The sequence below is a fragment of the Amblyomma americanum genome, chromosome 1 (assembly GCF_052857255.1).
Source record: "Amblyomma americanum isolate KBUSLIRL-KWMA chromosome 1, ASM5285725v1, whole genome shotgun sequence".
In the NCBI taxonomy this organism is placed as follows: domain Eukaryota; kingdom Metazoa; phylum Arthropoda; class Arachnida; order Ixodida; family Ixodidae; genus Amblyomma; species Amblyomma americanum.
Window position 1 is genome coordinate 112902867 of NC_135497.1, and position 60948 is coordinate 112963814.

Sequence of the window (60948 nt, forward strand, 5' to 3'; positions counted from 1 at the left end):
TGTAAATGGTAGAACAGGGACTACTGGGACCTCAGAAGGATTCAAGTAGAAGCTCTTGCAAAAGAATAGCGAACAGGAAAGTGAAGCTTAAACTAAACCTAATAAAGATAGCTCTTGCTCAAACATTTTAGGTGTCACTGGCCACTTCTAATGCAAATGAAACCTCCCAGTCATTATCTAAGCGGACCAAAAAAAAGCAAACTGTTTACGTACATGCCTCCAACACAGCAGCACACAGTTGTGTACAAAGCGTCACGGTAGTCGCAAGATGACAATGTGCTTCATGTAAGGTAGGGACATAGAAATTGCCAACTTTTGACCTGGAAGCAGGTGAAGCTCCGAGAACCACCAGATTTGCTCTACTGAATTTCAAATTGGCGATCAGTAGATAACAGTCTCATTGCATATGTTAGCATCAGGCTGAGGTAGATGTGGCTTTTTTTCTTGAACAGGTACACAATAAGGGATTGCCCTAGTCATGCAGCATTATTGTTCAAGACAGTGCACCCATGCACTCATGGCTGACACAGCCAGCTTAAAATGCTCATTTCTTTCTTTGAGTGTTCACTGTTGTAGTTAGCACATGCTGTGTACTGAGCCCTACATTCTAGCACCTTGGATATTTTGGCTTTGCAGGCAAACGTAGCCAGGGAGTATGCCTAAAATAAAGCGAGAAAAAATTTTTTATTTTGGTTTTTCAGAGAAGTGTGCACTGTCTTCAGTAGGCATCAAAACCATGCCAGGACGGAAAGGGATGGAAGGAGGAGTAAAATATGAGAAAGTGGTGGCGTAGTGGAAAGCCCAAAAAACTTAGGCCACCTGGGGGTCTAATGTGCATGGAGGTTCCAAAGCTAACGAATACCTTTTCTGTTTCATCTCTATTAAAACGGGACTGGCTGCTGAGTCTGGATGCAATCCACGATCAAGTGAGGGGCAATTGAGTGTTACGCTGCAGGACTTTTCTCAACATGCAATATCAGCATGGGAATAGCAGAGATCATCCTAGCCATTGAATATTGTTTACTGTAGTCCCCATGGCACCACTGAAGACATGACTGCTTTCTCTATTGAAACCTCATCTTCAACGCTGCCGAAAGTGTTATAGTCACTTTTTAATCGTTACCTTCAATTTCCATGTGGCTTGGTTTCCAAACCAATTTCAGATGTCGGTCGGGCATGCACTTCCATCATACCATGAAACTTGTGCCAAAAAACGAAATCAAAGCACCGGAGAAAATCTTTAACTCTAAATACCAGGGATTAATTCTGGAAGTGTATGCTCGACAGACAGACATCTGAAATTGGTTTCCAAACCAATTTCAGATGTCTGTCGATCATACACTTTCATCATACCATGAAACTTCTACCATAACAAAAACAAAGCACCAGAGAAAATTTTTAGCTCTAAATACCAGGGATTAATTCGCAAAAAAGTGCGTATTGCCCAGAACTCTTCAATGTGCCACTTGACAAACAGGCTACATATGTGTTTCATTACATTAGTTTGTACACAGCTGTGACTATGCATAAATTGCAGTCCTATAAGTGCCGCTTGCTTTCGGTCATTACAATTTCTCAAAGGGACACAACATTCAGAAATAAATTATTTTTTCAAACCTGCACGTAGCATTTAAAAAAAATCTGTGCCTCCGCGGCACCGTCTCTATATATAAAAAGCCACAGTTCTGCTATGTATGAAACGGTATGTAGTGTGCCGAGTACACAATTCAGATGCTGCGAAGACATGTAAATTGAATGTCAGAACCTGAGAGGCTCTGATCATATAATCAGAACAGCCTTTAACTCTGAATGCTTCCATGTGACCAAAGATAGTTCCTTAGCACAGATAAGAAAGGCTGCTAGCACCTACCAGTTTGAGCAAAATGCATTTCAAGACAGCTGCCCATAGAAATACTCGAAGAGGATATGATAAATTTCCTACGGAGCTGCAGGAAACCCTGCTATATGTGCCATACAACTTATACACGTTTGAAGCTTGCATGTTGATCAATGCATAACTCTCTACCGGACATTTTTTTTCGAAAATGGTACCAAAATGATCATTTATTACCCCTGCAGCAATCTTGACAAAGCAATGAATCATTTGGATGCGCTCTGCTCGCCTTAAACCATTTGTTGGTTTGCAGACAGATTGCAGCACGGGTGCTTAATGATCATTTCGGAAACTGAAAAAACGTGTATGCTAGGGCGCTAAAAGCGCAGGTCTCCGAGTACAGATCTAACTAATACCTGTTTAATGAACAGCATCATTTAGTGTGCAATTTATTTTTGTATGCGCTACTGGTTTTCTTTGCTGTTGCTCTCTTGAATGAATGTACTACTTGTTTAATAGTGAAACAAGCACTGGTCAACATATATAACGCAATTCTTTAAGGATAACAGCAACAAAGACACAAGGAGAGCAGCAGGAAAGAGGCAATTAACAGGCTGATTAAAAACCGGACACTTCAATGCATTGCTTTAATAAACACCCCACAATGCTTGTCCATACGCTCACAGGCCAAGCAAATAAGGTGCAGCGAAAAGAAATGATCAAATGTTGCCTTCTTGGGCAATAAAAATAACACCTGGGTCAAATATGTATCACCTCTCGTTACGATATAATCACCACTACAACTATTGTCGCCATAACTACTTCCGCTGCAGGAATAAGGCCTCGACCATTAGTCCCGAGTTCACCCTGTCCTGCAGAATATACTACACAATATTACAAACTTCAGCAACTGGACTGGTCCAAAAATACAGGAGAAAAGCTGCAGGCTAACATACCGGGCCAGTCCGGTCAAGACTGTAGGCGTGCTCTGCTGTTAGAAAAGAAATAAGGTTCTCCACCAGGACGATGAGATTAGGCCAGACAGAAACCAAGATTAAAAGGAAGTGTCTAGCATGCTAGATAGGTATCAATTTCATCACTCAGAACGAAGTGGCTTATCAGTTTGTTTAATTGGTTCTTGATGCCTTCTTGGTGCACCTTTTTGCCAAGCATGAGACCATGCGTGAATGTGAGGACAGGCAGGCACAGACTCAACATTGCGAATAAAGAAATTCACCAAAGTGAGCACCTGTCCCACTTTTTTCCATTATTCTCTGTATGCCTTTCGCAACGCTTTTCCATGGGTCATTATCAAACCTTGCAGCTTGCCACCTCAGCAACACTGAACAGAAAATTTCCATTGAAAGTCTGAAGGTAGGTGGAACTTCGCAGATAGTGAATGCACACCAGAGGGTCAATATTTGATACCCAATGTCCTTGTACAACATCCGAATAAAAAACTGATAGTCGATTAACGTAGTTAGGCCAGAGGCGAATGAGGTGTGCCAGCAGTCTAGTTTTCGCTTTGGTTCAGTTGGACTGTAGTAATGTCCACATATGTGGAACTGGCCATTGCGGTACCCGACACCTTGTATACAACACCTTGCATACAACGTACGATAATGAAAAATACCTGTAACTTGGCACATACTAATCAGCAAGCGTCCTGCAGTGAGGAGTGTGCCATCCACTGCAGCCAGACAAAATGAGTCCTTACTTCTTTAAAACAGCGCCAAGTGCCTTAAAGAAACCACGAAATGACATATACCAAGGTTACGAAAAGTTCACAAGCGATCAGTATTCCAGCACTGATCACCCACACCAGAAAAAAATTTAAGCTAGCTAGCTTTGTTAAGATTAAAAATGATTCCTCACATTGAACCCACACTGCCTGGCCTGCCAAAAAAAGAAAAAGGTCTGCACTGCACCTTGCTACGTCCCTGATCCTGCCTACAGCCCTTCAGCACACCCAATAGCAAGGCTCGCCCAGATTTCCTACTATTTCACAGGGGAAGAGGCAGTCAAGAATGTGTGCCAAGGTGTTGTCCAGATCAAATCCGAGCAGTACTTTTTAAGAAATATTTGTAAATTATAGCGTCCACCGAGAGCTTTTAAACTTGACTGGAATCGTCACAAAAACCACCTTGTTTGTTGCTTTAGAATATGCCCATGGTAATCATTGAAGGGAACTTTTGAATGATACCAGTAAATGATGAGCGCAACGAAAGAAGCCACAGGAAGGTAATGAAAAAAGCCATCATCGGAACGGAGGGTTGACTGCGCCAGAAGCGGGCAAGTTTTCATTTGTTCTTGTGCCAACATTGCTGTACCAAACTGACAGCTTCTATTTGCGCTTCAATTTTCTTTTCATATTGTGTTCTTATGTCCATATTCGTCATATGTTTTGAAGTGGTGCAAGAACTTGCTAGAAACCCTGGGACCCACCTTAAGAGCCACAATGAATTTTGTCTCCTTTTCTCGGGCGAGGTACACTCTGCCAAACTTTCCTTTGCCCAGTGGCCGGCCAATCTGAAAATCTTTAAGGCACCACTCCTTGACAGACCTGCAATAAAGAAAAAGAACACACATAGCTGAAAGTTATACTGCAGCAATGCCAGATTCTGAGCATTACACCAATCAAGAAACACATGCCACTACCCCACAATTTGAATGACAGCACTACACTGCACTGTTCTGATTAAACATCAACCATCACATGTATAGATGCAAGCACAAGTAAACAAAGCACAATATTTTGTTTGTGAATGGTGCCCGTCCCAGCAGAAATCATGAACTATTGTGTCTTCACGAGAAACTACAGGATCGACCACTATTATCATGCACATGCCAAGCCTCGAATTTCTATTAGGGCACGCGTAAACAGGAGTACAAGGCTACTGAATCTGTTTACTTCTTCTGTTTACACTTGTATGTACTTATTGGATAGGTGTACATTTTTGCTCCAAGAAGAGATAGCGCATTGCTTGCACTATATATATGTAGTTCAATCATGAACAGGAATGACTTCCAGGCAAGTTGGTGATACATTCTCAATTTACAGTGTGAAGTATGAGGCAAACAGTAGAAAAAAACAGCAAGACAAGCTAGGGGTTTATTGATAGAGAGGTGGGAGGAGGGGGCAGACGGCCCTACCCATAAATACAGAAACTTTACACACGATAATCATGTTGGACCCCATTGTTTTGATGAAAAAATTCAAGAGCGATTGGTGCGTTACTCCAAGAGGGCATAAATCCACCCCCCCCCCCCAAGACAAGCGCTGCCTTGCAGTTTTCTTTGTTTTTCCTCTTATGCACTGTTATTTCAGTAATGACTCAAAAATGTCCAAGAAGACAAAGCCTGCGCAGCCAGCTTATATGGCACTCTACCCATGACTGAACGCTAGTGCACACACTATCTGCGCACAAACACTACGCACAAAAACTGGGGCAGGAGAGTCCTGAATATGAACATGACGGGCGAACAAGCCCATGGACCACTGAAGTTTGTTGATAACTTGGCATATACATGGTGTCATGCAACTGCAAACAAAATTTTCTTTCTGCCGATTATATGTCATTCTAACGCAGTTCAGGGCAGTGCTCCCGAAAAAAAACATTCCATTTGGGAATGGTGAGACGCGCAAGAAAAAGCAATACGCGTCAAGTCCTCTGAACAATACTCACATAACGATGTTACAGACCGCCGTATAAAGCGGTAATCAAACTGGGGACATCGGCGAGGATGGATGCGGAGAGGAGTGAGCGACGTCGCCGATCCGCCGAAGTCCGTCCCTGCTCTCGGATTCAGCCTGGGTTAGCAGCGAGACGCCGAGAAGGACGAGCGAAACGTCCGTGCTGCGGAGGCAGAGGGGCAGCTGTCAAAAAGGAACCAAGGGGCCAAATCAATTCCTTTGCGGGGTTTGGCGAAAAAAAGAGAAGACGAAGGGGAAAACAGAATAGATGCGCGATATGAGGGGAGATGAGAGAAAAGAAACCCGATGGGGAACAGCCAAATGAAGAAAGACGCTAACGGGCTGCACCCCAGGCATGCCACATCTCCCGGGGAGACGGGGAGTGAATGCGCAGGCTGAATGAACGGTCCCTTCCTTGGTCGGCGGGGGCCGCGGGAGCAAAATATGATGGTGCGTCGCCGCGAGCTCTCTCGAAGGCATGACGTGTGAGCAGCCGCCGTCACTTAGGGAAGAATTACATCGCCCGTGTGAATACCTCAATAACGACGCTGTTTCTCTTGAGCGACGAGGAGGAAGGTATACAATCACCTGCATACACACTAACACACACACACAAACACTGCGGGGCACGCACAACCTATGTCAAGGTGAACATCAGCATCAGACTTTGGGTTCCGGTGCGACAGTCCTTGTCGGCGCCGACGCACACGGCGGCGCAGGTGCAGCCCGGTCACCGGCGAAGTATCAGCAGGCCGGTACCAGCAGGCAGGAGCGCGTCGGTAGTGCGCCTGGCTACCGGGAGGCCGGAGTCAGCAGGCGGGTGCTCACTGGTAGGCCGACTGGCTAGCCGGAGGGTGGATACAGCATGTAGGGTACCGTGGGGGGTAGCGTGCGCAGGCAGCCAGACCCCGGACCTCCATGCCCGGCCGGTGCAGGCTAGCTGGCCTTGGGGAAACGCCGAGCTCCAAAACACGACGCGCCGCTCAATCAACCACAGCCATTGCCTCAAAGCCAGGCTCCAAGGATCGATTGCGCACGCGCACCGGCACGCCGCACGCGGCCACACTTCTTTCTCCTGCCGGAACTCATAGAGCACAATCCACATCATCACAACCTCCCCCAGTTTCAAGACAGTGGTTTACAATTGTTCTGGAACCACGAGGGGGGGGGGGATAGAACGGAAATGTCCCCCGCGAGGAATGTTCACAGTTCCTGTCTGTTCACAGACATACGTTCATATGTACATACAGATGCAAGTCCGCGTGCTGAGGAATACAGTTGTCAACACGCACAAGCAGGAGGCAAAGAAGCAATAATGTTATCGGATCCGACATGGTGACTAAGCTAAGTTATTGTGGGGCAATCAAACACGGCTAAGATAATCAGCACCCACGTTATCGGTTGCTTTTATGCAGTCGATGGTGTACGTGTAATCTTGCAAAAATAAACTCGAATTCACGGAACAAACTTCGTACTTCTTCAGTCTGCGCCTCTGAAAGACCCGAAAAGTTATTGTGGGGCAATCAAACACGGCTAAGATAATCAGCACCCACGTTATCGGTTGCTTTTATGCAGTCGATGGTGTACGTGTAATCTTGCAAAAATAAACTCGAATTCACGGAACAAACTTCGTACTTCTTCAGTCTGCGCCTCTGAAAGACCTGAAACGAATTGGACGTCCGCAGAGCACTGTGTTTGACGGAGATTCAGAGCAGGCAGTTCTACGGGGCACTCCACATTGAGTGCTTCAAGGTCCAATGGGAGTTGGTCGGTCTCTGCGGCGGCCGATACTTTCCGCGTCACCGGGGGCTTGCGCTCTTCATCTTAAGCATATATATGTGAAAAACTTCGCTCTTGTGCGCTAGCTGTACAAGGTAATACACGTCGTTTTTTGTTCAAGGATATCGGATGGCCCTTTCCATTGCATGAGCAGCTTGTTAGAATCTGTGGGCAGCAAAATCAGCACCTTGTCGCCCGGGACTAACCTTGTGGGGTGACTCTTATGGTCATAGTATGTTTTCTGTTTCTGGCGTGCCTTCTCGAGTTGCTCGTGAGAAAGCTTCCACGTGTTTTTCAACCAGCTTCTGAGGTCGACAAGATAGGCGTACGTTGAGCGAGTTTCTCCATCAATGCTCTGATTTGTTCAGAGCTCATTTCGTACTGTCGGTGGCCTTCGTACATGACGTCCATAAATCAACTGGAACGGAGAGAACCCAAGACTTCCCTGTGAAACTTCACGGTAAGCGAAGAGGAATGGGGCCAGATACTTATTCCAAGACCTAGGCTGTTCTTGGCACATGCTCTTAAGCATTGTCTTAAGAGTTCCATTAAACATTTCCGCCTGGCCATTCACCAGCGCGTGGTAAGGCGACGTCTTGAGGACCTTGATGGAGAGGAGACGGCTTACATCCTTAATGAGGTCATCGGTAAAGGTTGCTCTCTGGTCAGTTACAATTTTTGGGGGGATACCGAGGCGAGAAAACATTTCTACTAGCGCTTCTGCATCGTGCACAGCGTCAATGACAGGAATTGCGACGGCGTCAGGACAATGTGTCGCGAAGTCCATCAGCGTGAACACGTATCGGTTGCCTTTATCAGACTTTGGTGAGAAATGCCGTATGAGGTCGACGGAAATCCGTTCGGAAGGAGTATTGATCAGCAGCCTGTTGCCAAGTGGTAGAATGCCAACCTTGCCCTTTGGTGCGGTTCTTTGGCATTTATCGATAGCACGACTTAAGGAATCGCGTGACATCTCCGTGTAGGTCAAGCCAATAAAAATCCTCTAGTGTGCGATCGGTCGTGCATCGTATTCCCTGGTGCCCAGCCATGATGCTTTCATGGGCCATCTGTAGAATTTGAGGTCTGAACGCTACGGCTACTACTATATGTTTGAAGTTCCTGCCGGTCGACCCGATGTAATCTCGGCAGAGGATATTTCCTTCTTCACGGAAGAAGTATTTATGACCGCTGCCGTATACAAACTCTTTATTGAGGTTAGAGAAGAGCCGTTTGAGTGTTGCATCCTTCCACCGCTCTTCAGCTAATTGGTTTGTTGTGACGTCACAGCACTGAATTAGTGGCATATGCAACGGCGTTAACTTATCCTCTTGTATCTTGGCAACGACGGTAACACAACGCTCCGAATTTCTAGGCTGGAGGTGTCCCTGGTGAACTGGCGCCGTGTCATGCTCGCTAACGCGTGCGTTCATCCAGTCTGGGTCGGGGTCAGGCGGTTCCCAGACACCTAGGATGTTGCCGATAATGACGTCGTACAAGGGGCGTTTCATGCAATGTGCTGTCACCTCACCTGAGAAGTAGGGCGTATGCTTGCACTCTTGCCTCGGCTAATTGGGTGACGGTACCATCAAAGAGATATAGTGTCCCTGTGCCTTGCAAGTGTGCATGCAAACGCTGCAAGTGTGCATGCAAGTCGTCGCACCGTTCATGAAACAACGATAACAGCTTTTGCGGATTGAGAGAAAGGGCATGGTTCTACGCTGGGAGAGTTTCCACAAGAGCGGTCTCCTTACTCCTAATTCCTTCTTGGAGTCTGAGTTTGAATTCGAGAATCTTTCCCTCTCGCAGCGGCTTCCCGACTTTCCTCTCTTTCCGCAGCCCGTGCCTCCCTCTGTGCTGAGCGTTCACTTTCTACCCTCTCTCAGTTCCGCATCCGAGAGGCCCAGTTGCGTACCCAACGTAGTTAGACGTTCGAGGTCGATTGCCGCTCAAGCTTAGCTCTCAGCGTGAATACGGATCAGCTAATCGGCCCTCTCGCTGACGTATCCTGGCAGGCTCGCAAAATGTGATGTAATTAATGGGCTCAGGACCGTTCAGGAGGCCTAGCCACTAGTACAGGCCACACCCCGCATAACGACGCACTTCCTCTTGAGCGACGAGGACGTAGGTATAATGTCTCCTGCTTTTACACACGCACACACACACACTGCAGGGTACTCACAACCTATGTCGAGGTGAACATCAGCGTCTGACAATGGGTTCCGGTGCGACAGTCTTAGTCGGCCCAGAAGCACACGGTGGCGGAGGTGCAGCCCGGTCCCCGGGGAAGTATCAGGAGGCCGGTACAAGCAGGGATGAGCGCATCGGTTGGCCGCCTGGCTACCGGGAGGCCGGAGTCAGCAGGCGGGTGCTCACCGGTATGCCGCCTGGCTAGCGGGAGGCTGGAGACAGCAGGCAGGGTACCGTGGTGGGTAGCGTGTACGGGAAGCCAGACCCCAGACCTGGATGCCCAGCCGGTGCGGGCTCTCTGGCCTTGGGGAAAGGCCGAGCTCCAAAATACGACCCGCCACTCAACCAACCACAGCAACTGCCTCGAAGCCAGGCTCCAACGTTCGATTGTGCACGCGCACCGGCTCGCCCTGCACGCTGCCACACTTCTCCTTTCTCCGCCCGGAACCCATAGGGCAGTATTCAAATCATAGATGTGACGTCACAGTTTTTCGTATTTTGTTTTTTTCCCGGCCAATAACTCTCAAGCCTCCCGAACCCAGACGAGTCGTGAGTACTCCGAGCCGGAAGAGGCTGGCGCGCTTTTCATTGAACGTGTCTATGCGCAATCTGCATTTTCGTCTCTCTCTCGTGCATCGGCCCACTGCTGTTTGACCGAGCTCTCCTGTTAGATTCGAGCTCGGCGAATCTTCCTTTCGGTTCACGGTTTAGGCAGTCCCAGATTCAGAATTCTCCAGATTGAGCTGAGTGCTGTGAGAGTACTTCGTTGTGGACACGCGATGTTGTTTCGTACTTGCCCGCCGAATGTACATAATGTTCTTCGTCGCTCCATCATAGCCCTGCAAGTTGTTGACAGAGCTGCTTCACGACAGCGCAAGTGTGCGATGGTATCGATTGATAATGCGGCGCCTTCGAATATAAGAATTTAGCGAAAGCCTCCGGGTGAAGGCGCGCGAAGAGACCGCAGAGTGGCGTCGATGAGGTCGTTTCTTTGTGACCTTTGCATGATTTCTACTGCCACCGATCGATAGCGGGTGGCTTCTTACGAAAGTTTTATCTCTTTTAAGATTCGTCTTCTTCAAGCACAGCCTCTGTATAAATTTTGGCCGTAGCCGTTATTTCTGTGTGTGCCGGCAAAACTCGCTGACTGTGGGTTTTTTTCCTTACTCGCAGCTTCAGCAGACGGGGTACGCGACTTGCGCTATGAAACCGTCGGGCTTCGCGACAGGTCAGTGGCACTTACCTGTGCGGACCACTCGTATGTTTCTTGTTTTTCACGTGATGGTACAGTGCAGGAAATCAGCTTCTTTGTGGCGCTGCCGAAGGGCGAAAGAAGGTGTTGCTGGCCAGCGGGGAGCCAAAGATTAAAAATAAGTTGGCTCATGGTGAAATAAAACTGGCGTACCTCGTAGTGGCACCAACCGTCTCTACAGCATGTGACTGCAGTAAAGTTTGTGCACAGGACATGTATGTAATGCATTCATTGTGTATACTCGCTCAGGCCTGTCACTGCCAAGTAACACATTTTTAAGGCGATGGGCGCCACAAGGAAGTCATCTTGCATACAGTGATGACTTTATTAGCGTTCAGCTGGTATGATATTCGAGGTCCGTGGAAATATTTGTTACCTTACAACCGAAATATCTGCATTGGTACAATTCCTTGAGCTTTTTTAAACACCTTGGTTTAACTTTTGGAATTCCTGTCCCTACGACAGTTTCTCAAAATTTGTTCTGTACGCTCCAATGCATTCGAGAAAGCTGTGTTAAAGATTTTCAGAAAAAAATAATGCATCCATGAAAAACAGACAGTACGAGGAGACCTAGCGGACGCTGCATGGGCCTCACGTGGCCGTCAAGCAACAAAGCAGCTGCTACTATAACCACTTTCCACTGCAATTCCATACAAGCAACATATATGGCACTTAATGTATCGATGGATCCTCTGCACTGTTTTTGTTTGTGTCTTTTTAATTGTCTTGTAAATGCGCTAGAGGTTCATGTGTGTGTTTACCAGTAGGTGCCAAAGTCGTTACTTGGTTTTTCGGCGGCTGCAGGAGCGCAAGTATCCAAGAATACGTAAACAGCAGCGGTGGCCAAGTGGTTGAGCATCCGCATCGCATGTGGCAGGTGCGGGGTTCGATACCCACTGCCCCCGGGTACTTACCGGGGATACAATAATTACAAGCTTCCCCTGGTCTGGTGCTCGAATTCTTTAGGGTGAAATGCTTGGGAAATGGGTCTTTGACCAAACCTTGAGAAATAGAAAAAGCCCTGTGCCATGGCGCTCTCGGGCCCTAGATGCCCTTGCGCCATAAAAATCCATAATCGTCATCACCTTCACCAAGAGCATATGGTTCACCACTTGGTATTTGCCGCCGACTGCTAAGTAATATACAATTGACTTTCGTCGCATGATGCATGAAAACACTGCAGTATAAATTCTGATAAGTAGGATTAATTCACTACAACACTTATGCCAGCCTACCACAAGAAATGGAATGACAACAAACGTATCAGTAACTATATTGCCGTTTTTATTGCGCATCACGTGACGGAAAGGTGAACTACACATCATAGCCCTTGTTCGGTTCTTGTCTGTCAAGGAGTGGTGCCTTAAAGATTTTGAGATTGGCCGGCCACAGGGGAAAATCAAGTTTGGCAGAGTGTACCTCGCCCGAGAAAAGGAGACAGAATTCATCGTGGCTCTTAAGGTGGGTCCCAGGATTCATAGCAAGTTCTTTCACCACTTCAGGACATATGACGAATATGGAGATAAGAACACAATATAAAAAGAAAATAAAAGCGCAAATAGAAGCTGTCAGTTTGGTACAGCAATGGTGGCACAAGAACAAATGAAAACTTGCCCGTTTCTGACGCAGTCAACCCTCCGTTCCGATGATGGCTTTTTTCATTACCTTCCTGTGTCTTCTATCGTTGATCTCATCATTTACAAGTGTCATTAAAAAGGTCTTTTCATTGATTACCATGGGCATATTCTAAAGCAACAAACCTATATAGGTGGTTTTTTGTGAGTATTCCAGTCAAGTTTAAAAGCTCTCGGTGGACCCTATAATTTACGAATATTTCTTAAAAATTACTGCTCGGAATTGATTTGGGCAACACTTTGGCACACATTCTTGACTGCCTCTTCCCCTGTGAAATAGTGGGAAATCTGGGCGAGCCTTGCTATTGGGTTTGTTGAAGTGCTATAGGCCGGATCGGGGACGTAGCAAGGTGCAGTGCAGACCTGTTTTCTTTTTCTTCGGCTGGCCAGTAAGTGTGGGTTCAATGTGAGGAATCATTTTTATACTTAACAAAGCCAGCTAGCTTAAATTTTTTTCTGGTGTGGGTGATGAGTGATGGAATACTGATCGCTTGTGAACTTTTCGTAAATGTGGTATATATCATTTGGTGGTTTCTTTAAGGCACTTGGCGCAGTTTTAAAAAAGTAAGGACTCATTTTGTTTGACTGCAGTGGATGGCACACCCCTGACTGCAGGACACTTTCTGATTATTATGTGCCATGTTACAGGTATTTCTCATTATCGTATGTTGTATGCAAGGTGTTGTATACAAAAGTGTCGGGTGCCGCAATGACCAAGTTCCACAAATATGAACATTACAACAGTCCAACTGCTATCCACGAACAATGGATCTGAACACCGGAACCAAAGTGAAAACTGAACTACTGGCACACCTCATTCGCCTTGGGCCTAACTACGCTTATCGACTATCACTTTTTTATTTTTATGTTGTATAAGGGCATTGGGCATCAAACATTGCACCCTCTGGTGTGCATTCACTATCTGCGAAGTTCCACCTACCTTCAGACTTTCAATGAAAATTTTATGTTCAGTGTTGCTGAGGTGGCAAGCTGCAAGGTTTGATAATGACCCACGAAAAAGCATTGCGAAAGGCATACAGAGAGTAATGGAAAGAAGTGGGAGAGGTGCTCACTTTGGTGAATTTCTTCTTCATTCAGAATGTTGAGTCTGCGCCTGCCTGTCCTCACATTCACGCATGGTCTCATGCTTGGCAAAAAAAGGTGCAACAAGAAGGCATCAAGAACCAATTAAACAAACTGATAAGCCACTTCGTTCTGAGTGATGAAATTGATGCCTATCTAGCATGCTAGACACTTCCTTTTAATCTTGGTTTCTGTCTGGCCTAATCTCATCGTCCTGGTGGAGAACCTTATTTCTTTTCTAACAGCAGAGCACGCCTACAGTCTTGACCGGACTGGCCCGGTATGTTAGCCTGCAGCTTTTCTCCTGTATTTTTGGACCAGTCCAGTTGCTGAAGTTTGTAATATTGTGTAGTATATTCTGCAGGACAGGGTGAACTCGGGACTAATGGTCGAGGCCTTATTCCTGCAGCGGAAGTAGTTATGGCGACAATAGTTGTAGTGGTGATTATATCGTAACGAGAGGTGATACATATTTGACCCAGGTGTTATTTTTATTGCCCAAGAAGGCAACATTTGATCATTTCTTTTTGCTGCACCTTATTTGCTTGGCCTGTGAGCGTATGGACAAGCATTGTGGGGTGTTTATTAAAGCAATGCATTGAAATCAGCCTGTTAATTGCCTCTTTCCTGCTGCTCTCCTTGTGTCTTTGTTGCTGTTATCCTTAAAGAATTGCGTTATATATGTTGACCAGTGCTTGTTTCACTATTAAACAAGTAGTACATTCATTCAAGTGAGCAACCGCAAAGAAAACAAGCAGTGCATACAAATTAAATTGCACACTAAATGATGCTGTTCATTAAACAGGTATTAGTTAGATCTGTACTCTGAGATCTTAGCTTTAGCGCCCTCGCATACACGTTTTTTCTGTTTCCGAAATTATCATTAAGCACCCGTGCTGCAATCTGTCTGCAAATCAACAAATGGTTTAAGGCGAGCAGAGCTCATAGAAATGATTCATTGCTTTGTCAACAGATTGCTGCAGGGGTACTAAGTGATCATTTTGGTACCATTTTCGAAAATAAAAATGTCCGGTAGAGGGTTATGCATTCCTCAACATGCAAACTTCAAAAGTGTATAAATTGTATTGCACATATAGCAGGGTTTCCTGCAGCTCCGTAGGAAATTTATCATATCCTCTTCGAGTATTTTTATGGGTAGCTGTCTTGAAATGCATTTTGCTCTGCTAACTGGTCGGTGATAGCAGCTTTGCTTATCTGTGCTAAGGAACTATCTTTGGTCACATGGAAGCATTCAGAGTTAAAGGCTAGTCTGATTATATGATCAGATCCTCTCAGGTTCTGACATTCAATTTACAAGTGTTCGCAGCATCTGGATTGTGCACTGGGCACACTACATACCGTTTCATACATAGCGAAACTGCGGCTTTTTCTATATAGCGGCGGTGCTGCGGATGCGCAGATTTATTTTAGATGCTAGGTGCAGGTTTGAAAAAATAAGTTATTTCTCAATGTTGTGTCCGTTTGAGAAATTGTAGTGACTGAAAGCGAGCGGCTCTTTTAGCACTGCAATTTATGCATTGTCACAGCTGTGCACAAACTAATGTTATGAAACACATATGTAGCCTGTTTGCTAAGTGGCACATTGAAGAGTGCTGGGCAATGCGCACTTTTTGCGAATTAATCCCTGGTATTTATAGCTAAAAATTTTCTCTGGTGCTTTGTTTTTGTTTTGGTACAAGTTTCAAGATATGATGGAAGTGTATGCTCGACAGACATCTGAAGTTGGTTTGGAAACCGAGCCACAGGGAAATTGAAGGTAACAATTAAAAAGTGACTATAACACTTTAGGCAGCTTTGAAGATTAGGTTTCAAACGAGAAAGCAGTGATGTCTTCAGCGGTGCCACGGGGACTGCAGTAAACAATATTCAGCTGCTAGGATGATCTCTGCTATTCCCATGCTGCCCCTCACTTGATCCTGGATTCAATGTCGGATCAGCAGCCAGTGCCGTTTTGATAGAGATGAAACAGAAAAGGTATTCGTTTGCTTTGGAACCTCCATGCACATAGACCCCAGGTGGCCTAAGTTTTTTGGGCTTTCCACTACGCCACCACTTTCTCATATTTTACTCCTCCTTCCATCCCCTTCCGTCTTGGCATGGTTTTGATGCCTACTGAAGACAGTGCACACTTCTCTGAAAAACCAAATTAAAAATTTTTTTCTCGCTTTATTTTAGGCATACTCCCTGGCTACGTTTGCCTGCAAAGCCAAAATATCCAAGCTGCTAGAATGTAGGGCACAGTACACGGCATGTGCTAACTACAACAGTGAACACTCATAGAAAGAAATGAGCATTTTAAGCTGGCTTTGTCAGCCATGAGTGCATGGGTGCACTGTCTTGAACAATAATGCTGCATGACTAGGGCAATCCCTTATTGTGTACCTGTTCAAGAAAAGAAGCCACATCTACCTCAGCCTGATGCTAACATGTGCAATGAGACTGTTATCTACTGATCGCCAATTTGAAATTCAGTGGAGCAAATCTGGTGGTTCTCGGAGCTTCACCTGCTTCCAGGTCAAAGGTTGGCAGTTACATGAAGCACTTTGTCATCTTGCAACTACCGTGACGCTTTGCACACAACTGTGTGCAGCTCTGTTGGAGGCATGTACATAAACAGTGTGTGTGTGTGTGTGTGTGTGTGTGTGTGTGTGTGTGTGTGTGTGTGTGTGTGTGTGTGTGTGTGTGTGTGTGTGTGTGTGTGTGTGTGTGTGTGTGTGTGTGTGTGTGTGTGTGTGTGTGTGTGTGTGTGTGTGTGTGTGTGTGTGTGTGTGTGTGTGTGTGTGTGTGTGTGTGTGTGTGTGTGTGTGTGTGTGTGTGTGTGTGTGTGTGTGTGTGTGTGTGTGTGTGTGTGTGTGTGTGTGTGTGTGTGTGTGTGTGTGTGTGTGTGTGTGTGTGTGTGTGTGTGTGTGTGTGTGTGTGTGTGTGTGTGTGTGTGTGTGTGTGTGTGTGTGTGTGTGTGTGTGTGTGTGTGTGTGTGTGTGTGTGTGTGTGTGTGTGTGTGTGTGTGTGTGTGTGTGTGTGTGTGTGTGTGTGTGTGTGTGTGTGTGTGTGTGTGTGTGTGTGTGTGTGTGTGTGTGTGTGTGTGTGTGTGTGTGTGTGTGTGTGTGTGTGTGTGTGTGTGTGTGTGTGTGTGTGTGTGTGTGTGTGTGTGTGTGTGTGTGTGTGTGTGTGTGTGTGTGTGTGTGTGTGTGTGTGTGTGTGTGTGTGTGTGTGTGTGTGTGTGTGTGTGTGTGTGTGTGTGTGTGTGTGTGTGTGTGTGTGTGTGTGTGTGTGTGTGTGTGTGTGTGTGTGTGTGTGTGTGTGTGTGTGTGTGTGTGTGTGTGTGTGTGTGTGTGTGTGTGTGTGTGTGTGTGTGTGTGTGTGTGTGTGTGTGTGTGTGTGTGTGTGTGTGTGTGTGTGTGTGTGTGTGTGTGTGTGTGTGTGTGTGTGTGTGTGTGTGTGTGTGTGTGTGTGTGTGTGTGTGTGTGTGTGTGTGTGTGTGTGTGTGTGTGTGTGTGTGTGTGTGTGTGTGTGTGTGTGTGTGTGTGTGTGTGTGTGTGTGTGTGTTTGTTTGCCTTGTGTAATTTTTACTTTTATTTATTTCTTTACCCTTATCCCGAGGGCATTACAGACAGTAGTGGGTTACATACGACAGTAAAACAAAATTACGGCAGTATATACATATATAAATCAAAATAAATGAGGGTCACAAAAAACAAAGAAAGGTTACATAAAAGCAGTAAAATGAATTAACAGCAAATAGGACAGAATAAAAAAACGATATAAGCACAGAAGGCATAGCGACAGCTTTTGCAAACATAAAGAAAACGGTGTAACACTAAAAAAGCATCAACGTGTGCGTATCCAGAACAAGAACAACAACTGTTTTTTAAAGAAATTGGCTGGATGAGGAAATTAGCCGTAAAAGCAAAAATGACACTGCTGTTTATTTATTTATTTATTCATTTATTTATTTATTTATTTATTTATTTATTTACATATTACAGATACCTCAAGAGCCTTTGGGTGAGGACCTTATATGAGGGGTAAAGCTAAAGGTGCTCATTTGGGAGTAGCACACCTAAAGGTACTCCTTCGAGGACAATACATAGGGGGGTGGGGGTTCAGTGTAAAAACATGTATAAGGAACATCATTAACACGCGAAGGACAATAAACAGGTAAGGTTTAACATGGAAAAATAACTAAGCGCCAGAGAGTAAATAAACAGGCGATTAGAAAGAATATAATACAAAGTATAGGTTTAAAAAATAATAAGGCGTAATGGACATGACAAATACTACAATTTACGTAGTAGGCACGAAAAGAACGGAAGTAATCGAAAAAGTTCAGTAAATGGAAAACATGGAAACTGGAAGCATTTCAAATGCCAACGTCTCTGCAGATGAGATCAAAAAATGCGAATGCGTTAGATTCAATGGCTATATGCGCTGGTATATCATTCCTATCTATGATAGTGTGTGGTATGAATGACTTCGCAAATGCAGATGAACGACACGCGGTGTGTTTAACTCTGTGTGGGGCTGGTTGAGTCGCGGAAAGGCGGCTGATGGTGATTGGAATAAATCGTGGTGAAGAGATGGATGGTGATGCAGTTAATAGAAAAGCGTTAGTAGTGATAGTTTACGGCAGTGAGATAAGCCTTCTAATTCGGCGCGATTTTTTAAGGCAGTGACGCAGGTAGCATATGAGTATTCTGAAAACAAAACGTGCCGCCTGGTTCTGCAAGGACTAAATGTTAGCTACGAGATAGGCTTGGTCAGGATCCCAAATGGCTAGTGCGTATTCAATCTTCTGACAAATGAGTGCTATGAAGTTAAGTTTCTTCAGGTGCGGGGGAGCCAGTCAGAGGTTTTGCTTTATCAGGCCGAGGAAGAGAACGGTGGTTGGTAAAGTTATATTAATGTGGTTAAGCCATGTTAAGTCTGAATGCAGGCGACCTCTGAGGTATACTTGTAAATAGTTGCAAGTTCGACCGAATCGTTATTTAAGTAATAGGTTATGGGAATGCGAAAATTGCAAGTGAAAGACATAAGTTTAGTTTTAGAAGAATTAAGTGGCGTAAGCCAAGATGTGCACCATGCTGTTACTACATCAAGGTCAGTTTACAAACACTGTTGGTCAGTGTTAGAAACAATATTACGGCATATCATGTAGTCATGAGCAAACAGCATAACTGGAGAAGACACGGAGATAGGTGAATCATTAGCATATATTAAATAGAGGAGTGGACCAAGAACGATCCCCTGTGGTAACCCTGATGTGATTTTAGAGTAAGCGGAGTTGTAGTTGTTAATGGAGATAAAATGAAGTCCGGCGTTTCTTGGGTTTGACATCAGCAGTTTAGATTGAACGCGGACATGGACGGAGAAATATAAGAAATTTCCACGTTAGATCCGGGAACATCATCATTAGCCTGACTACACCCATTGCAGGGCAAAGACCTCTCGTATGTCTCTACAATTATTTCTCTCCTTTGCGAGCTGCGCCCACCGTATTCCTGCAAACTTCTTAATATCATACACCCATCTAACCTTCTGCAACCCCCGCTACGCTTGCCTTCTCTTGGAATCCACTGCTTCACCCTTAACGAGCAGAGGTTATCTTGCGTTCGCATTACATGCCCTGCCCAAGCTCATTTATTCCTCTTGATTTCGACTAGGATGTCATTAACACGCGTTTGTTCCCTTACCCACTCTGCCCACTCCCGGTGTCTTAACGTTACACCTATCATTTTTCTTTACATGGCTTGCTGTGTTATCCTTAGCTTAAGGTGAACCCTTTTCATTAGATCAGGAGGAAATTACAAATTATTACCGTACTTGGGATGAATGGTGTCATTAGCTTCTTGCAGTTTTATACCACGCTACCATATGTGTAGTGCCTGGAAATGATGCATTCCAAATCGACTTCCGACGAGTTACTGTATCCTTCAAGTCCCTACAGTACTGCGACACCTGTTTCAGCACAGCACAAATTGTAGTGCACTATTTTTACGCAAGTGTTATTTCTTGGTGAACCAGTGCAATGGCACGAGGCCAAAAAGGAGAGGACGGGACAAGTGCTGGTGTGTTCGCTCACAGCTGAGACCCGCAGTGTGCTGACGCCTGTAGTGGCTCAGTGGTATGAGCATTTTCCTCAAATGGGAGGTGTGGGGCATAATTCCTAGTGCTCCCAGCTACCCACCAGTGATAAATGCGTACAAGCTTTCCCCTAGCCTCTTGCACTATCGAAATATTGCTTGCAGATGCTTATTGGCCCGCCTTGTGAACGAAGCCTTCTTTGAGAGGGCTGGTGATAAAGGTGTAATGAAATTGCTTAACTGCGATAGCTACAACTCTTTTTTTAAGGAATCTTTTAACTGACACGTTATATATACACACAGTTGTGTGCGAAGGGACTTGCAGCGTTTTCAGAGAGTGTGCTGCACCTAGCAGCGATTGCTTTGTTTCAGGTGAATTTTGCATCCTTCATGTCGTATGTTATGTGGTTCTTTTATGCCATATAATTTAATAATAATATAATTTATTGGTCTTTCATTACATATAATGGAGGAGATAAGGCAAAAAGCTGCGTACGCAGCTTGACTAAGGCCTTATCCCCTCAAAGGCAAAACAGTAGTGAACACAGACCGAACACCGATCAGAAACTAGTAACAAAGAATAATGAAGACAATAGTTACAAATGTACAATAGATTCAAGTATCTGCGCCAAAGAAAAACAAATTTCGGTTAGGAGCAAACACAAAATGCAGTGGTAGGCCAAGTCGACAATGTACACAATGAAGAAATTATGGGTACGGAAGGAGCATGAGTAGCACAGCATATTATGACGTGAAGCAATGAAGGCACATAAAAATGTCTAGCACATCATTTGACATAGGAAAGCAAAGGAAAAAACGGTTAGGTTCTTACTCGCTGAGCATTAAATATAGCGATAAGGACACAAAAAGTATGGTACAGCGGCACATTGCTTAAGATATAAAACTAATAAGGACATTACAAAAATAGTGTCGTGAATTATCATGAAGGAAAAAAAAGTTGTTTTAAATGTTTGAGGTGAATGTTAAGAATGTCTATATTTTCTTGAAGAAAATTGTTGAGAAGAGTTGGTATCTGATATTTTAGAGAGTGTGTTGCATAATTAGTTCGATAATGCTCTACTTTCCAGTATAAGGGATTTCGCGTATTATAACCCGATGGCTCTTTGATTACCAACTCACCAAGGTTAATAAGATAATTATTGTGCTGTAGTTTGCCACGAATCAAACATTTACAAAGCTGGTATCTATGTATATCATTAACGCTTAGCAAATTCAGGTTATGGAGCAAGGGTGCAATCGGATGATCATAGGCAGACCGGGTCATAACACGGATTGCCTTATTTTGGAGCCGGGACAGTTTTAACTTGTTGCTTAGTGTGGTAGTACCCCATACAAGAATGCAATAATTTATGTGCGACATGAACAGAGAATTGTATAGGATTAATGCTATTTTCTGAGGAAGGTAGTCTCTATGGCGATGAAAAATACCTACCATGTTTCCTAACTTGGAAGCTATGTGGTCCACATGGGCGTCCCAAGACAAGGTTTCTGTAAATAATACGCCTAGCGTTTTAAAACTAGGTACTATGTCTACTGTGCAATTATTGAGGGTAAGTGTTGTGTTTTGCGGAACAGATCGAGACTTTGCGCGATAAATGATGGCTTTAGTTTTTGTTTCATTAATTACTAGACCATTTGCCCTTGCCCAGTTACTAACTTTATGTAGAATTGAGTTACCGGTATCAAGAAGTTCTGTGCACGTGTCTGATGAGAGTAATATGGTGGTGTCGTCTGCATATATTACAAATTCTGCTCGTGCATCAATTGCTGAAATGTCATTAAGATATATGTTAAATAAAAGTGGACCCAATATACTGCCTTGAGGAACTCCAGAGTTAACTGGCAACGGACATGATGGGTGATCGTTTATGCTTACGTACTGGGAGCGACTACTCAAATAAGACTTCAGTAAGTCTAAAGGTGGGCCATATATACCATAATATTGGAATTTGTCAGTAAGAAGATTGCGATTCATGTAGTCAAATGCTTTAGTGAAATCAATGAATATGCTTAGTACAAATTTCTTAGCCTCCAGATTTTTAATTATATATTCTTTCTGCTTAAGAAGAGCTAACTGAGTTGATCGGTACTTGCGAAAACCGTACTGATCGTCACTTAGTATATTCATCTTTTCACAGTATGACGTAAGCCGTTTGTGAATTAATTTTTCAAGTCCTTTCGAGAAGACTGGCAAGATAGAAATAGGACGGTAGTTATTGAGATTATTTTTTTCACCTTTTTTATGGATGACAGTTACTTTCGCTAACTGCATTGATGCAGGAAAGACACCATCTCTGAAGCACATATTAAATATATCAGTAAGAATGGGGGCTATGATGTCTAGTACAAATTTGATAGGCTTGATTTGCATGTTATATGCATCACAGCTGCAACTGTTTTTGAGGGACATAAACGCGGTGATTACTTCGTTCTCAGTTACTGGATGGAGATACATACTGTTTGTGTGGTTAGGTTTTATAAAAGAACTTGCAGCACCGGTCAACGTCGGTGTCGGCAAATTAGTAAAGTATTCATTGAATACATTCGCTAAGTCAGAACCGGATATTGTTCGACCATTTATGACAAGATCGTCTACACAACTTGAAGATGCTGACCGATTTAAGAGACTGTTTAGTTTGTTCCACGTAACTTTAACGTCACTGGCGGTACTTTGAAATGCATTTTCAAGGTAACTTCCTTTAGCAACCTTCAGTGCTTTATTAAGATTGTTGCGGTATTTTTTCAACTCGCGCAAGTCGCTGACTTCACGGGTGGCTAAGAATTTGCGAAACAGTTGATTCTTCATGGTAATTTTGGTTAACAATTGAGTCGTTATCCAAGGTTTTCGAATTCTTTTAGAGGTACGATATTCTATAACAGGAAAGTATTGATTATAAAGTGTACTTGATTTGTCACGGAACAAATCAAATGCGTCACCTGCGTTTACAGCATTTATCACATACGACCAATTGACGTTCTGTAGATCCTGACGAAACCTTATCAAACTTGAGTGGATGAAGCGCACAAAAGGCACGGCATATAGGCAAAGACGGACACGGCACAGGCGCTACTTGCAACTGTTTATTGGATACACGCACTGCTTATTTATAGCCAAGAGGTAGGGGTGATGGAAAAAAAAACACAAGCAAAGGGTAAAAGATACTGGCGATGGTATGGATACTGCATTGTAGGGAAGTGACTCAAATCTTTCTAAACTTATCTAAAAATATACTCTCATTCTTCTGTATGACTAGCGATGGGGTGCTGATGCAGGAACTCCCGCCTTTTTTAATCCGGTGAGCTTCTAGCAGTTCTCGGGCAGACTTATCTTTACTTCTGCAATTGATTTGAGTTTCCTGGAGCTTTGGTTGACAATTCTTCTTCTCTTCTTTGCCGCAGTCCTTGCAGTGATGCGGCAAATGTGACCCGGTACCAACTCTTAGTGATCGTTTGTGCTCGGTTAAACGAGCATTAATACATCGGCCTGTCTGGCCGATGTACACCTTTCCACAGGTCAGCGGGATGCTATAAACCACACCCACAGCGCATTTCAGAAACGGGTTTACATGCTTAATTTCACATTCTGTTGATTTGGCATCATCATTTCCAATCTTTCGACACAGCGATGCAAGTTTTCTGGGTGCAGAGAAGACCACTGGTACTTTGTATTTTGCAGCAACACGCTTAAGATTATGAGCCACTTTGTGGGAGTATGGAATCACCACCGGTTTGATTTTCTTTTCAGATACTTCACCATCTTCGCTCTTTCTTTCTCTTTCTTTTTTTACTTTTTTCAGTAATGCTTCCGTGACAGAACTAATTACCAGGGAAGGAAAGCCTGGCTGTCTAAGCTTTTGTATCTGTATATCAAAGCTTTCCTTTACTTTATGACAGCACGATTTTTTGAGAGATGTTTCGAGGCACATGATGGCAATGGCACGTTTCACAGTTTTAGAGTGCGTCGAATCGTAGGGCAACAATTCTTTGCGGGCACGAGGTCAATACATCCGGCAAACGCCTTCGTCAGTAATGGTTATGTCAATATCTAAAAACTGCAACTTTTTTTCTTCCGCGACTTCATAAGTAAAATACAAACCCTTACCATGTTGTTTAAAATCTAAAAGGATATCCTGCACAGTTTGCAAATAAGTCAAGGGTGATTGCTTAGTCAATATAATTAAAAAATCGTCAACGTACCTAAAGGTCTTGAGAACTTTGCTTGCGTCAAATGCCACCGATAAGGTCCTGTCAATGCCCGCAAGAAAGATGTTGCACAGTACGGGAGCGACGCACGAACCAATGCATATTTCTCTTTTTTGCACATACATTTAACTTTGAAAAGAAACGCTTGTCGAAGACAATTAAAACTCTAAGAGTGCTAAAAAGTTATCTGCAGATATTCCGGCAGTATTTTGGAAAGCAATCAGGCCGCTTGTTTCAATGCAGGCCAAGACAGATGCCATCCACTCTGCATGTGGTATAGAGTAAAAGAGATCAACCACATCTACAGAAAAAATACAACCTAGTGATTCGTTCTCCCGCAGCAATTGAATGATTTCCAGACTGTTCTTGACACCAAACGGATCTTCCAGTACCAGGTTATTGAGTTGTTTTTGAAGGTAGCGGCCAACAAGATTTTGCCAGGAACCTCTTTCGCTCACTATGCACCTGAAAGGTACACCTTCCTTGTGTGCCTTCGCAGTGAAAAACACATCCAAACTATTGCGCTTGCTGTCGTGAATACCTTTTGCGAGCTTCTGTAAACCGAGTTCTTCACATACGGAAATTGCCCGAATTTTTACCCTTCCAGGTTTCAGTTTTGTAGTCTTGAAATTCTTGTGGATGGCCTGGACTGCTTTCTCGCTGAACATGCCTGACGGCAAGACGACGAAGCCTCCTTCTTTGTCGGCCTGCATAAGTCGTAGGTCATTGTCGTTGAAAAAAATCTACGACATGCTTCATTGGAGATCGTTGGCGAGGTCCGAATGTTGGTACCGTCCTGATAAGGCTGTCAACACCGTCGAGCAGGCACCTTTCCTTGTCCTCCACATGGGCTTTGTTAGAAATCTGTCGATTGAGGGAAAGGAGCTCATGTTCCGGGATCCTCGGCTCGAGGCTGTACTTCGGTCCCTTCTTGATGACTTGAACGACGTCTTCCGGAACGTATGCTCCCCCGAGAATCTGAAGAGCCGTACCGCCGTCTTGGGCTTCATTCCTTCCTTTGGGTAGCAAAAGCTTTGGGTAGTACGTTCCGGAAGACGTCGTTCAAGTCATCAAGAACGGACCGAAGTACAGCCTCGAGCCGAGGATCCCGGAACATGAGCTCCTTTCCCTCAATCGACAGATTTCTAACAAAGCCGATGTGGAGGACAAGGAAAGGTGCCTGCTCGACGGTGTTAACAGCCTTATCAGGACGGTACCTACTTTCGGACCTCGCCAACGATCTCCAATGAAGCATGTCGTAGATTTTTTCAACGACAATGACCTACGACTTATGCAGGCCGACAAAGAAGGAGGCTTCGTCGTCTTGCCGTCAGGCATGTTCAGCGAGAAAGCAGTCCAGGCCATCCACAAGAATTTCAAGACTACAAAACTGAAACCTGGAAAGGTAAAAATTCGGGCAATTTCCGTATGTGAAGAACTCGGTTTACAGAAGCTCGCAAAAGGTATTCACGACAGCAAGCGCAATAGTTTGGATGTGTTTTTCACTGCGAAGGCACACAAGGAAGGTGTACCTTTCAGGTGCATAGTGAGCGAAAGAGGTTCCTGGCAAAATCTTGTTGGCCGCTACCTTCAAAAACAACTCAATAACCTGGTACTGGAAGATCCGTTTGGTGTCAAGAACAGTCTGGAAATCATTCAATTGCTGCGGGAGAACGAATCACTAGGTTGTATTTTTTCTGTAGATGTGGTTGATCTCTTTTACTCTATACCACATGCAGAGTGGATGGCATCTGTCTTGGCCTGCATTGAAACAAGCGGCCTGATTGCTTTCCAAAATACTGCCGGAATATCTGCAGATAACTTTTTAGCACTCTTAGAGTTTTAATTGTCTTCGACAAGCGTTTCTTTTCAAAGTTAAATGTATGTGCAAAAAAGAGAAATATGCATTGGTTCGTGCGTCGCTCCCGTACTGTGCAACATCTTTCTTGCGGGCATTGACAGGACCTTATCGGTGGCATTTGACGCAAGCAAAGTTCTCAAGACCTTTAGGTACGTTGACGATTTTTTAATTGTATTGACTAAGCAATCACCCTTGACTTATTTGCAAACTGTGCAGGATATCCTTTTAGATTTTAAACAACATGGCAAGGGTTTGTATTTTACTTATGAACTCGCGGAAGAAAAAAAGTTGCAGTTTTTAGATATTGACATAACCATTACTGACGAAGGCGTTTGCTGAATGTATCGACCTCGTGCCCGCAAAGAATTGTTGCCCTACGATTCGACGCACTCTAAAAGTGTGAAACGTGCCATTGCCATCATGTGCCTTGAAACATCTCTAAAAAATCGTGCTGTCATAAAGTACAGGAAAGCTTTGATATACAGATACAAAAGCTTAGATAGGCAGGCTTTCCTTCCCTGGTGATTAGTTCTTTCACGGAAGCATTACTGAAAAAAGTAAAAAAAAAGAAAGAGAAAGAAAGAGCGAAGATGGTGAAATATCGGAAAAGAAAATCAAACCGGTGGTGATTCCATACTCCCACAAAGTGGCTCATAATCTTAAGCGTGTTGCTGCAAAATACAAAGTACCAGTGGTCTTCTCTGCACCCAGAAAACTTGCATCGCTGTGTCGAAAGATTGGAAATGATGATGCCAAATCAACAGAATGTGAAATTAAGCATGTAAACCCGTTTCTGAAATGCGCTGTGGGGGTGGTTTATAGCATCCCGCTGACCTGTGGAAAGGTGTACATCGGCCAGACAGGCCGATGTATTAATGCACGTTTAACCGAGCACAAACGATCACTAAGAGTTGGTACCGGGTCACATTTGCCGCATCACTGCAAGGACTGCGGCAAAGAAGAGAAGAAGAATTGTCAACCAAAGCTCCAGGAAACTCAAATCCTTTGCAGAAGTAAAGATAAGACTGCCCGAGAACTGCTAGAAGCCCACCGGATTAAAAAAGGCGGGAGTTCCTGCATCAGCACCCCATCGCTAGTCATACATAAGAATGAGAGTATATTTTTAGATAAGTTTAGAAAGATTTGAGTCACTTCCCTACAATGCAGTATCCATACCATCGCCAGTATCTTTTACCCTTTGCTTGTGTTCTTTTTCCATCACCCCTACCTCTTGGCTATAAATAAGCCGTGCGTGTATCCAATAAACAGTTGCAAGTAGCGCCTGTGTCGTGTCTGTCTTTGCCTAAGTGCCGTGTCTTTTGTGCGCTTCATCCACTCAAGCTATGAACCAACTTGCCCAAGAAGGTGTTTTACTACAATACTTATCAAACTTGAAGACAAAATTTTTTGATACAAAACAGATCGCGCGGTGTTTATTCGTTTTCTACCTAACTTAACACATATAAAAATTGGAAGATGATCACTGAAGCCGTAAGCCATAACTCCTGACACAGTTTGGTTTAATTCGTAATTAGCTAGAAATAAATCAATTAGCGTTGCAGAACTGCATGTAACTCTTGTGGGTAGTTTAATAGTATTTTTTATGTATTGTGTCTTAAGTAGAAGACTGAGCTCTCACAGCTGATGAATTTGAAAGAATGTTAAGATTAAAATCACCGCCACAGACAACATGAAGTCTATTCTCATTAACATATGTAAACAGACGTTCGAGAAACGCAAAAAAGGTGAATAATTTCCTTCTGGTGGCCTGTATATTGTTACCAGTATGGGTTTGTCGCATAGTACTGATAGTACTTCTATATCTCTAGTGCAAAGTGTAAAAGATGGCAGCAGCTCATACTTTATGGTGTCATGTAATAATGATACACCCCCTCCACGACTATGTTCTGTTCAAGTTGCATATATTGTAACCAGGAAGTCTGTAGGCGTCCATATCACATGTGCACCAAGTTTCAGAGAACATTATAACCCGATATTGAATTCTTGACTGACTGAAAAAGGTGTCTAGTAAAGTACTTTTATTTCTTGCCGACTGCGTGTTCACGTGAAATACCTTAAACGAAGTTTGGAAACCTGCACCAAGAAAGTTGTATATATTATCTGGATCTATGTAACATTCACCTGACATTTAAGAAAAAAGAATCCGCTTAACCAAACAACCACCATGGAAACTACAGTTCTATCGTTGCCAGGTCACCTACTGTCTTGACGCGACACGCATTCTCGCCATCTTTCCGCCTGACAAAGATCTTTGCATTCCTGTGCCATGCATACTGGAAGTTGTGGCTTTTCGCCCATTATTTCGCGTCCCAGAGAAGAGCCCTGCAATGCTTAGTCAAGTTTTCTTGAATGCAAACTGAGACTTTTTGCCACCGATAAGAACAGGAATTTTCTTTCGCATTTTGAAGCGTTATGTGCACTTTCAAAATAGAAATAATTGATACTTCTATGATCACTCGAATGTTTACTGGATGAATACCGGGAATTCGATGCTGCTATTTCCATCAATTATGACGCATTTTACGAAATTTTACACATCCCTGCAAAATAAACTACCGGTATTTTTCGCTCAGAAGCTAACAAATTGTCTTACTTAAGACAATTGAGGGAAACAAAAAGTGGAAGCTGAACAGATAACGAAAATGCTTTGATGAGAAATTTTTGTTCCTTGGATGATGTCGAACATTTAATGCAGTAAAAAAACCTTCGACCACAGGTTAATTACGGTCCTTAAAGGAGATTTCAAGGTGCAACAAGGGCAACCACGCGACAGATGCAGGAAGAAACTAGTGCCCTTCTTGCTGCATGGCTTGAAACAGCTCCATCTGTGAACACACGCCTAAACCACCAGTTTGAGCATCAAACTTTAGCCGGCAGGTGAGAAATAAAAGCTGTAGAGGTGCTGATAAAAGCACTTTTAAAAAAGCACAGCTCTGTTGGGGCTGTCAGATAAAATATGCTGCACACAGATCATGTACACTCTTTATGTACAGGTGGGCTCCCGGCGGAATCTTTGTTCAGAGTGTCTTGCACTCTATACTGGTGTCGGCATTTGTGGTCACCCAGGGGTGACTCAGGACCTCATCTAGAGAAATTCGGTCGGCAGGCCGTATCTTCAACAACTGTTGAAAAAAAAGAAAAAGGAAGACGATGCTCAGCGCAGGCACTCCCACACGAACAAATGAATAAGACCTGGTTCAATGACAGGAAGCATTTGCGGATCATGGAATCCCCCGAATAATTTATAATCCACATTTTCTTTCAAATATGGTGCCCTCTAGGAAACATACCAAAATTTGTCCGTTACTCAACTGGTGTCAAACAAATGCATGTTGACACTCCTGTGCCCACTACTGGCACAATCCGCTTCAGCAAGGCACCAACTGCTAGTGTGAAGCCACAGGTGTGCACTTTTAGCTGTTGATTGCTCTTGTCGCTAACACGAATTGCACATGCGTGGCGTAAGGTGGCAACTTGTTTTCAGACAGTGGGTTGCAGGCATCTCTAAGGTGCTTGGACTTTCCGAGTTCGTAATCGCATCATTTTCTTTGAAGTTCCCTTTCACCAGCATAGCACACCATTTTTCAGCATATAGAGCGGAACTATTTTAAAAACGCAAACCGAAATTAATACGCTGTTTGTGGCCTAAGACTGCACAATCCTCGACTGAGTAACGACGTCCCAAACATTACTGAAAAAAACTGTGCGCAGGTTAAATGGCTGAAACAGTGATTGAACGGTACCCCATACATAAAATCCCTAGGATGACCTGACACAAGGAGAGAACATTTTGCGCAGCGAGCATTAGTCAACGTGCTGGCTATGTCTGCAACACCCCAAATATAGTGTTGCCCGTGGAAATCACCCGAACTGATTCCACGTAAACAAAAAGAAAATTCTAAGATCAAATTTGCACAAAATGACATATTGCTGCCAGACTTTGTGGAAATGTCCCATGCTGGGAGGAGGTTTGCGGTGTCGCCACTTGCAACTTGTCATAGAAACCAATAAAATTGCCATCCCCAAGATGAATGAAGCAGGAAAGTGTAGTGCAAGAAAAAACAAAGAAATTTCCTTCTGGGTTTTAGTTTTTACTGAGCCAATTTTAAATTTTTTAAGGAGACTAAACTTGGACCATAAGGCGCGCGCAAAAAGGCGATCTTGTTATTTTCGGTTTCCTATGACACACACACACACACACACACACACACACACACACACACACACACACACACACACACACACACACACACACACACACACACACACACACACACACACACACACACACACACACACACACACACACACACACACACACACACACACACACACACACACACACACACACACACACACACACACACACACACACACACACACACACACACACACAAAATTAGAATACATTTATATTAAATTACCAGGTAGATGAAATGCAAAAGGGCACACTTCCATCAGTTAAGGCTCGAGCGACCGTGACTGGGATACTTTTCTAGCTTTTCTGAGCAAGCACCATGACAATTACTAAGCCTTGATTACCTGTAGTGCTGTATGCAAATAAATACAATTCTATTTTTGTTGTTTGCACGTTGTACAAGAGCCTTCATCGTGGATATCACTGGTCTCATATTCTTTACAATGCGAATATAAGCCGTCTGCCGAGCCATATTCAAGCTGCCCATTTACAAACGCAAGATGGCGATTTTTCCTTGTCTCTCGTATATTATCTTAAAAGTTGAATTGTGTGGCTCCCATGATGCTGCCAGCATGGGCAAAGAAGCACGAAATTACAGACAAATTTTAAAACCAGCGTGATTTCAGCTAGGCAAACACAATAAGCAAACGTCCCCAACGCCCAGATATTAAACTGAGGCACCCCTTCTAGGTTGTAGAAATCTGCAAAAGACACCAAATTCTGGTTGCGACTTTTCTTAGTAAGGATATACAACAGCCTACATGGGTCACTATGTGGTATTGTCTTACGAAGGCTACACAACAAAAGAATTTCGTCTGATGATGCTTTGGTTTCTAAAGTGGAATGATGGCTGTGATGTAAAAGGTCAGTACAGGTCACATGAGGCGTAAAAGCATTGATATGATTTCTGCTTCATCCTTCCTTGCGATTCCCGCTCAGGAGAGAGGCTGACCTTAATGTTGCAGTGAATTAAAATGAGGGAGCAGAAATTATATCTCAGTTTTTCACGCCTCAAGTGACCTATATTGAACTCCTACATCACAGCCACAGTTCGTCTATAAAAACGTTAAATCAGAACCAAATAAGATAAGAAACTCAATTGTAAATTATTTTGCGGTTGTTGCCGAACACACTGGGATGATCCATGTATACATATGTCCTATGCGTTCTAAAAGAGAAGAAAATAGGCAACCAAAATTTTTACGTCTACAATCCTTACACGCATCAACCTTCCAATTCATGACCGAGAAAGCAGAGTCAATTTGGGCATTGCATTAGCCTATAAACAAGTGTCCAAGTGTTCCTGCCAGCATGTCACCAGGACGTACTTCCCTGCTAGGTATCTTACGTGCCAGCTCCGTTTCACGGGAGTGTACTAGATGTGTCTTGTGCAAATCATCAGTTTGCTCAGAGGCAAACTTGCTCACATTTACAATGATGTTCCGGGCATCAGCGCAGACATATGGTGGAAACTGGACTCTTCCGTCACGAATGCGCCGGTATGTCTCCTGCCGGGTCTCAGATTCGAAAGGCGGCGTGCCGACCAGGAACTCGTAGATGATTATGCCCAGGGCCCAATGGTCAACCTTCTCATCGTACGCAGTGCCCTCGACGATCTCTGGTGCCAGGTAATCTAGTGTGCCGCACCTGGTCGCCCGCCTGCAGACCGGGTTGCAAGAACCACAATTAGAGGACAATGAAACGCAATTAAATACAAGAAAGGATGCTAAAGCAGTATCTTTGCTCCTGCTGCCAGATGATAAGTCTTACAGGCCAGTTGGCCAGACCACACAAACAGATGGGCATTCAGAACAGAACAAGAATAGAGGATGGCATCGCAATTCTGTGGGCAATGACAGAAGGCTAGTTGTGAAATGAAGACAGAAAAAGCTAGGGGGTACTGCACTATTAGTTCCTATGCAGGATATTAACGAAAAGGCTGGAAAAACATGTCGGCAATCTGTATTGACGACACGCACTGAAATCCAGAACTTTTACATGAGCACACCATAAATATTTTCCTGCGGGAAACTTCTGTATATACAATGCTGTTTCGAACATTTTAAAACATTAATTAGTCAACTGAATACCCTCTTCAATTCTGTGCCAAGCAGTGTACATTCAGAACTATTTGAACCCTAAAAGACCCAATGAATCAATCTTGCACCGTTGAAAATTGCTACCAACATGGTCCGAAACTATGGTTGAATATAACAGCCGGTAATGATCAAGATACTATACTGTCTTACACAATGGCCAACACAAAAAAACTTTGGGTGACACTGGCGCTCACCTTACGACTATGATTTGAAACCATTAAAAATTCCCTTTGATTGTTTGTGAGTTCCTTGGTACACCCTTTCACAGACATCGACACGCTTGCTACCATAACAATCTGCTTTATTACACATCAATGTCCATATTAACTGGTGATGCTAATTCTTGACCTTAAGTAACTCAGTGTTCTTGTAATTTAATTCCGCTACTGTGTGGTGTTAGGTGCTCGTACAAGGCCTCCATTTATACACTGAAGAGACATTTTTCGGTGGTGTAGAGGTAGAGTGCCCAGCTCCTGGCCCAAAGGAAAGTGGTTCGATTCCGCTTGACCACCTGTTCACCGTAAAACTACTTTTCTCTGCCACTACCCTCTTTACCAGTCAGGATGATCCAGTCACACCGGCACAGTCGCCGGGTTTTCTGTTGAACGGGATCTTTAAACCTAACGAGTTATAAACTGACCACAGGAATAGCTGCCACCTGTAGCTATCAATGATAGCCAGCAATAAAAAAATGTGCTGAAGAAATATATGGCTAAAGCCTCCAATTTTCAGCAACAGAAAGATTACAATTCCAAGAATGAAAAATAAGGAATCGGCAACATGCTACGGGAAGCCTCCCGCATGTTAATGCAGTGACCTTTCACGCAACAGACGTCTCCTCTGCTTCGCTTCTTCGTGCACTGAACTGCCCAGTTCTGGGCACATCAGTCCTTTTTATCTTACTTCTCGTGGCTTCTTTCCAATGCCTCCTCTTTTTCAACAACCTGTGACGCGTTCTTTCCACATTTTCAGCAACTCTCTTCACAATGTGTGCTGGGCGCTTTACCTCAATGGCACCTGTCGGCAAGTTTAATTTTCCTCGCACCTCTGAAGTTTGGCGAGAGAGCTTGCTGTGGTTACGGACAGAGTTGCGAGACTGTTTTCTCCGCTCTGCTCTTAATGCTTTTCCGGAGCACCAATCACACGATCCTGCAGAGGTCGAACAAGTCCAGGATTCGAGGACATCAATTTCAATTGTGAACTAACGGTGAAATATTGTAAGGTACTGTTAGGGAACTATTGACAAAATGGTCCATTCTTTTCATGCATAGTAAACCTTCCTTTTAAGATTGTCGAACGCTTGCATAGAGTAGTATAGAGTGCCACAGAAAACAAATAGGGAACTTTTTTGATGATAGTAAAATGTCAACACCAAAAAATACAGGCCTGTAGAGGGGAGATCTACTGATATATTGATTATTACAGTTGAATTCTACTATATGAAAAAATTGAGTTCACGAACTCCCAATTGAAAATGCACAGGTCCAGAATTTATCGGCATGTGGCCCATTTCACTGTATCACAGCTAACTTCACAGGTCCAGCCCTGGCTCTTCACACGCACAGTTCGCGAGCACCTTCCCAGTCGCTGCTGGCGAGTGGCCGTAGTATATGCCATGCTAAAATTCAATTTAGCATACAGTTTACTGTGCTACAACTGAGAATGAGATGAAAAACGTAGCGCAAAGAAACGAAGACACAGAAAGACGGACAACACACGGCGCCGTGTGTTGTCCGTCTTTCTGTGTCCTCGTTTTTTGCGCTACGTTTTTCACCTTGAAGTTATGAACCAACAAGCCCAAGCATATAACCTTCTGAGAATGAGAGATTTACTGGAGGCGACGACTGCAGTGAGAAATGTTTTACGGCGACATCCTAGCAGGCAGCACCTTACTATTACTCGAACATACTTTTCAAAAGCAACTCAGGTGGGTCTTCACAAACCTTTTGGGTTGGTAGCCACATCACACTGCTTCGAGTCCTCTCGAAGGCCACCACGAACCAGTTTTCAAAAACACAGTGGAAAAGTTTTAAAACAGCGGAAACAGCACATCGACACTGAAACTGAGCCCGCGGCCAGAAGCTAGAAAAACTCATATGCGTGCTGAATGGCTGAAGTAGTGACTGAAAATGAAGAGTATTTTGATAAAATGCTTAAGACAACCAAATACAAGCCTCAGAATTTTGTTACTGAAGAGAGAAGTGCGTATGGATGTGCTGGAATTGTATGAGAGTCTAAAATGCAGTGTTGCCCACAGATAACAACAGAACCGAAGCTGTGAAAATGACAACTTTCAAACTCTACTTGCGCCCAAATTAAATGTCGCATGGCTGCCAAACTGTGCGAAAGCAATCGGGAACGATAGAAACCTACCGTACAAGTTCAATTAGAATAGGGTAACCTTCAAAAATCCACGAACATAACTGTTTCAACACATAGCGTCTGAAACACGGTTCGAAGATGCTACATGTCTACGTATGGCCACATGTGTTGCGTGAACAAGGCGACTATTCCCAGCTTAGCACGTCAGGTTGTTAAGCGGGTGGACAAAAAAAGACTTAGGCCCGTTTGTGCAATAACAAGCAACTTGAACTTAAGGCTTAAGGGGTTTGAACATCACAAAACATCTAAGACTACGAGGCACGCCGCAGTGAATGGCTCTCAAAATTTCGACCACCTGGGTTTCTTTAACGTTCACTGACATCGCACAGTAGATGGGCCTCTTGAATTTCGCCTCCATCGAAATTCGACCGCCGGGGCCGGGATCGAACCCTCGTCCTTTTGAGTCAGCAGCCAAGCGTCATAACCACTGAGCCACTGCGGCGGCCAGCAACTTGAATGGTGGTTCGCCTTCTTACCACTTTCGTGTGTTTAAGTTGTTTCCATAAATACTCATTTCAGAGTGAATAAATGCGTTCAGTTAACAAGAATTGACAGTCAATTCAGAGGGGACTAGCATAAAAATTATGGCTTCGTAATTTACCTAATGAGAGTTTCTGTAAGAAGGCCAACAAGCAAGCTTTATGCAGAACAAACATCAATTTTGCAGCCGTTGGCTAGTGAAAAGGCCAAAAGAAGCAAAAACATTAACAATGTAGAAACAAGCCTCCCATGTCTAAAACATTTACATGCACTGCATGCATAGTTTTGACCGAGTGGTTGAGGCTCCTTGGGCTGCCGTGCCAAGGAATTCAGGTTTGATGCCTGCACTGGGCAGGTATCCACTTTTTCTTTTTCCGGGCTGCTGCTTATATCGGAAAACGAAAGAGTCACCTTATAAATAGCCTACAAAAGCCTGCAGCAACGTTAGCCTGCAACAATGGCTGAATTCATAATGACCTGCGAAAATAGCCAGAAACAATGAGTTATTGCCCATTTATGGTTTTCATGTAAAAATCACTGACAAAAACTTTACCTTAGACCCCTTAGAGGAAATTTTGCTGCCAATGAAAATTCGATCATCTGCTGATTCTACTACCCCGAATGAGTGCCAGAGATGAAGGCACGTTCGCGAACATTCAGTGATGCAAGCATTCTAAAATATAATGTTTGCTGAAACATTTTTTCCTACCTGTGATTAGAGAATAAACAGACATAGTTCTTCAGCATTAACATGTATATCAGTGAAGTTCATGAAGTTTAAGCCACGCTCTTGCACAACCTTTCCAGATTTAAAATCTTCATTACTCACGATAACAGTGGCCGCTATCTGGATGTGGTGCCACATCACAGCACCATGAAACATTTTGACTTCACAGCAGAACATTAAGAGTCAAGTTTCAACTCTGCATGAACGAATAATCTAGAGGAGGAGGAAGAAGATAAACAACATTATTTAGTCGCCTGCAGAACGACACGATGACTGAATGGCGCCGTGGCGCAGGCCCTGACGTCTTCTCAGCGGGTGGTCTCTAATCAACTCGAGCGCGTGTTACTACCGCGGTCGGTCGCCCTAAAGGGCAACGTTCCATCGGACTCGCTCGGCCTTTGTATTTAAAGAGAAATGATCAACATCTCTCTGCACATTTTCGCCTGCCTCTACCCAAGGGGTATTTCAGCAGAGTGCGACGTCAACTGTTGTGAGCCCCGCCATCCAGCTTACCCATGCGATGCTGCCAATAATTCCGATTGTTTAGAATTATGGTATGTAAATGTTCTAAAAAAACACACTGGCATAGCAAGCAAGTGTGTTGTCGCACTTGTGCAGCCTTGCAAACAGAGTTAAATCTTTAGGCTCACAAACTGCAGTCCGCTCTAAGAGCTGGTCGTATCTTTGCAAGATTTCCGACCCTCAATCGGTAAACCTTGCTGTATAGTAGGCTCTAATGCCTTCCCACTTGCCGACTAACCTGGTTAAGCTTGGTTAACTGCTGCTCTCTTGCAGGGAAGGGTTGCAATACCATGCGTACCACTAAATGACTGGAAGCCCATCTTGGCAATAATATGGCACAGCTGCAGTTCAGGTTCTGGGTTCATGGCAAGGTGCCGGTGAGTGCTGTCTCAAAAAAATCAAGTAGCAGGCTTGGTCACAGAGGTGCTTAGCAGGAGCTGCATCGCCGACTGGCTAGTAGTTGACTGTTCATCCTCACTCTGATTGACGATTTACAATGTCCATAGACCCTGACACCAACAGGCATACCATTAAAGGGGCTCTGAAAGGGGCTCTGATAAAGTTGCATTATGCCTCAAATGTTAAAGAACGCTGCTTCACGAGTAGTGTCCAAGAAGAATTTTTTAATGCGCTTTGTAGAAACAGAGTTATCTGTAGTCAAAAATTGAATTTGTCCTCTTCGCGCCTTTTTTTCTCCTCTCGTCACTTTTTGCACATTGGAAGGTCGGTGCTCCTCCGCCGGCTCCACCTCCGGGGGAGAGCTCTCTGACCCACCGGAACTACACGGCTTATTATCCGCGGCCTTGGTAGATGCCTGACGTCGGAAGGAATCTAACCAATAGCCATCACTCAACTTGTATACAAATATGCGAGCGACGGAGGAGGGTCAGAACATGAAAAAGTCGCGAGGAAGGGTTCGCCATCTTTCGCGCGTGATTGTGAGATCTCTGCTGCATGAAGGAGCGTATAATTTGGCTCAGGCGTTCTTGACAAAACAATGCAGTGATTGAGCAAGTTGGTGTCCTCTACTCGTAAGGTGTTTCAGAGCACCTTAAGGCTATAGAGAATATTTGGGTAAAGCCGAGTTGGCCTTTGGGCAACCACATACGCTTTTATGTTCTTTGTATAGCAGCTGGTTCACTGGACCAGTATTATCCGGCGTGCCAGCTGCACCAAGTTTATGTCATTGCATGTTGAACATGGACTGTATTAGGCCACGTAGCACATAGTTACATCCCATTAACTTGCACTGTTAAACTACACACTGTTAACCTACAGCCTGTGTTGTAACAAAACATGAAAAACATCTGTAGTTCATTCCACAGAGCTGTCCAGTCCGTAAATTACCCACTGTTCATGCAGCAGAGAGGCCTCCGTGTCACAAACTAAACAGTGCAACTGCCACGCCACAGCAAGAGATGTGAAAGGCCCCTGAGCAGCAATTAACTCACCTTCACCTTCAGTTTAGCATCAAATCTTAATCTTTTCAAGGCCACTGTGGCATACATCTCCCGCAAAGACAGTGCTAAATGTATGTTGTTGCATACCAAGCCCTGCACATGTGCAGCACCAAGAATGCGTATTCACATACCACATTTTTATATTTTCCTGTACGTCATGTTTTTTTTAATTTTACATCTGTGAGTCATATAGTACAATGAAAAAGCATGCACTGCCACACGGCATCTTTTGGCATGACCAGTAACTAATCTGAAGAGAAAACCAATGCCTCCAACCCCAGTACACCTCTGCCCTCCACATCCAGACACCAGAAGACTCCATGGAACCCAGTGACGAAGCCAAGTGCATCTCAGTGCCCTGCTGAACTTTTTCAGAGTGTGGCGTCCTAACCTTTTTCGAATCAAATTGCCCACACAACCATTCACTGTTCTTTCTTACTGAATGTGATGGCGGCTCGCGGTGGGGTGGCTCTGGTGTTAGCGCGTTACGCTACCTAGCCGGAGTACTTGGGTTTGAACCCAACTGCGGTGGCCGCGTTTCGATGGAGGCGAAACGCAAAAGGCGCACATGTGATGTGCGATGTAAGTGCACATTAAAGATTCCCAGGTGGTCGAAATTATTCTGGAGTACTCCACTGCAGCACCCATATCTCTTCTTTCACTCCCACCTTCCTTCCCTGATGCGCATTTGAGGTGTCAAACATGAAGCAGGACAGTTACTGCACCATTTCCTATTCTCAAAAACCACTTTTTTTGAAACCGCCTGAGAATGTTTGCTGGAGAATGTGTGGTGGAGAATAGGATCCGGGAAGCAGGAAGACTGTATGACGAGAGCAATATTATCAGGACTGGCGTAATTCAAACCGTGCAGATGCAGACCTGCAAGAGCTCCCCAGCTGATAAAGCCAACCAAAAAGAAAAAGCACACCAGAGAAATAAAGCACCCTGGCCAGTGCTCGAGTATTGTCTGCACATGGCAGCTGCCGCAAGTGTATCACACTCTCCGACGAAGAGCCCTCAGTGTTTTTATAGCACTTTCCGAATGAGCAGGTGTGTATTATAAAATAGTGATATTTGTGTGAGACTTTTTGTGTAAAACTGCCATTTGCAGGGGGTGAAACTTACAGACTGAAAAATACTGAAAGCCAGGTAGCGTCGCCCTTCCTTGATGTCTAATTTTGTTGTGTCATTTTTCAGGCAGAGATGGTGTGAATGCTCACGTCAGAGGATTACACAGTGTTATCTTGGTGGAGCACAGCCTCGGCTGGCATCTGTGCGTCCACCAAGAAGGAAAGCTATTACATGCATGGGTAATTCTTGAACTGTTACAGCTCTCCTAATACAGCCCAACACAGGAGGACATTTCATCGCTAAATGACTGACATCCGTCACAATCAAATCAGCTAAGAATAAATCCCCGAAAAACAATGGTCATGCTTTTCCGAGCTTAAAAATAAAGGATTCCCAAGAGAGCGCTCAATTTTAGGCAGCGGATAGGACATAAAAGTTGTTGAGCAGCACACCATTCTTGAAGCTACGTTCTCTTATTTAACCTGAGATTTACATGCCGAGAAAATATATCTGAAACTCGTTTGTAACTTGAGCTGTATCGCTAACCCACACGCTTCTTCCAAAAAATAAAACGGATATATCCGACGTTGTTTGCTTAGTAAATTATTACAATCTTGTGTGGCTGACCATCAATTTAAACAAAATTTAAGTTTTACAGAATCAGGCTAGTCATCAATGATTGAAACAAAAGCTGCACTTTCCACCCAGGCTTCACACGCCTGACGTCATACCATGTGACTCCACCACCAGCGCCGAGCATCCACCGTACGACGTGACATGAACACGTGATTAGCCGTATACAGAGAGAAGCTCGCCACGCTCGCTTCAGTCCGAGCTTTTGCTCCGGTCTTTTGCTTGTTTCATTAGGTACAACCGATTTAAATCCCATCAATTTTCCGATGCGTAAAGCCCGAGCAAGATCTTGCTATGTTTCTAGGTTTGTGACAAGAGCATAGATTAATAAATAAAGTATAAAGTAAACATTGTCATGACTGGGATTCGAACCCGTGGCACCATGAACAGATCAGCTTCGCTGACCAGTGCACGATAGCATTATGCTACCAACGCAGCCGAACACGCCTTGCGTTAATCTGCACCACACACGCGCGCTGTGCATAACACAATGACATCTTGATCAACTTCCATCAGCTTAACCTCGAACAGACCTTTACGCGATTCTAATTTTGTTGCCAGACGTGCCGACGGTCCAACAAAGAAACACCATGAGCCTGCCAGGCTAAGCAAATTGTTTCGCATTTTAGCTGTGTTAAAACCCTGACATTTCTAGTTGTGATGCTGATCTCCTACCCTACTTTTTTCAGCTGAATAAAATTCTTCGAATAAACCATTTTTATGAGAAAAAATTTTTCAACTCAATCATCCATCTGCTTTAAACAAGCTTTACAGTTTCTAGACGTTAAACATCCCAAAGAGACTATGGCCATGAGCTGCCGTATGGAGGGCAGTACACGGCCATCTAGCATTTCATCTCGATTGAAATGTGATTGGTGCTGTCAGAATCGAGTCCGCGTCTTTTGGGTCAGTAGCCTAGCGCCATAACCACCGTGGCATGCCAATATTTCACATTTTTGCGAGCAAAGAATGCGAAGGAACCTTCAGAGACAATGATGCCCTTGATGCAAGTGCAATGCATGGCTTATTGTCATGTAGTGGTGAAGGCAATCCAGGCATTGAGGACGACGGTGAAAGAAAGCCTCTAAAAGAAACTGTTATTCGGCTGACCTGCGCCCACAATTAACTGAATGGTTCGTCGGTGGAGAAAGCAGCTAGTATGCTCAGTGGTCGTCGGTGCGCCCGCAGCTCTTGGTCGTGCTGAATTTAAACCTGATAGGGAACATTCGAGATATGACGTGCAAAGTTACCACAACAGTCTTGAACAACGCAGATTTGGCTCTGGCTGGATGCGATCGATCAAGATGAATCGGGTCACGTTTTGCATCACAAAGGGATAAAGCCGCCTGCCGGCAGATTTGAAGAACAAACATTGAGTACAATATATTTATGCGTGGCTGTCGTGGACCAGGCTCTGAGAACCAGCTCTTTTTGGCTGATCCGAATTGAGGAAGATTGCCCTCTAATCCCTCATATACATCCCGTTACCTCTATACATTTCCTTTCTCACCACGGACAACTACCTCTTGAAAGTTGTAGTGCCATTATATGCGCATGCATGTGTATGCACAGGCACTGCAGATTATTACAGGAAAGCACTACTGTGAAGGACAAATCAGCTTTTATTCAGCAAATTAGAGTATCACCATACATCCCGAACCCTGCTTCAAAAAGAGTTTCATAATCAGCCTCATTCATTTTCCAGCTTGTTATTAAGATGTTCAACTGGGTTATCGTAATACACTGAAATTTAAACACATCACTTGCGTATCTCACTGATGAAGAATGGCGTGACAGTAGATTAGTGTGTTTTAACTTTTACGTGCCAAAAACTGCCGTTCGCTGTGACATAATACAGCAGAAGGCCAATATTTCAAATATTGGCGTTTCTTTAGTGAGCACCAAAATCTCAGCAAAAAGGTGGATTTGCATTTCGCCCCTGTTGAAATGGAGCAGCAATGGCCGAAGATGAACCAAGATCTTGTGTGCTGAGAAGCCAAATGCTATGGCCACTGCGCTGCTGTGTAAGGTGCACAAGGTGCACAACAGAAGCAAAGATGCACACAAAACAAGGCTGTAATACAGTCTCCTTTACATTCACCCAATCCCCAGGTACAAAGAAAAAAGATTGCAAGTTGAAAAAAAAAATGGTTGATACACTTACCTTGAAAAGGGCGCGTGTACGGACCAGCCAAAGTCCGCAATCTTTATTTCTCCATTGATGCCCAGGAGCAGGTTCTCGGGTTTGATGTCGCGGTGGATGACATTTAGACTGTGGCAGACCTTGAGTGCATTACACAGTTGGTAGATGTACTGCACAAGAGGAAAAGGCCCATCAGAACCTCAAGAGCATGGCAACCGTGCCCTGTTGTTTTGCACAGCACCGCTATATATGTCGTGGTGGTTTTATTAGTGGCTCCAGAATGGTCTCTTTGTCAATGGTATATCTTCAACCTTCAACACTTAACGTTGCTCAAATGCTGTTGCCGTCTAAATATACTACAAGAGGTATGAAGTATGTGACCAAGCAGCATGGCTAGCAGCACTAGTGGACTGCACGAGGGAACAAGCCACCAGAACTGATGTGCTTCTTCGATGGCTGACTTTGGAACTGTAAGCGGTCTTGTGATTCATGTTAAAATCTAGCATACATTTTCTGCCAATAACATTTGTGAAAACACCACTCACTTGGCTTTTTCCGGAGAGGGTGGATGATGGCCATTAGCTGCATAAAACGGCAGCAAGTGGCCTCAATATACTACCGTACTCTGTGCACTACAGACACAGACACCAAAAGTCTAAAAAAGGCCTGGAACACTACAGATGAAATAACAGTTCAGTTCTTGTCAAAGTACCCCAAGTCATAATGTAGGTGACATACATTGTACTTAAGAACAAACTGGCCTCTCGCTTTTTGCCTAAATCGATATTTGACCGCTGTGACCGGGATCGAACATGCGTCTTTCGCTTCAGCAGCCGAGCACCATAACCACTAAGCCTCTGCGGCGGCTTGGTGAACACGTCTCTGGACCGTTAAGCCCCTAGTGAAAGCAAGACGAGTAAATCCTTTAAATCAAATTTTGTTTCAAGTGCTGGCACTGCGATTTTCCGCCTCATATACACACCAATGGAATGCTAGCCTGACTGACAAAGCTTTATCATGATGAAATAATAGAATTATATGCATTCGCACATATATTTGTCAACTTAACCAGATTAGTGGTGTGACATTTTTCAGAATTGTTTTTGAAGGCTGAGTTTTCTCAGAATTTCTAATTACCAATTGGCATCTACTATCACACTTAGCTAGAAGCTGCCAACAGCAGCTTAAAACTACCATCTCATGCTGCGTAGCACAACCAAGTCTACCAGGATCACGATGAGTACCTAAAAAAAATTCCTACACGCAGTATGAGCAAAACAATACATAAAAAGCTGTCGTAAACCATTCTCCCCGTTAACATTCAGCAAAAGCATTGCTTGTGAGGTCGCTGCCGAAACTCGCGAAGAAAAATAGGCAGGTGCACATATTTAAATTGAATCTTATCTCCAGGGAAAGGGAGCACAAAGCCAATGTATGCCAGTGCTCATAAGGTAGGCACCCGATGGCAGTGTAGTTTGAAACAACTATCTCCCGCACATGAGGCAGGGTATTGCATGGGGTTACCCGAGGAGGCAAATGCGCACTCAACCCTGCTTATTTTTATTTCTCGCTGGCCTTTGCCCTGATCCTACGTATTGTAGTCACTCCCTGATCTCATGCCCTTATGTTTCTCATCCGTCAGTAGTGAAGCTGCGGCTCATTTGACCTTCACAGTTATGACTGTGTTCCAAAACAATAAGGCTACGGAAGCCAATTATGGCGCATAGTTGACAAGCTCAGAAAATATGCACAAGTTGTGCAAAAGGTGATTATAAAGGGCTCAAGAACAATCTGACCCAGAGTCTCCTCCAACGTATACCAAAATCTTGCATACAGCTGGTTCAACATCAAGCCTCAACCGCCGTTGGAAAGGCAATTTATGTTTATATCTTTAGAATTTATCACATCCAGTGATGTTGCACAGCAGTGCAAGTGGTTAACACAAAGCAGAGCCTCGTTTGTTGTGGGTGCAGTGTACAGCTCTAAACAGAGAGGGCACCACATAAACGGCCAAGCTAGGCTAAGCCCTGGCAAGTCTGTCGCCATAAAAACTGAAACAAGAGGCAAGTGGCACAACAGTCAGCGAGTACCAATACTGAGCATGTATGGAAGTATAAATTCTAAGGAAAGCTGTTCAGTATAACAGCACTGTGTCTCACTGGGATCACCTAGAAGAGATCACAGTGGTGCAGAAGCAGGCAGGGTGCTTACTGTGGCAGCTCTCTGGTCGGTGAATCTCCCTTCTCTGGTGAGATGACGGTACAGCTCCCCCTGGGGCGCATACTCGAGAATGAGGTATACCCGGGATTCGTCGTGGAACCAGTTGTAGAGGCATAAGATGTTTGGGTGCCTGCATGAGGGACACCATTTTTCACCAGTTGCTTACCTCTGCAGCTACATACAGTTGTAGCTAGGAAACCTGGGTGTGGCCCTTCCTTGCGTTAAATTCAGTTTAGGAGCAGATATGAACCAATTTTAAAGAAAAATTTTTATTTGCTGCAACATTAAGCAGGTTAAATACAACGGTGCAGTTTGGTGCGAAAAGCCTGGCAATCCCATGGCTGGCCTTATGAGTAGTACTAATGAGGAAATTTCAGATACCTTTCAAAAAGAGTGCACCATACTCTCCAAATGAATTAAAAGGCCAAACTTTTTTCTTCCGAGAATACCGAAAGCCCGAGACCGTACAATACAAGAATCTGAGCGCATTCGAAGCACTTTGGCAGTAGCGGCAGAGCGGGGCGGACGTCGAATAATCCGTTCTTCGCTGTGTTTTACAGTCGCAGATGCTGCAGTGTTTCCGCGGTGCTTCGGACAAGAATCTCACCGTGGCCTGTTTTCCTTGGGAAGGCTGAACTCAAGCACTGTTTTTAAGCGTCGTTTCCATATCAGCAAGACGGAGCCAATCAACGGGAGCCGACGGCTGTGACGAAAGCTGCGGAAACTTTTGCAACTAGGGGCGTAGTTCGCCATGCACTTTGGCCGCAGCGGCAGAGCGGGGCGGACGTCGAATAATCCGTTCTTCGCTGTGTTGTACAGGTTGGTCAAACCTGCTAGTCGATATTGGTCACCATGACTCGGGGTTGCAAATGTCGCGAAAAACTAAAGAATGACGATAACGCCATCACATGCAGTGAGTGTGAATTTTGTTTTCATGGCGCGATATGTTCAGGCATGAGTGAAACGACATTTGTTTCAAAACGTTGGTCGGCTAAGAAGGTTTGGAATTGTGAAGCGTGTAAACGTTCGACTGGAGGCAAGGGTGACGCCTCAAACGGTGACTCGAATACGGATGCCGACCTTAAAGTACTTATTGTGGAAATGAACAGGAAATTGACTTCCCTTCTCCCTCTCACCGAAAAGCTAGATGCAGTAGAGAGCTCAATCCAGATGCTACATGAAGAGTTTGCCACTATAAAATAGCGCCTTGATACGCAGGATAAGGAAATCAAAGGAATTAAAGGCAGAATTGATAAGCTCGGGAGAGATGCTGGCTCAAAAGATATAACTCAGTTACAACTCAGTGTCCATGACTTAGAATGGCGCAGCAGGCGCTTGAACATCGAGATTCATGGCATTGCTGGGGCGGAAGGAGAGGACCTCTTGTCAAAAGTCAACAAAGTGGCGGACAAGATTGGCATGAACCATCTCACTGAGGTGGACACCCTCGCACTTCATATGATGTCGGCGAAACCAGGCGAGACAAAAGCTGTGATTGCCCGTTTTGTAAGGCAGAATCTTCGAGACGCTTTACTGCAGAAACGGGTGGTTCTTAGGGAAAAATACGACTCAGTGTACATCGCAGAAAACATGACCAACTGTTCCAGAGTATTGTTGCAAGCCACAAAAGAGTGGGCTAAACAGGCTGGCTTTGCATATGTGTGGCATGTCAATGGCAAAATTTTGGTGCGTAGAAAGAGTGGCGATGGCGCTAAGGTTATCAAGAGCATGAGTGACCTCTCCACACTTCGTAGCTAAATGCCTTTTTCGTGTAGTCGGGAACCCGTGACCCTTATCTTGAAATGGCGCACCTAGGGCACGTTACCTTAGAAGAACTCTTAAAAGAGCTTGGTGGTCAGACACATGGTTACCTTCGTTGTTTTCACTTAAATGCACAGTCTGTGTTCAACAAGGTTGCGGAACTAGAATCCTTGTCAAAAAAGCTTGAGAATTGTTTTGATGTTCTGATGAAAACAGAAATATGGCAATCAAGCAGTTGTGACACTTTTGACCTTCCTGATATGCCAACTTTTTCTGTTAATAGAACCTCTCGTCGCGGTGGTGGTGTGTCTGTGCTAGTAAGCTCTCTTGTACAGCCTGTCTTGCTTTCAGAATTTTCTTGTGTCAGATAGTTTTGAGATTATTTGTCTGCAAGTGAAAGATGCTGTATTTGCAACTTGTTCTCGCATCCGGATGGTTCTCTCCTTGATTTTTTGTGTTTTTAGATAATTTATTGTCATTTGTTAACCAAAACAGATACAATGTGATACTTGCCGGTGATTTTAACGTTGATATGAGTAGCAATAGTACGAAGAAAACATATTTTGAAAATGTATTGCTATCTAATGGCTGTATAAACCATATTACTTCTCCCACACGACTAACGACGTCCATGTAAACAATTCTTGACTTAGTAATAAGAAATTATGATGCTAACCTTGTCAGTTCCAGTGTTCTCACTTACCCTATTAGTGATCACTTGCGTGTGTTTTGTAGCATAAAATTTAGTACTCGGAGAAACTCTCACCATAAAGTGTTTAATCTTTTAGAGCCTGTTACACCTACCCTCTTAGAAGCTTTTTATCATGAGTTAGAAACGGTTTGCTGGGACAACGTTCTTCAGGCATCAAATGCGAACACAACTTATGATGCCTTTTTGAGTTTGTTTCTTTCGGTATACCAACGTCACTTCGTTTTCAAACGCTATACGGGTAAAAAGAGATGTCGAAAACCAAGGGTGACAAAGTACCTATTGAAGAAGATAGAAAAGAAAGAACGTCTGTTTAAAACATTTATGCGAACTCGTACAGCATCTGATCTCGCTACGTTCAAAAAATTTCGTAATGACTTGACTAAGCAGCTAAGAAAAGCAAGAAAACTGTACTATGAGAATATGTTCGGTTCCAACGTAAAGCGCACTGACTTAATGCGGAATAACTTAAATGCACTGATGCCTCGGAGCGAGAAAAAACAGAGAGTTGAAGAAATTTTTCACGAAGGACAGATGTCAAAAGGAGAAGAAATGGCAAACATTTTTAATGACTACTTTGTTAACAGAGATTCTACTAAAAACCAGGCATCATACAAAAGTTTAGGGCAGAAAAACTCTAGCACAATAGTTTTTGAACCAACAGATGCAAATGAAGTGTGTTCTCTTTTTTTAGTTTAAATAATTCTCATAGTGTTGATGCTGACGGTATACAAATAAGACCCGTCAAGTATGTGATACGTATAATCAGCACCATTTTAGCGCATATTTTTAATTTCTGCATTTCTACAGCTTTTTTTCCTACAAAAATGCAAGTCGCCCGTGTGATAGCCTTATATAAGCAAGGAAATAAGAATGATGTATCGAACTACAGACCGATGTCAATTCTTCCTGCCTTTTCGAACGGTCTCGAGAAAATTATCTTAGATCGAATATCGCGCTTCTCCAGCAAGCATATTATAATAACTACTTCGCAATATGGCTTTAGGAGGGACATGTCTACAGAGCTGGCACTGTTGGACCATAAGGAATATATTCTAAAGCATTTTGTAGAAATCTATTGTTATGGGTATTTTTGTTGATTTTAGCCAAGGTTTCAATTATATTAGTCATACTATCCTTTTTGAAAAACTGCATCATTATGGTATACGGGGACATGTTTTGGCTCTCCTCAAAATTTACCTATCATATATATTTCAATATGTCGACATATATGGTTTTATTTCTCAGAGAAAAAAAATAATTTCAGGAGTCCCACAGGGTAGAATTTTAGGCCCTGTCCTATTTAATTTGTACATTATTGATATTGTACATATCTGCTCAGATACCAAGTTCGTTATATATGCCTATGACACGAGTGCTTTGGTGCCATCACGTTCTGAAGCTGGAGGAATTACTAAAGGAAATATTTTTTTGTGCAAATTGGACTCGTGGACTTCCAGCAATCAATTAAAAGTTAACGCAAACAAAACAAAGGTGGTAGTTTTTCGACCAAAAATTAAACATATTTCCTTACAAGGAACCGTAATGTTTAGATCCGCTGCCATTGATGTGGTAGATACTGTCAAGGGGTTAGGGGTATATTTTACTTCAACTTTACAACGGAATGATCATGTAAACAGTCTAATCAGCAAACTGAGCTGCATAACTGGAATTTTAAATCGCAACCGCTATACTGTTCCAAAAAAGTTAAACTAATTGTCTACAACGCTCTCTTTGTCTCCCAACTAAACTACTCTCATTTAGTTTAGGGAACATCAACAAAAACTAATGTGTTGAAGCTTGAAAGGCCATAGAAAAAATAGTACGAATAATTGAAAACATTCAAAACACAGCATCTTCACATATCTCTGCTTCGCTTAATTTATTGAAAGTAAGAAATATATACGAATACAAATTATGCAGGCAGTATCGTTTAAGTGTCCAACGAGAGAGTACAGTTTTTACGGAAATGGCAGAATTAAGATCCAATTATCACACCTGCAGCACCAGAACTCCAGAACGATGGAAAGTTCCATAATGTCGCACTGCCTATGGACAACAAACACTCCGCTATAATCTTCCGCGATTATTGAATGCTGCAGAAAAAGAAGGCGCAGATCTACTCAATATGTCGCTTCCAAATATATAAAAATATTTTGCTAATCATACTCTTTTTTGCGAATGAATGCAAAGGTATATCCTTATGTTCAATTACATTACATTGTTTCATTTTCGAAAAAAATTTTTTTCTCCAGGCGTCCAAATCCAGTGCTCTATTGAAACTCTTATTTAGGCTTATTTTATTGTCTGATGCGATACAGGGCTGTTTTTCTTTTCTCTTTGCAACAACAAAATGGGACTGTCTACTGCCCCACTCTGCTGGTGTATACACTGTAAGGGGGCGGAGGATTTTTCAAGCCGCAAATGTACAGCTTTTCCCTCCACCTCCGTCCACTTCTTTGTGGAGAATAAAACTTGTATGTATATGTATGTATGTATGTATGTATGTATGTATGTATGTATGTATGTATGTATGTATGTATGTATGTATGTATGTATGTATGTATGTATGTATGTATGTATGTATGTATGTATGTATGTATGTATGTATGTATGTATGTATGTATGTATGTATGTATGTATGTATGTATGTATGTGCACCCTGAACACGAATACCCCTACATGGGAGTAAAAAAGGAAGTAATCTGTCCTCGAGCACACCCCATTTTTACTCCTTTCTGTTTAGAGCGTGGTGCCCATACCACTTAACAAAGCACTCGCAAAAGAACTCATGACCCCAAATTCAAACGCTTCTTTGAACACAAAAGCAGCAAGCATGTATGCCCACGTGTGCGTAGGAGTCAATGCCAAAATGGCTCAGGAAACAATTGAAGTGTGGCTTCGAAAGGAAGACTCTGGATTCATGGGGTTTAATGTCCTAAGGAAACTCAGGCAAAAAGGGACGCTGTGGTGAAGGGTTCCAGTAGTTTCGACAACCTGGGGTTCTTTATCATACACGGACATCGCACAGTACACATGGCCTCTAGCATTTCGCCTTTATTGAAAGCTGACCTCCATGGCCGGGATTGAACCCGCGCATTTCACGCCAGCAGCAGAGCACCATAACCACTGGGCCACTGCGGCGGCTTCTGAAGGAAGACCTAGAACTACATCTCACTCAAGAATGCCCTTAAGGAATAAGCTAATGACACACTATTTTTCACCTTGCTTTACATTGAAAGCTTTCACAAACATTGAATGCGTTGCACATACTACTAGAAGCGGAATGTTCTGCAGCCTCGAGCTACAGTTCTAAAAATCATGATTTATTCTCAACAGCAGTGAAGGAAAAAAAAGACTCTGTAGCAATAAAGTCACTTAACACCAGCTCGTTATACCCATCTAATGGTTCAATATAAATTCATCTTCTCCATTCCTTCGAATATGATTAGTCCCGACTCCCGCCATTCCAAGCCGTTGATGGCTGTGTCGGCTGTCTTCCTTGTGTTCAGCATCAGTTATTGTTCTGAATGCAGCAAGTGGTGCAACAACTTTCATGCGTCATGTGCCATGCAGTGCAATATGAAATAGCAGCCTCACCTCAGGTGAGACTGAATCTCGATCTCCCTCCGCAGCTGGTGCTCCACGTTGTTCCTCTGGAGCTGCGACTTAAACATCACCTGCGTGGACGTTTTTCGCAATTCTTTTACGGGGCCTCTTTGTGGGCTATATGTGTTTTCAAAGCAAGTCGTAACCAAGAGTTTGAGATCTCAGCAAGCTACCAGCAGCTCTTACTTGCAATTGCATTGGTAGCGAATGCTCCATTGTAGTGACACGAAAACACACACATTCTCATGCTCGATAAAGCAGTCATCCGGTAGACCAGAGCCGTAACAAACATGCATGCCAGAGAGGGTGCTCTTGAGAACCTGCTACTTGTCATGAGATGTAGGTGGAAACTGGAAAAGGCATGCTTTTGAGAGTGGTGTGGGAGCACAAGAACACACTGCTTTCACTGCCCCTTCTTTGTTGAAAACGGAAGTCTGGGATTTGCCCATTGCCTTCGAGCGCACAATGGCATGAATTGCACGACCTAAGTAGCAAGCCTGCTCACTTCACTTCTGGTTAGAAATTTGGTCCGTCGTGACATAAACCCTTGAGGTCGTCTGGCGTATTGGATGGCACAGGACAAGTGGCAACTACTACAACAGCTTGTAATTGCATAAGAATGAAACAGATACACATGTGTCAGCAGTTTGTCCGGTCTAGATAGGAAGTAGCGCCATAGTAGCCAGTTCAGAAACTTAACTGAGTTGCAACAAATCAACCACGGGAATGCCACAATGGACACGTTCAGTTGCCGAGCAAAATCTGGCCTACAACTCCATCTCAGACTCTACAAGCAGCAATAAAAAATGCGGAGAGGTCATGTAAATGGTAGAACAGGGACTACTGGGACCTCAGAAGGATTCAAGCAGAAGCTCTTGCAAAAGAATAGCGAACAGGAAAGTGAAGCTTAAACTAAACCTAATAAAGATAGCTCTTGCTCAAACATTTTAGGTGTCACTGGCCACTTCTAATGCAAATGAAACCTCCCAGTCATTATCTAAGCGGACCAAAAAAAAGCAAACTGTTTACGTACATGCCTCCAACACAGCAGCACACAGTTGTGTACAAAGCGTCACGGTAGTCGCAAGATGACAATGTGCTTCATGTAAGGTAGGGACATAGAAATTGCCAACTTTTGACCTGGAAGCAGGTGAAGCTCCGAGAACCACCAGATTTGCTCTACTGAATTTCAAATTGGCGATCAGTAGATAACAGTCTCATTGCATATGTTAGCATCAGGCTGAGGTAGATGTGGCTTTTTTTCTTGAACAGGTACACAATAAGGGATTGCCCTAGTCATGCAGCATTATTGTTCAAGACAGTGCACCCATGCACTCATGGCTGACACAGCCAGCTTAAAATGCTCATTTCTTTCTTTGAGTGTTCACTGTTGTAGTTAGCACATGCTGTGTACTGAGCCCTACATTCTAGCACCTTGGATATTTTGGCTTTGCAGGCAAACGTAGCCAGGGAGTATGCCTAAAATAAAGCGAGAAAAAATTTTTTATTTTGGTTTTTCAGAGAAGTGTGCACTGTCTTCAGTAGGCATCAAAACCATGCCAGGACGGAAAGGGATGGAAGGAGGAGTAAAATATGAGAAAGTGGTGGCGTAGTGGAAAGCCCAAAAAACTTAGGCCACCTGGGGGTCTAATGTGCATGGAGGTTCCAAAGCTAACGAATACCTTTTCTGTTTCATCTCTATTAAAACGGGACTGGCTGCTGAGTCTGGATGCAATCCACGATCAAGTGAGGGGCAATTGAGTGTTACGCTGCAGGACTTTTCTCAACATGCAATATCAGCATGGGAATAGCAGAGATCATCCTAGCCATTGAATATTGTTTACTGTAGTCCCCATGGCACCACTGAAGACATGACTGCTTTCTCTATTGAAACCTCATCTTCAACGCTGCCGAAAGTGTTATAGTCACTTTTTAATCGTTACCTTCAATTTCCATGTGGCTTGGTTTCCAAACCAATTTCAGATGTCGGTCGGGCATGCACTTCCATCATACCATGAAACTTGTGCCAAAAAACGAAATCAAAGCACCGGAGAAAATCTTTAACTCTAAATACCAGGGATTAATTCTGGAAGTGTATGCTCGACAGACAGACATCTGAAATTGGTTTCCAAACCAATTTCAGATGTCTGTCGATCATACACTTTCATCATACCATGAAACTTCTACCATAACAAAAACAAAGCACCAGAGAAAATTTTTAGCTCTAAATACCAGGGATTAATTCGCAAAAAAGTGCGTATTGCCCAGAACTCTTCAATGTGCCACTTGACAAACAGGCTACATATGTGTTTCATTACATTAGTTTGTACACAGCTGTGACTATGCATAAATTGCAGTCCTATAAGTGCCGCTTGCTTTCGGTCATTACAATTTCTCAAAGGGACACAACATTCAGAAATAAATTATTTTTTCAAACCTGCACGTAGCATTTAAAAAAAATCTGTGCCTCCGCGGCACCGTCTCTATATATAAAAAGCCACAGTTCTGCTATGTATGAAACGGTATGTAGTGTGCCGAGTACACAATTCAGATGCTGCGAAGACATGTAAATTGAATGTCAGAACCTGAGAGGCTCTGATCATATAATCAGAACAGCCTTTAACTCTGAATGCTTCCATGTGACCAAAGATAGTTCCTTAGCACAGATAAGAAAGGCTGCTAGCACCTACCAGTTTGAGCAAAATGCATTTCAAGACAGCTGCCCATAGAAATACTCGAAGAGGATATGATAAATTTCCTACGGAGCTGCAGGAAACCCTGCTATATGTGCCATACAACTTATACACGTTTGAAGCTTGCATGTTGATCAATGCATAACTCTCTACCGGACATTTTTTTTCGAAAATGGTACCAAAATGATCATTTATTACCCCTGCAGCAATCTTGACAAAGCAATGAATCATTTGGATGCGCTCTGCTCGCCTTAAACCATTTGTTGGTTTGCAGACAGATTGCAGCACGGGTGCTTAATGATCATTTCGGAAACTGAAAAAACGTGTATGCTAGGGCGCTAAAAGCGCAGGTCTCCGAGTACAGATCTAACTAATACCTGTTTAATGAACAGCATCATTTAGTGTGCAATTTATTTTTGTATGCGCTACTGGTTTTCTTTGCTGTTGCTCTCTTGAATGAATGTACTACTTGTTTAATAGTGAAACAAGCACTGGTCAACATATATAACGCAATTCTTTAAGGATAACAGCAACAAAGACACAAGGAGAGCAGCAGGAAAGAGGCAATTAACAGGCTGATTAAAAACCGGACACTTCAATGCATTGCTTTAATAAACACCCCACAATGCTTGTCCATACGCTCACAGGCCAAGCAAATAAGGTGCAGCGAAAAGAAATGATCAAATGTTGCCTTCTTGGGCAATAAAAATAACACCTGGGTCAAATATGTATCACCTCTCGTTACGATATAATCACCACTACAACTATTGTCGCCATAACTACTTCCGCTGCAGGAATAAGGCCTCGACCATTAGTCCCGAGTTCACCCTGTCCTGCAGAATATACTACACAATATTACAAACTTCAGCAACTGGACTGGTCCAAAAATACAGGAGAAAAGCTGCAGGCTAACATACCGGGCCAGTCCGGTCAAGACTGTAGGCGTGCTCTGCTGTTAGAAAAGAAATAAGGTTCTCCACCAGGACGATGAGATTAGGCCAGACAGAAACCAAGATTAAAAGGAAGTGTCTAGCATGCTAGATAGGTATCAATTTCATCACTCAGAACGAAGTGGCTTATCAGTTTGTTTAATTGGTTCTTGATGCCTTCTTGGTGCACCTTTTTGCCAAGCATGAGACCATGCGTGAATGTGAGGACAGGCAGGCACAGACTCAACATTGCGAATAAAGAAATTCACCAAAGTGAGCACCTGTCCCACTTTTTTCCATTATTCTCTGTATGCCTTTCGCAACGCTTTTCCATGGGTCATTATCAAACCTTGCAGCTTGCCACCTCAGCAACACTGAACAGAAAATTTCCATTGAAAGTCTGAAGGTAGGTGGAACTTCGCAGATAGTGAATGCACACCAGAGGGTCAATATTTGATACCCAATGTCCTTGTACAACATCCGAATAAAAAACTGATAGTCGATTAACGTAGTTAGGCCAGAGGCGAATGAGGTGTGCCAGCAGTCTAGTTTTCGCTTTGGTTCAGTTGGACTGTAGTAATGTCCACATATGTGGAACTGGCCATTGCGGTACCCGACACCTTGTATACAACACCTTGCATACAACGTACGATAATGAAAAATACCTGTAACTTGGCACATACTAATCAGCAAGCGTCCTGCAGTGAGGAGTGTGCCATCCACTGCAGCCAGACAAAATGAGTCCTTACTTCTTTAAAACAGCGCCAAGTGCCTTAAAGAAACCACGAAATGATATATACCAAGGTTACGAAAAGTTCACAAGCGATCAGTATTCCAGCACTGATCACCCACACCAGAAAAAAATTTAAGCTAGCTAGCTTTGTTAAGATTAAAAATGATTCCTCACATTGAACCCACACTGCCTGGCCTGCCAAAAAAAGAAAAAGGTCTGCACTGCACCTTGCTACGTCCCTGATCCTGCCTACAGCCCTTCAGCACACCCAATAGCAAGGCTCGCCCAGATTTCCTACTATTTCACAGGGGAAGAGGCAGTCAAGAATGTGTGCCAAGGTGTTGTCCAGATCAAATCCGAGCAGTACTTTTTAAGAAATATTTGTAAATTATAGCGTCCACCGAGAGCTTTTAAACTTGACTGGAATCGTCACAAAAACCACCTTGTTTGTTGCTTTAGAATATGCCCATGGTAATCATTGAAGGGAACTTTTGAATGATACCAGTAAATGATGAGCGCAACGAAAGAAGCCACAGGAAGGTAATGAAAAAAGCCATCATCGGAACGGAGGGTTGACTGCGCCAGAAGCGGGCAAGTTTTCATTTGTTCTTGTGCCAACATTGCTGTACCAAACTGACAGCTTCTATTTGCGCTTCAATTTTCTTTTCATATTGTGTTCTTATGTCCATATTCGTCATATGTTTTGAAGTGGTGCAAGAACTTGCTAGAAACCCTGGGACCCACCTTAAGAGCCACAATGAATTTTGTCTCCTTTTCTCGGGCGAGGTACACTCTGCCAAACTTTCCTTTGCCCAGTGGCCGGCCAATCTGAAAATCTTTAAGGCACCACTCCTTGACAGACCTGCAATAAAGAAAAAGAACACACATAGCTGAAAGTTATACTGCAGCAATGCCAGATTCTGAGCATTACACCAATCAAGAAACACATGCCACTACCCCACAATTTGAATGACAGCACTACACTGCACTGTTCTGATTAAACATCAACCATCACATGTATAGATGCAAGCACAAGTAAACAAAGCACAATATTTTGTTTGTGAATGGTGCCCGTCCCAGCAGAAATCATGAACTATTGTGTCTTCACGAGAAACTACAGGATCGACCACTATTATCATGCACATGCCAAGCCTCGAATTTCTATTAGGGCACGCGTAAACAGGAGTACAAGGCTACTGAATCTGTTTACTTCTTCTGTTTACACTTGTATGTACTTATTGGATAGGTGTACATTTTTGCTCCAAGAAGAGATAGCGCATTGCTTGCACTATATATATGTAGTTCAATCATGAACAGGAATGACTTCCAGGCAAGTTGGTGATACATTCTCAATTTACAGTGTGAAGTATGAGGCAAACAGTAGAAAAAAACAGCAAGACAAGCTAGGGGTTTATTGATAGAGAGGTGGGAGGAGGGGGCAGACGGCCCTACCCATAAATACAGAAACTTTACACACGATAATCATGTTGGACCCCATTGTTTTGATGAAAAAATTCAAGAGCGATTGGTGCGTTACTCCAAGAGGGCATAAATCCACCCCCCCCCCCCCCCCCAAGACAAGCGCTGCCTTGCAGTTTTCTTTGTTTTTCCTCTTATGCACTGTTATTTCAGTAATGACTCAAAAATGTCCAAGAAGACAAAGCCTGCGCAGCCAGCTTATATGGCACTCTACCCATGACTGAACGCTAGTGCACACACTATCTGCGCACAAACACTACGCACAAAAACTGGGGCAGGAGAGTCCTGAATATGAACATGACGGGCGAACAAGCCCATGGACCACTGAAGTTTGTTGATAACTTGGCATATACATGGTGTCATGCAACTGCAAACAAAATTTTCTTTCTGCCGATTATATGTCATTCTAACGCAGTTCAGGGCAGTGCTCCCGAAAAAAAACATTCCATTTGGGAATGGTGAGACGCGCAAGAAAAAGCAATACGCGTCAAGTCCTCTGAACAATACTCACATAACGATGTTACAGACCGCCGTATAAAGCGGTAATCAAACTGGGGACATCGGCGAGGATGGATGCGGAGAGGAGTGAGCGACGTCGCCGATCCGCCGAAGTCCGTCCCTGCTCTCGGATTCAGCCTGGGTTAGCAGCGAGACGCCGAGAAGGACGAGCGAAACGTCCGTGCTGCGGAGGCAGAGGGGCAGCTGTCAAAAAGGAACCAAGGGGCCAAATCAATTCCTTTGCGGGGTTTGGCGAAAAAAAGAGAAGACGAAGGGGAAAACAGAATAGATGCGCGATATGAGGGGAGATGAGAGAAAAGAAACCCGATGGGGAACAGCCAAATGAAGAAAGACGCTAACGGGCTGCACCCCAGGCATGCCACATCTCCCGGGGAGACGGGGAGTGAATGCGCAGGCTGAATGAACGGTCCCTTCCTTGGTCGGCGGGGGCCGCGGGAGCAAAATATGATGGTGCGTCGCCGCGAGCTCTCTCGAAGGCATGACGTGTGAGCAGCCGCCGTCACTTAGGGAAGAATTACATCGCCCGTGTGAATACCTCAATAACGACGCTGTTTCTCTTGAGCGACGAGGAGGAAGGTATACAATCACCTGCATACACACTAACACACACACACAAACACTGCGGGGCACGCACAACCTATGTCAAGGTGAACATCAGCATCAGACTTTGGGTTCCGGTGCGACAGTCCTTGTCGGCGCCGACGCACACGGCGGCGCAGGTGCAGCCCGGTCACCGGCGAAGTATCAGCAGGCCGGTACCAGCAGGCAGGAGCGCGTCGGTAGTGCGCCTGGCTACCGGGAGGCCGGAGTCAGCAGGCGGGTGCTCACTGGTAGGCCGACTGGCTAGCCGGAGGGTGGATACAGCATGTAGGGTACCGTGGGGGGTAGCGTGCGCAGGCAGCCAGACCCCGGACCTCCATGCCCGGCCGGTGCAGGCTAGCTGGCCTTGGGGAAACGCCGAGCTCCAAAACACGACGCGCCGCTCAATCAACCACAGCCATTGCCTCAAAGCCAGGCTCCAAGGATCGATTGCGCACGCGCACCGGCACGCCGCACGCGGCCACACTTCTTTCTCCTGCCGGAACTCATAGAGCACAATCCACATCATCACAACCTCCCCCAGTTTCAAGACAGTGGTTTACAATTGTTCTGGAACCACGAGGGGGGGGGGGATAGAACGGAAATGTCCCCCGCGAGGAATGTTCACAGTTCCTGTCTGTTCACAGACATACGTTCATATGTACATACAGATGCAAGTCCGCGTGCTGAGGAATACAGTTGTCAACACGCACAAGCAGGAGGCAAAGAAGCAATAATGTTATCGGATCCGACATGGTGACTAAGCTAAGTTATTGTGGGGCAATCAAACACGGCTAAGATAATCAGCACCCACGTTATCGGTTGCTTTTATGCAGTCGATGGTGTACGTGTAATCTTGCAAAAATAAACTCGAATTCACGGAACAAACTTCGTACTTCTTCAGTCTGCGCCTCTGAAAGACCCGAAAAGTTATTGTGGGGCAATCAAACACGGCTAAGATAATCAGCACCCACGTTATCGGTTGCTTTTATGCAGTCGATGGTGTACGTGTAATCTTGCAAAAATAAACTCGAATTCACGGAACAAACTTCGTACTTCTTCAGTCTGCGCCTCTGAAAGACCTGAAACGAATTGGACGTCCGCAGAGCACTGTGTTTGACGGAGATTCAGAGCAGGCAGTTCTACGGGGCACTCCACATTGAGTGCTTCAAGGTCCAATGGGAGTTGGTCGGTCTCTGCGGCGGCCGATACTTTCCGCGTCACCGGGGGCTTGCGCTCTTCATCTTAAGCATATATATGTGAAAAACTTCGCTCTTGTGCGCTAGCTGTACAAGGTAATACACGTCGTTTTTTGTTCAAGGATATCGGATGGCCCTTTCCATTGCATGAGCAGCTTGTTAGAATCTGTGGGCAGCAAAATCAGCACCTTGTCGCCCGGGACTAACCTTGTGGGGTGACTCTTATGGTCATAGTATGTTTTCTGTTTCTGGCGTGCCTTCTCGAGTTGCTCGTGAGAAAGCTTCCACGTGTTTTTCAACCAGCTTCTGAGGTCGACAAGATAGGCGTACGTTGAGCGAGTTTCTCCATCAATGCTCTGATTTGTTCAGAGCTCATTTCGTACTGTCGGTGGCCTTCGTACATGACGTCCATAAATCAACTGGAACGGAGAGAACCCAAGACTTCCCTGTGAAACTTCACGGTAAGCGAAGAGGAATGGGGCCAGATACTTATTCCAAGACCTAGGCTGTTCTTGGCACATGCTCTTAAGCATTGTCTTAAGAGTTCCATTAAACATTTCCGCCTGGCCATTCACCAGCGCGTGGTAAGGCGACGTCTTGAGGACCTTGATGGAGAGGAGACGGCTTACATCCTTAATGAGGTCATCGGTAAAGGTTGCTCTCTGGTCAGTTACAATTTTTGGGGGGATACCGAGGCGAGAAAACATTTCTACTAGCGCTTCTGCATCGTGCACAGCGTCAATGACAGGAATTGCGACGGCGTCAGGACAATGTGTCGCGAAGTCCATCAGCGTGAACACGTATCGGTTGCCTTTATCAGACTTTGGTGAGAAATGCCGTATGAGGTCGACGGAAATCCGTTCGGAAGGAGTATTGATCAGCAGCCTGTTGCCAAGTGGTAGAATGCCAACCTTGCCCTTTGGTGCGGTTCTTTGGCATTTATCGATAGCACGACTTAAGGAATCGCGTGACATCTCCGTGTAGGTCAAGCCAATAAAAATCCTCTAGTGTGCGATCGGTCGTGCATCGTATTCCCTGGTGCCCAGCCATGATGCTTTCATGGGCCATCTGTAGAATTTGAGGTCTGAACGCTACGGCTACTACTATATGTTTGAAGTTCCTGCCGGTCGACCCGATGTAATCTCGGCAGAGGATATTTCCTTCTTCACGGAAGAAGTATTTATGACCGCTGCCGTATACAAACTCTTTATTGAGGTTAGAGAAGAGCCGTTTGAGTGTTGCATCCTTCCACCGCTCTTCAGCTAATTGGTTTGTTGTGACGTCACAGCACTGAATTAGTGGCATATGCAACGGCGTTAACTTATCCTCTTGTATCTTGGCAACGACGGTAACACAACGCTCCGAATTTCTAGGCTGGAGGTGTCCCTGGTGAACTGGCGCCGTGTCATGCTCGCTAACGCGTGCGTTCATCCAGTCTGGGTCGGGGTCAGGCGGTTCCCAGACACCTAGGATGTTGCCGATAATGACGTCGTACAAGGGGCGTTTCATGCAATGTGCTGTCACCTCACCTGAGAAGTAGGGCGTATGCTTGCACTCTTGCCTCGGCTAATTGGGTGACGGTACCATCAAAGAGATATAGTGTCCCTGTGCCTTGCAAGTGTGCATGCAAACGCTGCAAGTGTGCATGCAAGTCGTCGCACCGTTCATGAAACAACGATAACAGCTTTTGCGGATTGAGAGAAAGGGCATGGTTCTACGCTGGGAGAGTTTCCACAAAAGCGGTCTCCTTACTCCTAATTCCTTCTTGGAGTCTGAGTTTGAATTCGAGAATCTTTCCCTCTCGCAGCGGCTTCCCGACTTTCCTCTCTTTCCGCAGCCCGTGCCTCCCTCTGTGCTGAGCGTTCACTTTCTACCCTCTCTCAGTTCCGCATCCGAGAGGCCCAGTTGCGTACCCAACGTAGTTAGACGTTCGAGGTCGATTGCCGCTCAAGCTTAGCTCTCAGCGTGAATACGGATCAGCTAATCGGCCCTCTCGCTGACGTATCCTGGCAGGCTCGCAAAATGTGATGTAATTAATGGGCTCAGGACCGTTCAGGAGGCCTAGCCACTAGTACAGGCCACACCCCGCATAACGACGCACTTCCTCTTGAGCGACGAGGACGTAGGTATAATGTCTCCTGCTTTTACACACGCACACACACACACTGCAGGGTACTCACAACCTATGTCGAGGTGAACATCAGCGTCTGACAATGGGTTCCGGTGCGACAGTCTTAGTCGGCCCAGAAGCACACGGTGGCGGAGGTGCAGCCCGGTCCCCGGGGAAGTATCAGGAGGCCGGTACAAGCAGGGATGAGCGCATCGGTTGGCCGCCTGGCTACCGGGAGGCCGGAGTCAGCAGGCGGGTGCTCACCGGTATGCCGCCTGGCTAGCGGGAGGCTGGAGACAGCAGGCAGGGTACCGTGGTGGGTAGCGTGTACGGGAAGCCAGACCCCAGACCTGGATGCCCAGCCGGTGCGGGCTCTCTGGCCTTGGGGAAAGGCCGAGCTCCAAAATACGACCCGCCACTCAACCAACCACAGCAACTGCCTCGAAGCCAGGCTCCAACGTTCGATTGTGCACGCGCACCGGCTCGCCCTGCACGCTGCCACACTTCTCCTTTCTCCGCCCGGAACCCATAGGGCAGTATTCAAATCATAGATGTGACGTCACAGTTTTTCGTATTTTGTTTTTTTCCCGGCCAATAACTCTCAAGCCTCCCGAACCCAGACGAGTCGTGAGTACTCCGAGCCGGAAGAGGCTGGCGCGCTTTTCATTGAACGTGTCTATGCGCAATCTGCATTTTCGTCTCTCTCTCGTGCATCGGCCCACTGCTGTTTGACCGAGCTCTCCTGTTAGATTCGAGCTCGGCGAATCTTCCTTTCGGTTCACGGTTTAGGCAGTCCCAGATTCAGAATTCTCCAGATTGAGCTGAGTGCTGTGAGAGTACTTCGTTGTGGACACGCGATGTTGTTTCGTACTTGCCCGCCGAATGTACATAATGTTCTTCGTCGCTCCATCATAGCCCTGCAAGTTGTTGACAGAGCTGCTTCACGACAGCGCAAGTGTGCGATGGTATCGATTGATAATGCGGCGCCTTCGAATATAAGAATTTAGCGAAAGCCTCCGGGTG

The 60948-nt window shown here is 44.4% G+C and overlaps 2 protein-coding genes across 4 annotated transcripts in view; both read right to left on the reverse strand.

Annotated features, from left to right (window-relative positions):
• The window catches only part of LOC144135016 (aurora kinase A-A-like), a 31454-nt gene extending 21877 nt beyond the window's left edge, over positions 1–9577 (reverse strand). The window contains exons 1-3 of one of the 2 annotated variants that reach the window (XM_077667798.1): positions 9487–9577; positions 5521–5691; positions 4280–4397 (exon numbers count right to left, since the gene is read on the reverse strand). In XM_077667798.1, the coding sequence (XP_077523924.1) occupies positions 4280–4397; positions 5521–5522 (120 nt within the window). In that variant the 5' untranslated portion in view covers positions 5523–5691; positions 9487–9577. Of the gene's footprint in view, positions 1–4279; positions 4398–5520; positions 5712–9486 lie in introns of both variants that reach the window. The other variant, XM_077667793.1, reaches the window with a different exon arrangement.
• Positions 9578–28666: 19089 nt separating this feature from the next.
• LOC144135034 (aurora kinase A-A-like) lies at positions 28667–60086 on the reverse strand. 2 transcript variants are annotated; one of them, XM_077667809.1, is made up of 8 exons: positions 59996–60086; positions 56030–56200; positions 54784–54901; positions 49676–49755; positions 43597–43735; positions 41407–41555; positions 31296–31527; positions 28667–28792 (listed from the first exon to the last, which is right to left on the reverse strand). In XM_077667809.1, coding segments are annotated over exons 2-8 (825 nt in total). In that variant the 5' UTR covers positions 56032–56200; positions 59996–60086; the 3' UTR covers positions 28667–28687. The 2 variants fall into 2 exon arrangements, with proteins under 2 accessions (XP_077523935.1, XP_077523934.1); XM_077667808.1 differs by having other exon boundaries at positions 56030–56220.
• Between the last annotated feature and the right edge of the window lie 862 nt (positions 60087–60948).

Coding starts and splice junctions, on each gene's coding strand:
- LOC144135034 (XM_077667809.1), bottom strand. Junction 49,756..54,783: donor AATTCATTGTGGCTCTTAAG/GTGGGTCCCAGG, acceptor ACGTCCACGCAG/GTGATGTTTAAGTCGCAGCT. Junction 41,556..43,596: donor CCGACCAGAGAGCTGCCACA/GTAAGCACCCTG, acceptor CCTCTTGTGCAG/TACATCTACCAACTGTGTAA.